Source organism: Miscanthus floridulus, chromosome 5, assembly GCF_019320115.1.
Source record: "Miscanthus floridulus cultivar M001 chromosome 5, ASM1932011v1, whole genome shotgun sequence".
Lineage (NCBI taxonomy): Eukaryota > Viridiplantae > Streptophyta > Magnoliopsida > Poales > Poaceae > Miscanthus > Miscanthus floridulus.
Window position 1 is genome coordinate 29,636,027 of NC_089584.1, and position 71,812 is coordinate 29,707,838.

A 71,812-nucleotide genomic window follows, 5' to 3' on the forward strand; every position below is an offset into this window, starting at 1 on the left:
TGTTTATTTCGTCGGATATACTCCTACCTGCCATTGCTGCCAGCGCCGTGAACATGCCGTGGCGCTGACGTGGTGGAAAGGTGTCCTCGGAGTGGCCCCGGGTTCTGTGACGAGTGGCAGGCGGCGGCTGGTGTTGTCCTGACGTGGTGGAACGGGACCGCAGAGAAGAGAGGTTCCAGCGTGGGGAATGGACTGTGCCTTTTTTCCCTCTTTTTTCTATAGAATAGTTTTTGGTATACATACACATCGATCGTTGCAAAAGGACACAAAGACCTCAGAAAACTTGGTAGAGAGAAACGTACTCAATCCATACAAAAGACTATACTTCTTTTTTTCAAGACCCAGTTACAGAACAATTCACTGTTTAACCAAATTCTTGTATATATACCACAAAAAAAAAATACAAGACGCCTTCGTCCAACACAGCTTGGTGCGCGCGCCTCCGTCAAAAAAAGTTCCGAGTGCAGCCCGAGTCTAATTCATGTACACGTACGTGATGACCGATGACGTTTCCTTTTAGCTTCAGTGGCTGGATAAAGACCGACGGTTGCTATACTAATGCAGAGCCCAATCTGTTATTATATATATACACCTAAAATATTTATATTAAATATATTTTCTCTATCTATCTACACACCTAAAAAATAACTAAGGCTATTGTCTAATCAACCCGCTCGGCTCGCCCCTTCCTTATACCGTCCGAACTCCGCTCCGAACAGGAAAAATACTTCCGTGCACTCTCGACGCAACAGAAGTGCGGACCTGACCCAGAAAGTTGATGTTGAGGGCGCGCGTGATGACATCAGCGCGCAGCTCCCACGAGCAGGCCCGCACCTGAACTAGTTGAGCAGCACGTCGACGCGGCCATGCCGCGCCAGAACGTCGCCGACGGCGCCGCCGACAATGGCAACGGAGGTGATGTCGAGTGGGACTGGGAGTGCCTCGGCGGAGATCTGCTCCCCATCGTGCAGGGGCCGATCCAGCGGTGGGGCGGGGGTGTTCAAGCCCCCCCCCCCCCCCCCCCCCCCCCTCCCCCTCCCTACCTAAACCGAAGCAGTGTAAATTACTGTAGAACCTCTATGAATTTTTAGACAAAGTTTTATAGTATAGGGGGCTGAGACTTAAGATCGAGCAGTAATTTTGTTCAGTCTCCCCTAAAATATTTTCTGGATCCGCCGTTGCCATCGTGGTTCCATCCCACCTCGCAGAGCGTCGGCCACCGTAGCAAAGGTTCAAACATAAAGTATCATGTGGTATTATTTTATTCATGTTGTAACGCATGGACATGATTATATTATTATAATATAATTGCTCCTCTTAGTTCTAGACATGCACAAAATTAAAAATGTAATATTGATATTTCGAACATCACATTCAAAAATTGTTTTTTCAACACGTTCATACAAATATTATCATGAAGATATTGTTGGATATAATACGGGCTTGGCTCATATAATATTTAATAAATCAAATAAAACTCTATGGTACGTAACATTAAGTGTTGCATGGTTTAATACCATACAGGATTTTGACTGAACGCTGACTCATCTTATATGGTTGGAAATTATTCATCTAAATTGAGAAGCTGGAAAAAGGATAAAGGCGTGCCACACGCGCGCGCGCCGCCGCCGCCGATCGGGCCGTGGGCGTGGCGAGGCAGGCGGGCGGACGTGAGCAGTCTTCTGCCACTTAAATCCACATTATCACGGGAGTTTTACTCTTTGATGGTGGAGGCAACTGATTGCATCAGTTACCGTCCCTGTCCCTTCCGCTTTCCGTCTCCTGGGATTCTACGCTGCCTTCGTCTTCTCATCCCGTTAGCAGCCATATATTCTGTCTTCCGTCAGTCCAGACAAGAGAGATTCTTCCGTAACCACTCCCGAGAGAAACACAGTTCAGCAGCTTTCTGATTTCTCCGTCCCGTACCTCTACGTGCACGGAGGAGCGGGAGGAGATCGCTCTTGGATCAGTCCTCTCTCTGGAACGTCGAGGTGTCTTCTTTCTTCTTTCTGGTGATCCATTCGTGGGACTGCACTGCGAACATCTTCCTGCATCGATTGTGGTCCGTGACTTCGAGCAACACACTATGTCGACTAGTGCGAATGGAGCCTCCGATGCCCTCGGCATGAAACCCTCCGCTGGGTACAGTCTAATCTCTATGATTACTGTATTTTGTATTCTTGCTATAGTAATAAGTGTGTCATCTATGTATGTTGTAGCGTTCATCAGAAATATACACATGCACATATATGCTGTCACAAACCTACTGATGTTATATTTTTGGATTAAACTAATAATAAAAATGCCTAAATTCCTAACAATCCAAAAACCTAATGTTAGGCAATTTTCTGTCAGTGGTTTTGCTGCTGCTTTGAAGCTGAATAATTTTGATGTCAAGAATTTTATGATATGGCGTACAAAGATGGTATTGTGGTTGACTGCGATGAACTGCTATCACGCCGCACAGGGGAAGCCTGAACAGTTTACTCCTGAGGAGGAGCAAAAGTTTTTGACTACTGATAACCTGTTTTGAGGCGCCGTGATTAGTGCACTTCATCCCAAGTATGAGAAAAACTACATATCTTGCACATCAGGCAAAGAATTATGGGATGCTCTTGAGGCAAAGTTTAGGGTTTCTGATGCTGGTAGTGAGCTGTACCTTATGGAGCAGCTGTATGACAACAAAATGGTTGAAAACCGTTCTATTGTCGAACAGGCTCATTAGATACAGGCGCTAGCGAAGGAACTAGAACATTTCACGTGTCTATTGCCCGACAAGTTTGTGGTTGGCGGTATCATCGCTAAGCTGCCACCTTCTTGGAGGGATTTTACTACTTCTCTAAAACATAAGAGACAAGAGTTTAGCGTGGCTGAGCTTATTGGATCTCTTGATGTTGAGGAGAGGGCGAGAGCAAAAGACAACCGTGAAAAAAGAGTTGAGTCTTCCGCTGCTAATATGGTGTAGAAGAAAAACTCATTTGCATCTCGTAATAAAAAGAAGAAGAATATACAAGAGAACAACAATACAAAGCCTAAGCAGACTGCATAGTTTAAGAAGAAAAACAACAAAAAAAGTGGAGGATGTTTTGTTTGCGGAAGTGATGAGCATTGGGCAAGTGCGTGCCCAGACCGCAAATACAAGCAAGAAAGGAAATCAGCAAATGTGGTCATTAGCGAGACTGGAGGAGGAACATCTGGGTATGGTAATTCTTTACCCTTTGTTCTTTCAGTTTGTCTTTCACCTGAGTGGTGGATGGACAGTGATGCTAATATTCATGTGTGTGCTGATGTTTTTTTTTATTTCCTATCAGGCCGGCAGAAGTGGAGCTTTGCTGATGGAAAACGGTTCGCATGCGCGTGTTCTTGGTGTTGGTACGGTCGTTCTAAAGTTTACTTCGGAAAGACGGTGCTATTAAAGAACGTGCAATATGTCCCCTCCATCAAGAAGAATCTTGTTAGCGCTTCTCAGATGTGTCGTGATGGTTTTAAAATTATGCTCGAGTCTAATAAATGTGTTGTGTCGAGACATGGAACATTTGTTGAAAAAGGTTATGATTGTGGAGGCTTGTTCCACCTATCTTTGCTTGATGATGTGTGTAATAAAGTAGTGAACAATGTTATTATTTTGGATGAGTCGAATATATGGCATTCACGACTTTGTCACATTAATTTGGGCTGTCTCACGTGGCTTGCAAATCTAAATTTAATCCTAAAATTTAACTTAGTCAAAGATTCTAAGTGTCAGGTGTGTGTGCAATCAAAGCAACCGCACAAGCCTCACAAGGCTGCTGAGGCGAGAAACTTGGCACCATTAGAACTCGTTCGTTCTGATTTATGCGAAATGAATGGCGAATTGACTAAAGGCGGTAGACGATACTTCATGACTTTTATAGATGATTGCACTAGATTTTGCTATGTGTATTTGCTGAAAACAAAAGATGAAGCGTTGCATTATTTTAAGGTCTATAAAGCTGAGGTAGAAAATCAACTTGAGAAGAAAATCAAGCGTTTGCGGTCCGGTCGCGGGGGAGAATATTTCTCAAATGAATTTTCTGAGTTTTTCGCGGTGCATGGAATTATTCATGAGAGAACACCACCATACTCACCACAGTCCAATGGGATTGCAGATAGAAAGAACCATACTCTAACTGATTTGGTTAATGCTATGTTGGAGACTACGGGACTATCTAAGGAATAGTCGGGTGAGGCTATATTGACAGCGTGTCATGTCCTGAATAGAGTGCCCACAAAGAACAAAGAAATCACACCATTTGAGGAATGGGAGAAGAAGAGATTAAATCTCTCTTACCTGCGAACTTGGGGTTGTTTGGTAAAGGTAAATGTGCCAATAAACAAAAAGCGAAAGCTTGGACCAAAGACTGTTGATGGTGTCTTTCTTAGTTATGCTATTCACAGCGTGGGTTATAGATTTTTAATTATAAACTCTAGTGTTCCTGAGATGGCTATTGATATAATCATGGAATCTAGAGATGCTACATTTTTTAAGAATGAGTTTCACATAAAAAATGCACCTAGCACAACTAGTCATGAATTTATAATTCCCCATGAGCATGAAAAATTTACTCCGATAAAACAAATTGAGGAACCCTATGTACAAAATCTAGAGGAGGATGACACTATAGTCACCAGGAAAAGCAAGAGACAGAGGATTGCAAAGTCTTTTGGTGATGACTATATTGTGTATCTTGTGGATGACACACCAATGATCATTGAAGAGGCATATTTCTCTCCTGATGCTGACTTATGGAAGGAAGCAGTACGGAGTGAGATGGATTCTGTTATGTCCAATGGAACTTGGAAAATTGTTGATCGTCCCTATGGGTGCAAGCCTATAGAATGCAAATAGGTGTTCAAGAAAAAGCTTAGGCCTGATGGTACTATTGAGAGGTATAAGGCAAGGCTTGTGGTCAAGGGTTATACTAAAAAAGAGGGTGAGGATTTCTTTGATACTTATTCACCGGTTGCCCGATTGACTACAATTCGAGTTTTGCTTTCCCTAGCAGCCTCTTATGGTCTTATCATTCAGCAAATGAACGTAAGACAACTTTCCTAAATGGAGAGTTAGAGGAGGAGATCTATATGGATCAGCCTGATGGGTTTGTAGCAAATGGTCAAGAAGGCAAGGTGTGTAAATTATTAAAGTCATTATATGGCCTAAAACAAGCTCCTAAGCAATGGCATGAGAAGTTCGACAAAATTTTAACATCTGCTGGCTTTGTTGTGAATGAAGCTGACAAATGTGTGTACTATCGGTATGGTAGGGGTGATGGAGTCATTTTGTGCTTATATATTGATGACATACTGATCTTTGGATCTAGCCTCAAAGTGATCGAGGAGATGAAAGAATTTCTATCTAAAAATTTTGAGATGAAAGATTTGGGAGAGACTAATGTTATTCTTAATATCAAGCTTCTAAGAGAAGGTAATGGTGGGATAACTTTGTTACAAACCCATTATGTGGAAAAGGTGCTGAGTCGCTTTGGGTTCAGTGATTGTGCACCTGCTCCTACACCTTATGCCCCTAGTGTGCTATTGAGGAAAAATCAAAGAATAGCAAGGGATCAGTTGAGATATTCCTAGATTATTGGTTCGCTCATGTATCTTGCTAGTGCAACAAGGTCTGACATCTTGTTTGCTGTGTGCAAGCTGAGCCAGTTTGTGTCAAATCTGGGAGATGATCACTAGCGTGCTCTTGAGAGAGTGATGCGCTACCTAAAAGAGACCATGAGCTATGGTATTTGTTATACCAGATATCCGAAAGTGCTGGAAGGCTATTGTGATGCCAACTAGATTTCTGATACTGATGAGCTTTATGCCACAAGTGGATATGTGTTTTCGCTTGGAGGTGGTGCTGTTTCCTAAAAGTCTTGCAAACAGACTATCTTAACGAAGTCTACAATGGAAGCAGAACTCATAGCATTAGACACTGCTGGATCTGAGGCTGAGTGGCTTCGTAATCTCCTTATGGATTTATCGGTTGTTGAAAAACCCATACCGGCTATTTCTATGAACTGTGATAACCAGACTGTGATTACGAAGGTTAACAGTTCTAAGGATAACATGAAGTCCACAAGACATGTTAAAAGACGACTAAAATCTATCAGAAAATTGAGAAACTCTAGAGTAATAGCGTTGGACTATGTTCACATGTCTAACAATCTGACAAATCAGTTCACTAAGGGTCTGTCACGCAATGTGATAGAAAGTGCATTGAGAGAGATGGGTTTGAGACCCACTTGAAATTTACTATAGTGGTAACCTGTTCTATGTGATTGGAGATCCCGTGAAATAGAACGGTGAAACAAGCTAGTAGTAAATTGTGAGGAAAGATCCTTAGTAAGACTCATTTCTGATGCATATCTTTCCTTTTTGTAAGGCATGCTGACTTTTGCCTTAATGTGTTCCAAGTGGCTTGTCAAAGCAAAGATGTTGTCCTACAGAACATCTTTTGAGGAACACACCTATATGAGTCAGACTGTTGGTCACAGTTTATGAGATTTGGGTGATCTCTAAATACTCATGAAAGGCACTGAAATATGATTTATATGCTTCAAATAGAGGGGATATCTTTTGCTACCCAGTATCAGCTAAGGACTTTAGTGATATTCACTTCACACAAAACTATCAATTCAAGGCTTAGTCCATTGTTCAGTTGTGACTGAGTAAAACTATTGTTCTAGATGGATGTTTAACTTAACAGTCTCCATCGAAACACTGGTATATAAAAGAAATATGGTTCTAAGACTACTTTGTTACAAACCCTAGAGTTTGGTGAGGATTGTTGAATATAATATGGGCTTGGCCCATATAATATTTAATGAATCAAATAAAACTCTATGGTACGTAATATTAAGTGTTGCATGATTTAATAACATACGGGATTTTGACTGAACGCTGACTCAGCTTATATGGTTGGAAATTATTCATCTAAATTGAGAAGCTGGAAAAAGAATAAAGGCATGCCACGCGCACACGCGTGCCACCGCCGCCGTCCAGGCCAGGCCGTGGGCATGGGCGCACGTTGGGCCGAGGCCGTGGGCGTGGGCGTGTGAAAGCTCTAGTTTGGTTTTGGTTAATTGATGAAACCCTAAGTGCTAACCTAGTTTATCAAGATGATTATGAGATATGTAGCACTACTCCAAGTGATGAAGCAATAGCGAAGATCATGACAATGATGATGGCATGGTGATGGTCAAATGCTTAAACTTGGAAAAGAAGAAAGAGAAAAACAAAAGGCTCAAGGCAAATGTATAAAATGTAGGAGCTATTTTGTTTTAGTGATCAAGACACTTAGTGAGTATGATCATATTTAAGATAGATAGCCGTACTATTAAGAGGAGTAAAACTCATATCGAAATGCGGTTATCAAAGTGCCACTAGATGCTCTAATTCATTGCATATGCATTTAGGATCTAGTGGAGTGCTAACACCCTTGCAAATGTTTGTGAAAATATGCTAACATATGTGCACAAGGTGATACAATTGGTGGTTGGCACATTTGAGCAAGGGTGAAGGAGATTAAGTTGAAAAGGAGTTAGTCGCACTGGTTACAGAGTGACCGGACGCATCCGGTATGTGATCGGACACGTTCGGTATTTTGGCGACAGACTCAGCGACCGGACATGTCCGGTCGCCACACCAGACGCGTCTGGTGTGAATTAGAAAAGGCAGCAGACGGCAGAGCAACCGATCGAACGCTGGCAGCGTCCGGTCCGGTACCACCGGACACGTCCGATCAGGCGTGGTTGCTTACTGTACTCCACCGGACGCTGTGGCTCAGCGTCCGGTCATTTGTAACTTTGCGTCCGGTGTGAGCGTCCGGTTGTCAGCAAAAGGGGCAGCAATGGCTAAGTTTGATTTGAACTGGACACGTGACAGTCTAGGGCTACCAGACATGTCCGGTATGCCGACCGGACGCGTCCGGTATTCATGACCGGAGCGTCCGGTGCTGCGTCCGATGCAGTGTGACCGGAGCGTCCGATCGACGCGTAGTCAGCCCGTTTTTTGAGCCAACAGCTTTATTTGATGAGGCTTCTATTTAAAGCCCCTTGGTCGACTCAAGCCACAACTCTTGCACATTTTCATTGACATAGCAACCTTGTGAGCTTAGCCAAAGTACTCCCACTCATCTCCATCATTGATCCATCATCATTGTGAGATTGGGAGAGAATCCAAGTGCATTGCTTGAGTGATTGCATCTAGAGGCACTTGGTATTCGTGTTGTGCTACGGATTTTGCTTGTTTCTCTTGGTGGTTGCCACCACCTAGATGGTTGGAGCCATGGTGGAGGATCAGCATGAGTTGGTGATTATTCGTGGCTGCCTTCAGTGATTGTAAGGGGAGTTGTACCTTCCCTGGCGGAGTGCCGAAAGGTAACTCTAGTAAATTGCTCGTGTCATTGAGTTACTTCACTTGTGGGTTGGTTCTTGCGGTGTCTAATCGTGTGGACGAGATTTGTGAAACACCTCTTAGCCGCCGAACCACCGAGTGTTGGTCGACACAACGGGGACTAGCGTATTGGCAAGCACATGAACCTCGGGAGAAAAATCGATTGTCTCTTATCATTTGCATTCTCCCAGTGATTGGCATAATCTTCATCTTGTGATTGGTTCATCTCCTACATGGCGGTATAATTACCCTACTCGCTTATTTATATTCTTGCAAACTAGTTGATACAAGCTCTTTAGTGTAATTAGAATTGAGAGCTTGCTTTACTATTTACATTCATCTAGTTGAGCTCTTTAGAGTAGCAAGATTGAGAGCTCTTAGTGAGTAGTTACATAGCAAGTTTGGGTGCCTAATTAATTATTGCAACTAGAATTGTTGGATAGGTGGCTTGCAACCCTTGTAGAGCTAGAGTAAGTTTGCATTACGCTATTTGTCATACTAATCAAATTGCTCTAGTTGATTTGTAGATTTTTAAATAGGCTATTCACCCCCCTCTAGCCATATTAGGACCTTTCAAGTGGTATCAGAGCCATGGTCACCGTTTGATTGAAGGCTTAACAACCTCAGTGTCAAATTATGGCTCAAGTTGTGTTCAACCATGTGGAGGGCAAACCACCGTTTTTTGATGGCACATGCTATGATTATTGGAAGAGAAAGATGAGGATGTATCTTGGTTCAATCAATGATCAAGTATGGGAAGTGACCAAGAATGACTATGCTATCATTGATCCCGATGATCCAACCAACCAAGATAAAATTAACAAGCAATGCAATACAATGCCTCTCAACACCATATACAATGCGATTGATTCTAAGGTATTTGAGTAAATCAAGGATTGTGAAAGAGCAAATGAGGTGTGGAAAAGATTGGAGGAAACATATGAGGGCACACCGGCGGTGAAGAGTGCCAAGTTGTACATCCTTAAGGACAAGTTGACAAGTTTCAAGATGAAGGATGATGAGAGCATTCCAGAGATGTTCCATCGGCTACAAGTAATTGTCAATGACTTGAAGGCTTCGTGAGAAAAGATCAAAGATGATGATATCTCCCATCGATTCTTGATGTGCTTACCTCCAAAATTTGAGATGTTGAGATTGCTCATCATAAGAGGAGGATTGAAGGATATTACCTCTAACCAAGTACTAGGTGATGTCATGACACAAGAGACATACCGTATGGAAAGGGAGGGGGATGACAAGGATGACAAGAAGAAAGAAGAAGACAAGAAGAAGAAAAGTATAGCATTCAAGGCTAGTTCATCATCATACAAAAACAAGGGCAAGTCCAAGAAAGAATCAAGTGGTGATGAAAATCTAAGTGATATTGATGATGAGGCTATGGCTCTCTTTGTGCGTAAGATGGGCAAGTTCATGAAGAAGAAGGGCTATGATGCAAGTAAGAGAAGAGATCACACCAAGAGCAAGGAGTATGTGAGAAGATGCTATAATTGCAAAAGCCCCAATCATATTGTAGCAAATTGTCCCTACAATAGTGATAATGGATGAAGATGAGAAGAAGAAGCACAAGAAAGATAAGAGTGAGAAGAAGGAGAAGAGAATGACCTTCTAAAAGAAGAAAAAGGGTGGAGGCTATGTAGTCACATGGGATAGTGATGGCTCATCGGATAGTAATGACTCTAGTGATGATGGCAAGAAGTCTATCAAGAAAGCACTAGCAAGCATCGCCATCAACAACAAGCCCTCCATCTTCGACACTCCATCAACATGTCTCATGGCAAAACCTACCGAGGTAAAATATGATGTGAGTGATGACGAAAATGAAAGTGATAATTGTAGGAGTGATGATGATGAGGAGGAGTACTCTAAGGAGGAGCTCATGGATATGTGCGAGCAAGTGCACATTTGCTTTGAGATGAAGAGAAAGGAGTGCAAGGAATCAAATAAGAAAGTCAAATTTCTTGAGCAATCCCTTGATAAGCTCAATGGCACTCATGAGAGGCTAATGGAAGTCCATGAGAAGCTTGGCAAAGCTCACTCTAAGCTTGAAAAGGCTCACTCCTCTCTCATTGAGCAAGTCAAAGTGGAGGAAGCCAAGAAGGAGCAAATGATCATAACATGTGATGTGGGACTAACATGTGATCTTATTAATGAATCTATTTTTGTTGCTCCTACTAATACTTCTTGTAGCACAACCATTACCACTCCACCTATGAATGATACATCACTAATGATGGAAAACAAAACCCTCAAGAAGAAGGTGAATGAGCTCACTCGTGCCTTAGACAATGCCTATGGTGGAGATGCCCGCTTGCTAAAGTGCTTGGGTAGCCAAAGGTTTTCTCTCAACAAAGAGGGATTAGGCTATACCCCCAAGAAAGGCAAGGCGGCCTTTGTCACTCTCAAAGTTAGCTTTGTAAAGGGCAATGGTCGGTTTTGCAATAGATGCAAGCAAGTTAGGCATATAGAGCAAAATTACAAGACTAACAAGAACAAACTACCTAATGTATTCTCAATCAAGTTTGATTCTTGTTACATGCTTTATAAGGGTGCCAATGATATGAAGGCTAAGTTTATTGGTACACCAATTGTGGGCCCAAAGAAGAAGGTCATTTGGGTACCAAAGACCTTGGTAACTAACCTACAAGGACCCAAGCAAGTTTGGGTACCTAAAAAGAATTGATCCTCTTTTGTAGGTAAATTATAAAGCCGGAGGAAGGCATTGGGTGCTTGATAGTGGGGTGCACACAACACATGACTGGTGATCTAAGAATGTTCAATTCAATCAATAAAAGCAAGAGCAATGGGATTGATAGGATCACATTTGGTGACAATGGCAAAGACAAGGTCAAAGGGCTTGGTAAGATTACAATATCCAATGACTTGAGCATTTCCAATGTGCTACTAATAGAGAGCTTGAACTTCAACTTATTATCGGTAGCTCAATTGTGTGATCTCGGTTTTAAGTTCATATTTGGTATGGATGATGTAGAGATCATAAGTGTAGATAGTTCTAATTTGATATTCAAAGGATTTAGATATGAGAATCTATACTTGGTTAATTTTAATGCTAGAGAAGCTCAATTGTCAACATGTTTGATTACTAAGTTTAGCATAGGTTGGTTATGGCATAGAAGGCTTAGTCATATTGGAATAAAACAATTGAACAAGTTGATTAAGCATGACTTAGTTAGAGGCTTGAAAGATGTCACATTTGAGAAGGATAAACTATGTAGTGCATGTCAAGCCGGAAAGCAAGTTGGTAATACACATCCTAAAAAGAGCATGATGAGCACATCTAAGGCATTTAAGTTGATGCACATGGACTTGTTTGGACCAACCACATACATTAGCATTGGTGGAAACAAATATGGATTTATGATTGTAGATGATTTCACTAGATACACATGGGTGTTCTTTCTTGTTGACAAGAGTGATGTGTTTGCAATATTTAAATTATTTGTCAAAGGCATTCACAATGAGTTTGAAACAACAATCAAGAAAGTTAGAAGTGACAATGGTAGTGAATTCAAAAATACTAGAGTTGATGAGTTATGTGATGAATTTAGAATTAGACATCAATTCTCGGCCAAGTATACTCCTTAATCAAATGGGCTAGTTGAAAGAAAGAATAGAACCTTGATTGATATGGCAAGATCAATGTTGAGTGAGTACAATGTGAGTTATTCATTTTGGGCCGAAGCAATCAACATGGCTTGCTACTATAGCAACCAACTCTATTGTCACCCCATGATGGAGAAGACACCTTATGAGCTATTGAATGGAAGAAAGCCCAACATAGCATACTTCCGGGTCTTTGATTGTAAATGCTATATATTGAAGAAAGGCACTAGATTGAGCAAGTTTAAAAAGAAATGTGATGAAGGTTTCTTGCTCGGTTACTCCACTACTAACAAGGCTTATAGAGTTTGGAATTTGGCTAGTGGTACTCTTGATGAGGTTCATGATGTGGAGTTTGATGAAATATTTGTTCCTAAGAGGAAGATGAGAATCTAGATGATGTAAGAGGCACTCAATTGATCAATGTAATGAAGAATATGAACATTGGTGAGGTAAGGCCTAGAGAGGTGATTGATATTGAAGATGACAAGAATCAAGTGCTCTCTAACTCAAATGTGCAAGCTAGTGATTCTTATGATCAAATCCAAGCAAACACTAGTGATGGCAATATGCAAGATCAACAAATGGCTAGTTCATCATCTCAACCAAGTGATCAATCAAATACTAGCAATCAAGTGCAAGTGCTTCAACCAACCAATGTTGCAAGAGATCATCCATTGGATACTATTATTGGTGATATTTCAAGAGGTGTGTAAATAAGATCAAGATTGGCTTCATTTTGTGAACATTTCTCATTTGTGTCATCCATTGAACCAAAGAAGATAGATAAAGCTTTAAGGGATGTTGATTGGATCAATACTATGCATGAAGAGCTAAACAACTTCACAAGAAATCAAGTATAGGATTTAGTTGAGAGGCCTAAGGATTATAATATGATTGGAACTAAGTGGGTCTTTCGGAACAAGCAAGATCAAGATGGGATAGTAATAAGGAACAAAGCAAGATTAGTGGCTCAAGGTTACACTCAAGTTGAAGGTCTTGACTTTAGAGAAACATATGCCCCGGTTGCAAGATTGGAAGCAATTAGGATTTTGTTAGCTTATGCTTGTGCTCATAACATCAAGTTGTACCAAATGGATGTGAAAAGTATATTTCTAAATAGGTACATCAATGAGCTTGTGTATGTTGAGCAACCTCCTGGTTTTGAAGATGAGAAGAAACCCAACCATGTCTTCAAGTTGAGAAAGGCCTTGTATAGATTAAAATAAGCACCTAGAGCATGGTATGAGAGATTGAGGAATTTCCTACTCTCTAAGGGATTCAAGATGGGAAAGGTTGACACCACTCTCTTCATCAAGAAGCTTAGAAATGACTTGTTTGTAATGCAAATCTATATTGATGATATCATCTTTGAATCAATAAATCAAGAATTTTGTGAGGAGTTTAGCAAGATGATAGCAAGTGAGTTTGAGATGTCTATGATTGGAGAGCTTAGTTACTTCCTTGGTCTTCAAATCAAGCAAATGAAAAATAACATATTTATGAGTCAAGGCAAGTATATCAAGGACATGCTCAAGAAGTTTGAAATAGATGAGAATAAAGCTATTAGTACACCAAAGGGGACAAGTGGAAGCTTGGATAGTGATGCTAGTGGCAACATGGTGGATCAAAAGATGTATCGGTCTATGATTGGAAGTCTACTCTATGTGACCGCATCAAGGCCGGATGTGATATTTAGTGTATGCATGTGTGCTAGATTTCAAGCCTCACTAAGAGAGTTATTTAAAGGCAACTAAGAGAATATTGAGATATTTGAAGCATACACAACATGTTGGATTATGGTATCCCAAAGGAGCAAGATTTGAGTTGATTGGATATTCGGATTCCGATTATGCGGGATGCAAAATTAAGAGAAAGAGCACATCGGGCCCATATCAACTATTGGGAAGATTACTTGTGTCTTGGTCATCAAAGAAGCAAAATAGTGTAGCACTCTCAACCGCCGAAGCGGAGTACATTTCGGCTGGTAGTTGTTGTGCTCAATTACTTTGGATGAAGGCTACTTTGAGTGACTTTAGAATTAGATTCAAGCAAGTGCCATTGCTATGTGACAATTAGAGTGTCGTAAAGCTCACCAACAACCCGGTTCAACACTCAAGAACAAAGCATATTGATGTCCGCCATCATTTCATAAGAGATCACTAACAAAAAGGGGACATTTGCATAGAGAGTGTGGGCACCGAAGATCAACTTGCCAACATATTCACCAAGCCACTTGATGAGAAGAGGTTTTGCAAGCTAAGGAATGAATTGAACATACTTGACTTCTCCAATATATGTTGATGCACCCCCACTATATGACATGCCTCTCATTCGAGCAAAGCAAGGTAAAGTTGATTGACATGTCATCCATCCATTGCTAAGAACTTGTTTAGTGCATCTAGTCACTCCTATCATGTCTTAGGCTCATTCATAAAAATCAAATGAATTTGATGCTTATATGGTACCACTATTGCTTGTATGTTTGAAATGATTTAGTGATAGCATATGACATGTTTGTGGGCTTGTAAACCTAGTGTTTGATTTAGAAAATGAGCTATAAGTGTTTAACTCAACATGGTACAAGATAACCCTTATTTGGAGGTGTGAAGAAGGTTGTCCTTGGATCAAACCGAGTTAAATATCTTTTGCAAGTAATCTAGATTGAACCAAATTGAGAAAATAATCCTCATTTCACATGGTTTCACCCCAACATATCTATAATTTGAGGCCACCTTTTGGGCAAATTGTTGACATTAATAATCCTACCCTATCTATACTTTAAGCCTTTGTGGTCATTGATGACAAAGGGAGAGAAATAATATACAAAGATAGTGAAACAAAGGGGAGAAATAATATATGATAAAGGAAGGAGATCAATTAAAATTTTAAGCATATAAATAGGGGGAGCAAGCTCATGAACTTGTATGGTAAATTTGTATGTGCATTACATATGTTTGCTTGCATGGCATAAATTTTTTTTATCCATGCTTGCTTGGTGTATGCTAGTTGTAGGTTTGAATGATGAAATGAAAAACTAGCATACATAGGCTAAAGTAACTAGACCTATGTTCATTCTATAGAAACTAGACCCTTATTTGCAATATTGATCTCATAGGGTATTCTAATTTTTATGTATGTCTAGTTACTAATGGTGCTAAGGATGGTATAATGGTGCACTCTAATTGGTATCACGCTTCAAAGGTCCATCTCTTATACCTTAGCATCATTTGGTAGAAATTGTCTCCTATATTTTTTATCTAATCATATGTGCAAAGCTTCAATTCAAACTCTTAGCATATATGTAGGGGGAGCAATTGCTATCATATGGAGTTCATGAAACTTGCCCATATCCTTTACACATGGTAAATATGCTTGGGCAAGCAACATGGATTCAAATGTATGTTAATTCATATCTTTGTATAAGGGTTGTCGTCAATTACCAAAAAGGGGGAGATTGAAAGCTCTAGTTTGGTTTTGATTAATTGATGAAACCCTAAATGCTAACCTAGTTTAACAAGATGATTATGAGATAGGTAGCACTACTCCAAGTGATGAAGCAATGACGAAGATCATGACAATGGTGATGGTCAAATGCTTAAACTTGGAAAAGAAGAAAGAGAAAAACAAAAGGCTCAAGGCAAAGGTATAAAATATAGGAGCCATTTTGTTTTAGTGATCAAGACACTTAGTGAGTGTGATCACATTTAAGATAGATAGCCATACTATTAAGAGGAGTAAAACTCGTATCGAAATGCGGTTATCAAAGTGCCACTAGATGCTCTAATTCATTGCATATGCATTTAGGATCTAGTGGAGTGCTAACACCCTTGAAAATGTTTGTGAAAATATGCTAACACATGTGCATAAGGTGATACAATTGGTGGTTGGCACATTTGAGCAAGGGTGAAGGAGATTGAGTCGAAAATGAGTTAGTCACGCTGGTTACAGAGTGACCGGACGCGTCCGGTATTTCGGCGGCAGACTCAGCGACCAAACACGTCCGGTCGCCACACCGGACGCGTCCGGTGTGAATCAAAAAAGGCAGCAGACGGCAGAGCAGCCGATCAGACGCTGGCAGCGTCCGGTCCGGTACCACCGGACGCGTCCGGTCGGGCGTGGTTGCTTACTGTACTCCACCGGACGCTGCGGCTCAGCGTCCGGTCATTTGTAACTCTGCGTCCGGTGTGAGCGTCCGGTTGTCAGCAGAAAGGGCAGCAACGGCTAAGTTTGATTTGAACTAGACATGTGGCAGTCTGGGGCTACCGGACATGTCCGGTATGCCGACCGGACACGTCTGGTATTCACGACCAGAGCGTCCGGTGCTGCGTCCGGTGTAGTGTGACCGGAGCGTCCGGTCGACGTGCAGTCAGCCCGTTTTTTGAGCCAACGGCTCTATTTGATGGGGGCTTCTATTTAAAGCCCCTTGGCCGGCTCAAGCCACAACTCTTGCACATTTTTATTGACATAGCAACCTTGTGAGCTTAGCCAAAGTACTCCCACTCATCTCCATCATTGATCCATCATCATTGTGTTGGGAGAGAATCTAAGTGCATTGCTTGAGTGATTGCATCTAGAGGCACTTGGTATTCATGTTGCGCTATGGATTTTGCTTGTTTCTCTTGGTGGTTGCCACCACCTAGATGGTTGGAGCAGCGGTGGAGGATCGACACGAGTTGGTAATTGTTTGTGGCCGCCTTCGGTGATTATAAGGGGAGTTGTACTTTCCCCGGTGGAGTGCTAAAAGGTAACTCTAGTAAATTGCTCGTGTCATTGAGTTACCTCACTTGTGGGTCGGTTCTTGCGGTGTCCAATCGTGTGGACGAGATTTATGAAACACCTCTTAGTCGCCGAACCACCGAGTATTAGTCGACACAACGGGGACTAGCGTGTTGGCAAGCACGTAAACCTCGGGAGAAAAATCGATTGTCTCTTATCATTTGCATTCTTCCGGTAATTGGCATAATCTTCATCTTGTGATTGGTTCATCCCCTACACGGCGGTATAATCACCCTACTCACTTATTTATATTCTTGCAAACTAGTTGATACAAGCTCTTTAGTGTAATTAGAATTAAGAGCTTGCTTTACTATTTACATTTATCTAGTTGAGCTCTTTAGAGTAGCAAGTTTAAGAGCTCTTAGTGAGTAGTTACATAGCAAGTTTGGGTGCCTAATTAATCATTGCAACTAGAATTGTTGGATAGGTGGCTTGCAACCCTTGTAGAGCTAGAGCAAGTTTGCATTACGCTATTTGTCATACTAATCAAATTGCTCTAGTTGATTTATAGATTTTTAAATAGGCTATTCACCCCCCTTTAGCCATATTAGGACCTTTCAGCGTGGGCAGTCTTTTGCCACTTAAATCCACTTTATCATGGGAGTTTCACTCTTTGATGGTGGAGGCAACTGATTGCATCAGTTACCGTCCCTTCCGCTTCCCGTCTTCTAGGATTCTACGCTGCCTTCGTCTTCTCTTTCCATCAGCAGCCATATATTCTGTCTTCCGTCAGTCCAGACAAGAGAGATTCTTCCGTAACCACTCCCGAGAGAAACACACTTCATCAGCTTTCTGATTTCCCCGTTCTGTACCTCTACGTGCACGGAGGAGCGGGAGAGCAGGTGCCTCCGGAACCCTCGTCTGCCTGAGAATCCTGCACGGGGTGAGCGACGATTAGGTTTTTGGGGAGCGATCAGCGACTGCTCGTACATCTTCTTCCTGGAGATCGCTCTTGGATCAGTCCTCTCTCTGGAACGTCGAGGTGTCTTCTTCTTCTTCCTGGTGATCCGTTCGTGGGACTGCACTGCGAACATCTTCCTGCATCGACTGTGGTCCGCGACTTCAAGCAACGTACTATGTCGACTAGTGCGAATAGAGCATTCGATGCTCTCGGCATGTGACCCTCCTCTGGGTACAATCTAATCTCTATGATTACTGTATTTTGTATTCTTGCTGTAGTAATAAGTGTGTCATCTATGCATGCTATAGCGTTCATAAGAAATATACACATGCATATATATGCTGTCACAAACCTGCTGATGTTATATTTCTGGATTAAACTGATAATAAAAATGCCTAAATTCCTAACAGATATTTCTTTCCGTGCGTTGCACGGGCATGTATCTACTTGTATAAAAAATACACACTTATGATTTTGAATAAATATGTTAGATTAATAGTGGAATTATTCAAGAGAATTAGAACGGATGCTTTGACGTGAAAGAAACAAAATGCAGGTGTTATGCAAATAAAATTTTCATTAACACACATTGCATCCTGCTAGCGGCGTGCCATGTGTTTTATTCTCTGTAGTAGAGCATGCTCAGAACCTCCCCTCTGGGTAGGCTAGAGTTCGAGTCCTGAGAGATTCACTTTCACGGGCTTCGGCCACAATGACCGAAGGAGAAAAAACTGTCTCGTCTGTCCTATATCTAAAACACAGATATATGGCCATCTCATCTCACAAAGTTACAGTGCCGCTATGTATGAGTGGGACAGCGAGGGTTTTTTCAATCTACGTGAGAAAATCTTATTCTTAAGTCGGAATACTCGGAGACTGTGTAGCCATCGCGGTTTGAGTTTTTTTTCTTTGGAGTAGAAGTTTTTTTTTCTCAAATGTTAAGTATAACGTGCCTTTAAATTGTTGGATTGGGCACACGTTTCGCCGGTGGCTTTGAATATCTATTTGAACTTCGTAGATACACGAGATTGAACCTAAAAATATTTCTTAAAGAAAAACCTATTGGAGTAGTTCTCAAAGTATCCACGTCGTCCACCACTGTTGTGAGTTGTGAAGATGTTTTTCTACCATAATGACGATGATAGCCCAGAACACCTACTGTTTTGTTTTTTACTTAAAAAGAACAACTGTGGTGGAGGAACCAAATTCGAAGAAACTATTCTTCACTTTATTTACCCCACACAAAAAGCGTCCACGAAACTTGGTCCCCTCATCCACGTCTCATCATCAAGTCAAAGTGAATAAATAGTGAGTGGTCTTACCAATACACTGATGCGTGACTTGCACGAATTTTAGGTTTGTTCGGCTGACATTAAAGTCGACTGAAGCTAACATCGACCGATAAGTTCTCTGTGGGGGGTACCATTGCACATATCGCGGCTCCTAGCGATCGCCGATCGACAGATAGGTCGATGGATGGTTCGTTGGCAACACAGCACGAGCAGACAGAAGACGAGAGAGTCTACGCAGGGGAAGAGACCGGACTAGTAGAAGTCCAGGAATACGGAGGCCTCGCCGGCGTGGACTGGAACTCTGACTTGACCTGGTTCGGGATTGACACGTGCGGCGTGTGGACGCGTAGTGGTTCGTTATGGCCTTATGGGCTGCGTCGACAATAGGAGCGCACGAGGCCGGCATAGCCAATGGGCCTGACCTTGTTGCTCGGCCCGTGGAGAGACGGCATAATGGCATCAGAAGCCCAGAAGCCCAGGTTAGCGTTTCCTCTGTTTCCTGTAGTCCTACTCGCTCGCTCTGCCGTTCTGCCGCCTTGCCCACCACCGGCGGCCGTACGCACCGCTGCCCGCTGGCGTAGGGGCACAGGAAGCCCCCGCCCCCGTCGACTGAAGCCTACTCTCGTCGAGTTGGGCGTCTATCTCTCCTTCCCCTCAGGTACTAGACTCGCGTCCGCGTGGAGTGTGATTTCCCCCCTCTATTCTTGCCAATTATACTAGTAATTACATAACGCCTTCTTCTTGATGCTTGACCAAGAACCAAGTCCAATTCATTTCATTCGATCGGTTCCAATTTTCTTTGATGCTTGGTTCCCTGCTAATCTAATCCATCCATCCTTGGTTCGATTAGGTTCTCGTTCTTAAGTGCGTGATATCAATCCACTGAGGCGGTGGGTGAATTTAATTTCCCAAATTATATTCGGGGGTTCAGCGCAACTGCGCCCGTGCGGGTGAGGGATCGTGAGAGGCTGGACTTGCGGTAGAGACGGTGAAGGCGGCAGCAAGGGTCCGGTATGATATCGACATCCCCTTGTTTGTTACTGCGGTGGTATGATTGGTGTGAATGGGGACGCCTCGAGTGCTCAGTATTCTGAATGAACTGCAGCAGTTATATCACTTTGAATAACAGCGGTGTAATTGCAATTCATTGTTTTCTCTGCATTTTACTACGTTTTTCTGCCCATTTAGTTCAATGTGAGTAGGAGTACCACCTGTGCATATCTTCTTCCTATCATGAAGCTTAACAAGTTCAGCTAGCCTGCTTGCCACAAATTGAGTTACAGTATACTTTCGACAGTGCACCTTGTCTACTTGTATGCTGTGTTCTTTGGCATCTGAACTTTGCGTGAACTGCTGCAGCTATGAGCCTGGACCGGCTTTTGAGGAGGTCAAAGAAGAAGCCATGCTCGACATATCACAGACAGACTCGACAGAGTTTTGGTAAATTCAGTGGCCTAAAGACCAGGTAACATCGATCTTTTGCACCCTAGTAGTGTTCTTATAATGTGCTGCAATGTTGGCTGTTTGATATCTTAGTGTTTTTTTTTTGTGACAATGCAGATAGATGTTTTGGATTTTCATGGCAAAGAGCTTTCTCTCAAGCTGCATAGTGATTGAAACTTGGGCAGCTTGGAAAGTTCCTCAGGTAACTTAGAGCATCTCCAAGAGTTCCCTAAATCCCTTCCTAATTCTTGTTTTTTAGCAAGATGAGAAAAAAACCCCTCTCTAACAACTCCTAATCTATCCTCCTAATCTATTAAAACTTGAGAAAAGTCACCTTGTTCCGCGTAAAGTTACGCGTTTCAGAGTCGCGCGTATCTTCTCTCCCCGCGCGTGTTTGTTGGCCAATCTAAAGGTGGAAGGGCGTGGAAAGAATAAAGAGTAGGAAAGGGTTCCTGATGCAAATGTACAAGAGAGAAAGAATATATAAAAGTGGTTAGGATAATTTAGAAATAGTATAGGATTCTTGATGTAAAATTGTCTTCTATATTTTAGGAATGGATTATTAGAAACTCTTGGAGATGGCCTTCTTTATTTCTTCCAATGTTTTTTTAGAGTTATAAAACTCCATGTTTTTTGGAAGAAAATATTGGGTACTCTTGGAGATGCTCTTAGCTGATATGGACTGTTTTGAAGTTTCTTTGAGTTGATTACATGGTTTAGTTGCATTTCAGCTTTCTGGTTACTCATACTATGTTTTGGGTATCGTTCACTGCTTGGTGATATTCTCGGCAGAGACACTAGAGCGGTGGAGCTCAGGGTGGACAGCAAGTCCGCTCTGGCCCTGCCAAAGAACCCCGTTTTTCATGAACGCAGCAAGCACATCCGGGTGAGGTACCACTTCATCCGAGGCTGCTTGGAGGAAGGGAGCATCAAGGCGAGCTACATCAACACCAAGGACCAACTTGCGGACCTGCTCACCAAGCCACTTGGGAGGATCAAGTTCCTTGAGCTCTGCTCGAGGACCGGGATGGTTCAACTTTCCCACAAGACGACGCATAAGACTTAGAGGGAGAATGATGGATAAGTCTGGCTGGTCTGGTCTTTGTGGGGCTGCTGGCTGTTGCTGCCACAAGGACATCATCTTAGCATCTAGGACAACATCTTAGAGGATAGCATATTAGCATCTTAGACTAGCATCTTGGCATATGCTTGGCTCGCAGCAGCCTATAAATATGTATCCCCAACCCCTTAGGTTGGCATGGCATTTGGAAATAAACCAGAAAATTGCCCCAACTCCTAGTGTCATCCTCTCTCGATGAGAGTAAAAATTCTGCTACTACCAAGAGCAAGAATTCAGCGACTAACAAGGATATTACGTTGCAGATTACTGGTTGAACTTGGGGTATTTCATGGCTGGCAGTTTAATCTTGTTACAGCTTGGTTTTCTGTTGAAGTTCTTATTATCATAACTGATCAACAAAGGAAAAAGACAAGTCTGGTCCAACCGTATTATCATCTCTGTTGGAAACTGTTAGGCATACTACCTTCTTGATTTATGTTTTCAGTGCTAGTTAGAAAAAAAAAAACTGCTCCTTTATCCTTAGAAAAGTAGATACACTATAAGAAGTTAAGGAGTATGGACATTGGCCAAAAATGTCCATAAAATTTAGTAATCTTTTCTGGCGTACAATATTTTGATGATATACTCTTATCCATTTGAGTTTACTGATAACCGATGCCTCCTTCCTGTAACTTACATCAGTCAAAAGAAATGCAGCCAGTTCTCTTGCATGCCATTCTTCTTCGTTTCTTTTTTTTTTATAAGGGACATCTTTGTTGAACTGTGGTTGCCCGTGTTCCCACTTTCACAGGTTCTAAGAAGACCATGTCTCGGTTCACTAGTGCATCAAAGAACCGCAGTAGCCAAGGTTCGGCGCTTTCACTGGGCCAAAGGAGCGCAGAGCCGACACCCAAACTAAAGGGGAAGAGAAAGGATGAAAGCAGCCTGGGGCACTCAAATGTATCAGGCAAGGCCTCGCAAGGATCTCAGGCTGGAGGCGAGGGGAGCAACATGGCCTCAGAGATGCCACAATCGCCATCAGAAAAATCACAGAAGAAGAGGAAGAAGGTTAAGATCGTGGAGTAGTACTGTAGTAGTGTCACCTTGGCAAGAGATCAATTTCCCTTGAACTATCGGTAGCTGAGGAGCTGTGCTGGAAATTCACGTTCAAGTTTCTTCATGCATTTCTGGTTTCAATTTTATCCATGCAGAATGTTTTTGCTGGAGTGTCAGGTGTTGTTTGCCGGATCGGATGATACGATACATGGGAGCAGCCTGTTGCATTTTGTTTTTGGTATCTGAGGCTATGTATGTTGGGTTGTTCCTGTGTGCTGAGCTGAAAGTAGAATCCTAGCAGCTGCTATAGTGCTATTGCTGCTTGAGCATCTGAAAGCCTCTTTTAGTTGCTTGCTCTCGTTAAGTATAATCTAATCTGAGTATCGTGCCACTACTAAACTCGTTAATAAATTCCTAAATGCTCGATCGTCTTCTAATTTCAAATTGGTAACAATTCTGTTGAGTGTTGACAACCGTTACAGCATTAGAGCAGTCAATTACTAGTTCAGTGACCATAGAGCAGGGCGTACTGAAATGCTCCACTGCCTAAAACGGCAAAAATTCTTCAAGCTATAGTTACAAGTACAGCATGACATTGTGAACACCTCGTGTAGATGTTGAGAGATCAAATGGCGCCCGATTACTCTTCCAGTTCGTGGTAGAACCTCGTGTGCACAGGATTCTGGCTGCGATCTTCGCTCGACAGGCACACGGTGAGCTGAGCCTCTGGCCATGCCTTCGGCATCTCCGACACCCAGCCTCGGATGACGTGCTCGTCTCCCGGAGCTCCGCCCTCTTCTCCCACCGTGACCAGCACCAGCTGCTCTAGGGCAGGGGCCCTCTTCAGGAGGAAGGCGAGCAGCTGCAGCTCGAACCTGGTCCCTCTGAAATTCACCAGCTTGATGAAGCTCAGGTGGTCAAGGACGAAGTCGAAGTGTTGAATCATCATTCTTGAGTCGTCGACGGGGACGATCGCGTAGTCGGGAATCATCATTCTTGAGTCGTCGACGACCTCGCCGGCCAGTGCTGCCGCCGCGTCGCTTGCATCGGTAGTGTGGCTGGGGAGCTGCGGGTTTCAGAAAGTAATGTCCCGTTCAGAAATAGTACTGTATTTGCTTGCACCGTTGCACGTGGAAGTTGGAGGATGGGCAGCAAAAGGCAGAGCTTTACGTTGACGAACAAGCGGTCCAGGAGTGGAAACGGGTTGATCTGGAAGAAAGAGGCGAAGCTATAGAGGTCGTCATCTTCACCTTCCGAGGACAGCAGCAGCTGCAGCTCTTGTATGTTCGTCATATCAATGTCCACGCACTCATCGTAACCTAGCTGTGCCCACAAATGCTGATTTTGGAGTAAAATTAGTGGTCAGTAAATTTCATGGCATTTCCACAATTTAAATTCCATACCAGCAAGCCCACGGAACAGAGCGTCAGAGCCCGGGCATGAGCGACGCAGCTCAAGAAGTTGGAGTAGGCGTACTCGCGATCCTGGTACGCGTTCACGTCGTCGTCGAAAGCCGATGTGAGAAAGGTACGCGTCTGTCCATGTTTTACCACTGATAGCCTGCCACAGGAGTATTTGGGGCAGTATGTTCGGGCTTCGACATATGCTGAACTCGATGGTTAACGCAAGAGACAGTCGATTTATTCTGGTTCAGGCCCTCGATCGTAGATCGAGTAATAACCTTACGTTCAGTCGGCGCTAGCCTTTGCGTTGGATTGATCGTGATATGTTGTGTTGTATAATTGTCGTCCCTCTCTCTCAGGAGCCCTGCCCTCCTTTATATAGTTAGGAAGCCAGAGTCCTAGTCGGTTTACAATGAGATTTCATAGTAGGATTACTTAATTGTTCTACTACTAAGATTACATGGGAAGAATCCTAGTTGAATTAGATCTTCTCTTTCCCTTGCGGGATATCCTATGGGTCCCGCATCGATAAGCCCCTGAGCACATCATGGTTGAGCTCTGAAAGTCTCACTTTGCTCCTTCAAGTCTTGTTGAGTAGGAACAAAATGTCATCCGAGTGCTTTCTGGAGTGAAACCTTGTAGCGCTTTTTGGGATCTTCGAGTGGTGAGTGCTTTTTGAAGAAAAAGTACATCCATCTGGTTGTAGCCCCCGAGCCTCTTGCTATTTGGAACAAGGAGCTGGAGGATCTTGTCTTGAAGTTGCTCTTATTGTTCGTTGAAGTTTTATAAAAAGAACTCGAATATAGCTTGTTCCGGGTTCTTTTTGTCGTAATGTCTTGAAGTGGTCTGCGTTGAGGGAAAAAGCGCACTCACTGAGTGTAGCCCTCCGAGCCTCTTGCTATTTGAAACAAAAAGTTGGAGGGTCTTGATCCTTTATGTTGTTTGAAAATTTGTATTCTTAAGTAGTCCCCGAGACTTGGATTATGTCATCATCCGAGTAGTTTTGCGGCATCTTTCCGTAGCGGCCCTTTAGTCTTGGATTAAACCATCATTCGAGTAGTTTCGCGGCATGCAGCCTCTGAGCTTATGTCCAGGTTCTTTTTGGGTGGGTGTAATTTTTTTGTAAAAATTACACTCACTGAGTGTAGCCTCCGAGCCTCTTGCTTTTACTTGCAAAAGTTGGAGGGTCCAGGTTCTTGTCTTCAAAAAATTCTAGGGCTATGTGTCCCGCAGCCCCGTGCTTTGTCCGAGTTCTTCCCTTTAGAAAAGAAGTCGGATGAAGAGTCTTGATGTGTCGTCGTCGTTGTCAGATGTAGTTGTATGGTGGTGGTTGAGTGTAAATGCCTTTTGTTCACGGGTTGTACTGTGCTGGTATATTCTTCCGAATATGCATGTCTTCGAGTACTGCTTCCTCTCGCCTGAGTCATCCATTATTGAGTCCTGTCTTTTCACTGTGTCCTTTGTTAGGCTTATTTCGTTGGTACTCCTAGTCCATGTGCGCCGCTCCTTTGGACTATAAATACTGTCCCGGAGTGCTTGTTTTCATCCTATTGGACATTCTGTTGAAACCTTCGTGGTTATGAACATGGTAGTTTGTGAAGTAGAGCAGCCCCCGAGCATATTTTGTAGTTCTTGTGTGTCTTGTCGTAGCTGGAGGAAGTCTTGTGATAGGGATTAGAGGTAGGCTAATCCCGCGACAGCATTGTGCCAGGGTGTACGTGGTGGTAGTTGGAGGAAGTCTTGTGATGTGGGCTTCGTTCCTTCATTCGGCAGTTCTGGGTTGATCCTCGTCGCCTGTCTTGAGACTGTCCGGTGCAGATCAACACCATATCCAGCATCACATCGGTCTTGGGTAGACAGATGCCCGCCGGCCTTCTCTGCTCCATGTTGCCCTGCCGTGCTACTGATTTCTGCCTTGGATGCATTGCGTCCGTCCTTTGAAGAAAACAGTGTAGCTGATGACGGTTTGTCCTTCCGAGTAGCAATTTGGGACACGTAGTCGTTCCAGAGCCTAGCCGTGTCCGTGTTCCTCTTTGCTACTTTGCTTTTCGTGGCGCCAAGTTCGTTGGGTCTTGTAAGATTTGTAATCTTTTATTTTTGAAGTTGCTTGTAATATAACGAATCTTGTCTTCTGAGTTATCTTTTACTTTTCTGCTGTGATCTCTATCGTTCATGAGGTTACCGAGTTCTTTCTTAAATAACCGGGTTACTTTGTTCCTTGCGAGGTAGCCCTTTCTTTCTTCTTAGTTTGACTAGTTGTTCTTGTAGTTCATCTGATAACCCTGCCGTGGCGCCGTGTGGATAAGTCTGAAATCTGCCCAGTTAGTTTGTATCGTTGTGTGGATTCGTGCCCTCCGCCGTTTTAGCTGCGTCGGTAAATGGACCGTTGCGTTCTCACACTGTGTTTTAACGGGCCTTGTGGGCCATTTTTGTTACCGAAAAATCTATTTAAAGACCTTTTATCTTCCTTTCCATTGCTGCCTAGCTCTTGCCTTTAAACCCTAGCTTTCAGAAATCCAGCCGCCTGTCTTCGTCGCTGTCACTCGATCACCTTCATCCTAGCTTTCTCTTCCCTAGTGCCTTCTTTGCTTCCGCCAGTTCATGGGAAAGAAGAAAACCGCAAGCAAGTCTCAGGCGACCTTCGTGGATGAGGAGTCGTCCCTTTCTTTGATCGAAAACCAGGAGTTCATGGCCATGAGGGCTGCTCAGAAGGTTTGGCCGGCTCCAACAACAAGCGAAGACCAGCTGCGCGAGCTCGTTAGCGACGGCTTGATCCAAAGCAAAGTCATCGCTGAATGGAGAGTTCCGGGCGAGCATCGGGTTCCAGGCTCCGGGTCCTGGTGAGATTGTCCTCTTTGTTTCCTTTGTCCGCGCCGGACTTTGTCTTCCTGCTTCCGCCTTCCTTCATCAGTTTCTTGGTTATTTCGGGGTTAGTCTGAACCATCTAACCCCCAATGCCGTTCTCCATCTTTCTATTTTTGTTCACCTTTGTGAAGCCTTCCTTGGGATCCCTCCTTCTCTATCTCTTTTTCGCTTTTTCTTTCGTCTGAAACCTCAACCCCGCCGTGAAGAAACCAGTGTTCTTGGCGGTTGCGGGATTCAGTTTCACCAGGGTCTCAAGATTAAGTTTTTTGACTATGACCTGGTCGACTCCGTAAAAGATTGGCGTGCCGAAGTGGTTTTACGCTGCCAATTTGATCCCTTCCCTCGTCGTCCACTCTGGATCTGGTCCTGTGGTGAACGACCGATGGGACAAGAAGCTTGAGTCACCTGCTGAGATTCAAGCGATCCAGCCGCTCCTTGATAGGATTAGCATGCTGAAACAGCAGGGTTTGACCGGCTTCGGTATCGTTTCGAGCTTTCTTCGTCGTCGGGTTCAGCCTTTGAAGGAGCGGGAACATCTTGGCTTTGAGTATTCTAGGGCCGAGGATCCCTCACGCATGGTCCCAGCTCTTGAGCTGACCGGTGAGGAGGTACTCGAGCGCCTCCAGAAAATGCTGAAGGGAGTGAGCGTCATTCCTCCTGCCGTCTCCGAGTTCTCAGCCAACAACCCGCCCCCAGCTGTGAGTTGTCTATCTTCTTGTTTGAGTACTTTATGTACCCTTGCTGCATCCGTTCTTGCTTAGCCTTTCTTTGTCTCGGTGTTTTATTCTTTTTCAGCAGGAGCTTGGGTGGAACTTTGTCGATCCGATCCCCCTTGATGCTCTCCCTGCCGTGGCGGAGACTGGGGATCATCTAGCTGGAACTTCTGCAATTAGTAAGTCCCAAACCTCTACAGCCCTTCCTGGGGTTTCTTCCGGATTTGTTGATGTATATGAAGAATATGTTCCTCGTCTAGTCCCTCGCGGTCCTCGCAGTGTCCCGAAGAGGGGGCGAACGGATGGGTCTTCATCTGGCCTGCCTGTCTCCAAGAAGCCTCGCAAACCAAGTACTCCCTCAGGTACTCCAGTCGTTGCTAGCATGCTCTTAGGTGAGCATATTTAATACTCTTTGTTCCTTTATTTTCCTGTTTCTCTCTTGAACCGAGTAGTTTTTATCCTCTTTTCAGCAGGTGCTCTGGTTTCCTTGGCTGAGGAAGAAGAGGATGATGAAGTACCCCTCGTCATGCGGCGGTGAGTTGTTTTTCATATTCCTGTTGTATTGAATTTCTCTTCTTTGTCTTGACTTTCATTCTTGAACTTTTTGAAGTAATCGGAGGTCGGGTGTGAGTTCTTCCGAGGCTCCCGCGCTGACTTCTTCTGAAGCTCCGGTGTCGAGTTCTTTGGTTGCCTCTGTCCCGAGCTCTACCGCTCCTCTAGTGCGGAGTTCTTTCACGGTTCCAGCCCCGGCTTCTTCCACGGCTCCATTGTCGGCTATCCCACTCCTGTCGCCAGGTGGCGGGGACGTTTTCGCCGTTGTGGTTCCCCCTGCGAGGCCTTCTTTTGGCTTCGCGAAGAAGAAAGTAGTCGGGTGAGTAAATTCTGGCTTTTATCCTTTTGGCTTCTTTCTTCCTTCTTCTGGTTCTTATCGGTGCTTCCTTTTGTCACTTTTCAGTGTTTCGTCTTCTCTCGTTTCTTCATCGACTTCTTCTCTGCCTCCCGCCGTGCCAACGAGTTCCGAGCCTCAGGACTCACAACATTCTGTTGATGAAGTTGCCGTGGGAGCTTCAGAGCTACCTGGCGAAGTTGCGGATTTGGCCACTCCGAAGGTGACTATGGCCGTCGTGCCGGGTCCTTCTGAGGGTTTGGCTCTGGCTTCTCTGGAGGTTGCTTTGATCGCTCCTTCTTCGCCCCAGCCGGCCTCTCCTTCCCCTTCTCTTGCTTCCGGCGGTCCCTCTTTTTCCGGTGGTGTGGTGCAACAGTTCGATGCCACTCATCGGTTATCGGAGCTGACCACAGCCTGGGGGAGCTTGTCGACCCTCGCGACTTCTTTTGGTGAAAAGCTCCAGGTAGGTTTTACTGTCGCTCTTTTTTGTGTGCTTGTTTTTCTTCTGTTCTCACGCCTTGTTTCTCTTTGCCTCTTTTCGCTCAGTCTTTCTCTCGTGATCATTCTGGCTTCTTTTTCTCATCTAAAAATGAGAGAAAGTTGTCTTCTGAGGTGGACGCTCTGAAAGCCGATCTCGATCCTTCTCCAGGCTGAGTTGGAGACAGAGCAGTCAAATGCATCGAAAGGAGGAGAAGACCCTTCGTGCCCGGGTAGTGGAGACAGAGAAGCAGAGAGATGCCGCGGTGGAGTCTGCGAAGGATGAATGCAAAGGTGCCGTGGGTTCTACTTGTTTCTTCTTGTATTTTGACTTCTTTTTCCGCTGACTTGTTCTTGGATGTCTTGTCTAGTTCTTCGAGTTGAGAAGCAGAAGCTCTCGGAGAGTATCGATGAAATGAAGGCTCTTGTCTGCTCCAGTCATAATAAAGCTGAGGAGGTAATTACTCATGCTGAGGAAGAACTCGCCCTTGCTAAGCTGATTCGGTGCGGAGCTGACAGAGATCTTGTGCAGGCCTAAAAAACTATTGAAGTTTTGTCTGGGAAACTGACGACGGCTACTGAAATTGGAACGTTTTGTGGAAATCTTTTCGCTCAGTAGCTGATGTTCTCCAGACTCCAGCGGATGATGGGCAATCTTGGGCGCAGTTCATTCCCCAGATTCCGACTCGTTTCCAAGAGTTCGCGAAGAAGTGTGCTCAAGTATGTACCAAGAATGTGCTGGCCCAGGTCCGGGTCCTTGCTCCAGAGGCGCCTCTGTCCAAGATAGCAAAAGAAGCTAAAAGCCAAGAATACCTTGACGCCATTGAGAGGATAGAGCTTGAGGTCGAAGGTTTAGCCAATAGGGTTGTAGACAGTCTAAATATTGACATTTCTCTTTCTGATGACAATGCCTGATTTGACTGAGCATCCCCTTGTAATATTACACTCCTCTTTAAATGAAGATTCTTTATTTTTGTTGATGTATTCTTTGCCCTGGTGCGGTTGAAGTTACTTGACTTGTTGAGTACTTTGTCCTATTTTCGTCTCTGCTCCGCAAAACAACTCTGTGCGTTATTCCGACGAGACCCCTTGATTTGTCGAGTACTTTTCTTTTCTTCCCCTTTTGTGATCCGTCGAGTGCTTTGTCCACGCTATGACTTGTTAGATGTAAATCTTTGTGTTGATAACCATTCATCTGCGCTATGTAAAAATGACTCGGCATAGAATGTTGCCTTGACGAACTTGGCGCTTGTGCTTTTCTGAGGAAAAAGTATTCCTATCTAGATTTAGCCCCCGAGCCTCTTGCTTTTCGAAACGAAGAGCTGGAGGGTCTTTTGAAGTTCAATTTCGGTTGACTAGTTTTTAGCTTTTAGCTACCCTCATCGGTGGGCTCAAGCATATTTTTAGCTATTTTGCTCTCGGCCGGGATGCTCAGGCATGTTTTCAGCCATTTTGCTTTTTGTTTCGGGTGTTAGCTTTTAGCTACCCTCATCGGCAGGCTCAAGCGTGTTTTCAGCTATTTTGCTCTCGGCCGGGATGCTCAAGCATGTTTTCAGCCATTTTGCTTTTTGTTTCAGGTGTTAGCTTTTAGCTACCCTCATCGGCGGGCTTAAGCGTGTTTTTAGCTATTTTACTCTCGGCCGGGATGCTTAGGCATGTTTTCAGCCATTTTGCTTTTTGTTTCGGGTGTTAGCTTTTAGCTACCCTCATCGGCGGGCTCAAGCGTGTTTTCAGCTATTTTGCTCTCGGCCGGGATGCTTAGGCATGTTTTCAGCCATTTTGCTTTTTGTTTCGGGTGTTAGCTTTTAGCTACCCTCATCGGCGTGCTCAAGCGTCTTTTTAGCTATTTTGCTCTCGGCCGAGATGCTCAGGCATGTTTTCAGCCATTTTGCTTTTTGTTTCGTGAAAACAACTTGTTGGAAGTCATGACAAGATGTGCTGTGGATGAATATCATCTTTATTGATCATGAATATAAATTAATACATATGTTGTTGAAGAGTATTGTCTTTCATCGATTGTGAACGTTGGTCCCTTGTGGCTTGCATATATGTTTTTTGTTGAGTTGTTTTTACACGTAGAATCTTCTCAGCTAGCTGATGTGCCATGTATTGCTGACTTCTTTTCCATCTTCGGTTATTAACTTGTATGGGCCTAGTTCGGTGACTTTTGTGACGATGAATGGACCTTCCCATGGACTGAGTAGCTTATGTCATCCGTCAGTCTTTTGTATCCTTCTTAGCACTAAGTCTCCGACTTGTAGCGATCGAGGTTGGGTACTCTTGTTGTAGTGCTGTCTTAAACCTTGTAGGTATCTGGCTGATTGGAGGGTAGTGTTTACTCTAACTTCTTCTGAGCTGTCGAGTTCTAATCTTCTTGTGTGTTCTGCTTCTCCTTCATCGTATTGTTCTATCTTTGGTGATGTCCAGATCAAGTCGGCGGGCAGTACGGCCTCTGACCCATAAACTAGGAAGAAGGATGAGTAGCCTGTTGCTCTGCTTATTTGAGTTCGTAGCCCCCATACTACTTTTGATAATTCTTCGATCCATTTGGACCCATAGTCCTACTAGTTCTTCGTATATCCTTGGTTTTAATCCAGCTAGTATGAGTCCATTAGCCCTTTCTACTTGTCCGTTGGCTTCTGGATGTGCTACAGACGCATAGTCTATACTGAAACCACAGTCTTGTGCCTAGCTCTTGAATTCTGTAGCTGTGAAGGGGGAGCCTAGATCTGTGATGATTCGATTGGGCATGCCGAAGCGGTGCATAATGTCTTGGATGAACTCGACTGCTTTGGTTGCGCTGTATTTCATGAGTGGTTTGTATTCAATCCACTTGGTGAACTTGTCGATTGCTACAAAGATGTACTCGAAACTGCCTTTTGCTTTCTTTAGGGGTCCTACTTGATCCAGCCCCCAGCAGGAAAAAGGCCAAGCGGGTGGGATGCAAATAAGATTGTGAGCTGGCACATGGGCTTGTCTTGCAAACATTTGGCAACCTTTGCATTTTCTGACAAGTTCTTCTACGTCTTTCAAAGCGGTCGGCCAGTAGAATCTAGTGCGAAATGCTTTGCCAACTAGTGTTCTTGAAGCGGCATGATTTCCACAGTAACCTGAGTGTATTTCATCTAGGATCTCTTTTCCTTCTTCAAATGAGACACATTTTAGGAGTACTCCTGATGATGCTGCTCTTCTATAAAGTCTATCTCCTACTAGAACGTAGTTTTTGCTTCTATGAACCACTTGGGTGGCTTCTGCTTTATCTGCTGGCAATTTATTTTCTTTGATGTAGTCGATGAAAACTTGGCTCCATGAAGTATTGATTACCAAGATCTGAACGCCTTTAGCCTGAATTTCATGGGTTGTTTCACCGGATTGTTTGATAGAGGGAACTGATAGCTCTTCTATGAATACGCCAGGTGGAACCTTCGCTCTATCTGATCCGAGCTTGGCGAGGACGTCTGCTGCAATGTTGGAATCGCGCAGGACGTGTAGAATTTCTAATCCTTGAAAATGTTTTTTGAGTTTCCGTATTTCAGCATAGTAAGCACTCATGTTTTCTTTGGTGCAATCCCAATCTTTGTTGACTTGGTTGATGACTACTGCTGAATCACCGTATACGAGTAATCTCTTTATTCCGAGAGTAATTGCCACTCGTAACCCGTGGATGAGGGCTTCATATTCTGCTTCGTTATTTGTAGCTTGCCATAATATCTGAAGGATGTACTTGAGTTGTTTTCCTTCTAGAGAAATTAGGAGAATGCCTGCACCGGCCCCGCCTAGTTTGAGTGATCCATCAAAGTATATCTTCTAGTGGTCAAGGATTGTATCTAATGAAGGCTGTTGAATCTCTGTCCATTCGGCCACAAAATCGGCGAGGGCTTGAGATTTGATTGCTTTCCGTGGGGTGAAATCGATGTCAAGAGCTCTGATTTCAACTACCCACTTGGATATGCACCCCATGGCATCTTTATTGTGTAGGATGTCTCCGAGTGGAAAATCTGTCACCACGGTAATCTTGTGGCTTTCGAAATAGTGGCGAAGCTTGCGTGAGGTGATGAGTAGAGCGTAGAGTTGTTTTTGTACATGCGGATACCAATTTTGGATTCTGACAGTACTTCACTGATGTAGTATACGGGATATTGCACTTTATACACACACCCTTGTTCTTCTCTTTCTATGACTATTGCCGTGCTGATTACGGTAGGAGTCGCCGCAATATATAGCATCATATCTTCATCTTTCTTTGGAGAGGGTCAGGACAGGCGATGAGGTGAGGTATTCTTTAAGTTTTTTGAAAGCTTCGTCGGCCTCTATTGTCCACTCGAACTTGTCTGTCTTCTTTAGTAGTTTAAAGAAAGGTAACCCCTTTTCGTCGAGTCTTGATATGAAGCGGTTGAGGGCCGCCATGCATCCTGTTAATTTCTGCACATCTTTGACACTTCTAGGTGGGCCCATTTCTGTTATAGCTCGAATTTGCTTGGTACTGGCTTTCGATCCTGCGCTGACTGACCAAAAATCCGAGTAGTTGTCCTGAGGGAACTCCAAATACACATTTGTTTGGGTTCAATTTCCATCTCCATCTCTTCAAGTTTTCGAAGGTTTGCTTTAAATCTTCAATCAGGGTGTCTGGGTTCTTTGTTTTTACCACTACATCATCCACGTATGCCTCCACATTTTCACCGATTTGATTCCCAAGGCAAGTTTGGATAGCTCTTTGGTACGTGGCGCCAGCGTTCTTTAGTCCAAACTGACATGGTCTTGTAGCAGTAGGCACCAAACGGGGTGATGAAAGATGTCTTGCTCTGGTCTTGTTCTTTTAGTGCGATCTGGTGATACCCTGAATAGCAATCGAGAAAAGATAATAGTGCAGATCCTGCTGTTGAGTCAACTATCTGGTCAATGCGTGGTAGCCCGAACGGATCTTTTGGGCAATGTTTGTTGAGATCTGTGTAGTCGACGCACATGAGCCACTCGTCCATATTTTTCTTCTACACAAGGACCGGGTTTGCTAGCTAGTCTGGATGAAGGATTTCCCTGATGAATCCAGCTGCCATCAGTTTTGTTATTTCCTTTTTAATTGCTGCCTTTTTATCGGGTGAGAATCGTCGTAGCTGTTGCTTTACAGGCTTGGAGCTTTCATTAACATCAATTCTGTGCTCAGCCAACTCCCTTGGGACTCCTGGCATGTCGGCCGGCTTCAGGCAAAGATATCTTTGTTGTCCCTGAAGAAAGTTGGTGAGCGCGAGTTCCTATTTTGTCGAGAGGTGAGCACTGATGGTTGCTGTCTTGGAGGTATCGCCTGTGCCTAAGTTGATTTGCTTGACTGTCGGCTTCTTTTGGTGGTGCGATGATGCTGGGCTTTTTAGCCGGTATTTCTAATTCTTCTTAGCTTGTCTCTGCAGCGATTGCGGCTATTTCTTTTCTTCCCTTGTCAGCTTGTGCCTTAGCTGTAATTTGGATCGCCTGAACGTCGCAGTCAAAAGCACGCTTCAAATCGCTTCGAAGAGAAAGGATACCATTGGGTCCCTGGCATCTTAAGCAGTAAGTACGGATAATGTGGTATTGCCATGAATTTGGCCAGTGCTGGACATTCGAGGATTGCATGATATGACGAATCGAAGTCAGCGACCTCAAATTTGATAAACTCTGTTCGGTAATTTAAAGGAGTTCCAAAAGTAACGGGTAAAGTAATTTGTCCGAGTGGCATGGCTGCTTTGCCGGGTACTATTCCATAAAAAGGTGTGCTTGTTGGCATGATCATCCCGGCGAGTTGTAGTCCCATTTTCCTTAGAGTTTCTGAAAAGATGATGTTGAGTCCAGCTCCTCTATCGATTAGTACTTTGGTGACGGTCATACCAGCAATAGTTGGATCTAAAACCAGTGGATAATGGCCTGCGTTTCCCACGCTAGTCCATTGGTCTTCTCTGGTAAATTGGATAGGATATTGTGACCAATTGAGGTATCTTGGTGTAGCCGGTTCTGCTGTCATAATGGTCCATAGTGCTAGTTTTTCTTGATGTTTGCTTCTGCAATCCAGAGCCCCTAAGAAGATCACTGCTACCATTCCCCTGGGTTTTTGGAATCCTTTGTCCTCGTGGTTGTCTTCATCTCTTTTCTGATTGTCCTCTTTGGTGTTTTCCTTACTATCTTTTCTTGTGTATCGATCATTGAAAGTGTAGCAATTTCCGATGGTGTGCCTCCCATTAGGGTGCAATGGGCAACGTATGTTTTCAATGTCATCATATCTTCTGGGTTTGGAAAACTTCTTTAATTTGTCGGCCATTGTCCACAGTATTGTCTGGTCTACGTTTTCTTTCTTGATGTCTGCTATTTCGGTGATTTTGCCTGTCCGAGTTGTCCTGGTTGCTTCTGTCCGGGAACCTCTCTCGTGTTTTTTCTTCTACGGTAATCATCTTTTCTACTATTCGTCTAAATTCTTTGTTGTTTCTCGGATTTTCTTTGCAGAAGTCTTGAAATTGCCACCTAGCCATGATTCCGTGAGAGAAAGCTTCAATTACTTCTCGTTCGGTTATGTCATGCACTTTGAGCTCGTAGTTCGCCTGAATCATCGATAGTAATTTCTGAGGCTTTCACCTCCCTTTTGCTTGAGTCATTTCAGTTCTGCATGAGTGATTGGATGTGTAATGATTCCTACGAAATTCTCACAAAAAGCTCTTTGCAAATCCTCCCAATTTCTAATGGATCCTAGATTCAGTTTGTCGAACCATTGGAGGGGCATGGCTTCTAGTGCCATGGGAAAGAACAGGGTTTTGATATCGTCGTCTCCTCCGGCTAGTTCAATTGATTGTGAATATATTCTGAGCCATTGCCTTGGTTCAGTTTTGCCATCATACTTGGAGTGGTTAGATGGTTTGAATTTGTGACGTAATCGTACCAATGCAAGCCTGTTCGCGAAACAGGGGAATCTGTCGTGTGTCCTGGTTTCTTTGAATTCGGATTCAGCATCTTCTTCTGGCCAACTATCGTTTTGATGGGAATAATCTTGCGAGGTTGTCTGGGTAGGCACCCTACTCTTGGTCTTCCTTGGTTGTTCAAATCGGTGACCTTGGTTATGTTCCTTCCTACTTCCTCCGTCATGGCTTCCACCCGGCCCAAGTCTTTTGAAAGCAGATTTTCTTTGATTTTGATCTTCTTGCTGGTGGGTTGTTGATCTGGCGGGTAGTCTTGATCAAGCTCTCTCTTCATGCGTTCTCGGGATCGTCGAACGGAGCAAGTTCTGGAGCTATTCATACTTCTCACTGGGGTGTGAAGTTGCTCCGAGTTCTTCTAATGCTTCTCGAATCTTATCGTAAGGCGTATTTGCCGTGCGTCTTCCTTCAACTTCTCGTTGCGATTTTCTTTTGTCGTACTCAGCCAACTCTGACTCATATCTGATCCAAGCTTCCCTGCGCTGCCTAGCACGATGTTGGCGCCCTTGCTTCAACTTATTTTTTCTTTCTCTAGCTTGTTTCTGACTCTCGGTTTCTCCATCGTAGCCCTGGGCAAAGGGTGATATGTTGGATTCTGATTCATCTAATGACCTGACATCGGGTGCTTCCGAGAGATTTAATGGTGACCGAGGACGTCGAACCATGAGCACTTCTCGTGTGTGAGCCGTTCTGTTATTGGTGTTAGTTTTCATGATATCGGAGCCATTGATAACTTTAGTAGATGCCTCGATGTCGTAGATCGAGTCTCCTTCTTGGTAAGATAGAATATCTGTTGTTGTTATGCCGACTAGTTGGGTTCCACTATCTTCAGGAACGGAACCTAGCCAGTGGATGATACAGTCTTGCGATGTTATCGTTAGCACGAGACCCTCCTGGGCTCCTGTCAGTGGTATCCCAAACATTGGATTAAAGGATCTTTCGAACTGTCCCTGATAGGATTTTGCCATGTTGTCGAGCCCAAATGGAAAAGGACTCGACTTCTTGAAGGAACTCTGAGGGTAATCCGAGTTGTTTTGAGTTGTGCTCTAGAATCTTGCCAAAAAAGAACTCGGTTTCTTGAAAGCACTCGGATGACACTTCACCTTGGAACTTGAATTCGAATCAGATATGCGTGGTCGTGAAATCTGATTTGAATCGGATACTATGAGCTGTGCGAATCTTCTGGTGAGCTGATCCGTCGTAGTTGTTGAAATAGAAAACTCTTTATGATGATCTGGATCTTTGAAAAGATGGCTCTGGAGCTTGCCGTTGTTGTCTGCCTCGCAGACCCATGAGCCGAAGATGAAAGTTGATCCCGTTGGGAAGATTATGTTGTCAAGGTCCATCGAGCTCTTGGATGCAAAATCGCCGAAAGCCCCTACCTGGCGCGCCAGCTGTCGATATTTTACCACCGATAGCCTGCCACGGGAGTACCCGGGGCAGTATGTTCGGGCTTCGGCGTATGCTAAACTCGATGGTTAACGCAAGAGACAGTCGATTTATCCTGGTTCAGGCCCTCGATCGTAGATCGAGTAATAACCTTACGTCCAGTCGGTGCTAGCTTTTGCGTTGGATTGATCGTGATATGTTGTGTTGTATAATTGTCGTCCCTCTCTCTTAGGAGCCCTGCCCTCGTTTATATAGTCAGGAAGCCAGAGTCCTAGTCGGTTTACAATGAGATTTCCTAGTAGGATTACTTAATTGTTCTACTACTAAGATTACATGGGAAGAATCCTAGTTGGATTAGATCTTCTCTTGCCCTGCCCTCCTTTATATAGTCAGGAAGCCAGAGTCCTAGTCGGTTTACAATGAGATTTCCTAGTAGAATTACTTAATTGTTCTACTACTAAGATTACATGGAAAGAATCCTAGTTGGATTAGATCTTCTCTTTCTCTTGCGGGGTATCCTATGGGTCCCGCATCGATAGCGTCCCGCAGAACCGGTATGGAGCCTAGGTCGACGGTAGAAGAGAGGTCGTCGTAGTCGCTCGAGTAGACTGTGTCGCCGTGGAACGCGAACGACTTGAGCGCGGGCGTGTTGACCCGCACGGCTGGGCAGCGCACAATCTCGAGGACCCACAGCATCTCGCTGGCGATCCTAATCGATTTTAGGAGGCTGCAGCTGCTCAGGCTGAGGAGCTCCAGCGCGCGGCAACTAGACATGACGCCGCGAACTGCCTCGCCTGTGAGGTTGGCGTGGCTGAGGGAGAGGGAGCGGAGACCTGCGATACCGGTCTGGGCGGCCGGGACGGCGCGAAGGCTGAACCCGCCGAGAGCGAGGCGCGCCAGCGAGTTCGTGGCCACGAACAGGTCGCCAGGCAGCTCCACGAACGCCGCGATTCCATCATCGGCGTCCCCTTTTGTCGGCGGCAGCGTCAGATCCACCTCTACCTCCCTATCGCCTCTCACCACGGCAGACGCGACCCACCCAACGACATCCTGCTCGAACACGCCGGCGCTGCCCGGCGCCTGCGATGTAAGCGCCACGCGGAACACGTCGAGCGGCGCACCATGCTCGGCGTGGAGCCGGAGGCAGCAGCTCACCGTGGCCGCGGCGGCCCGTGCCGACGCCTGGCCGCGTGCGAAGTCGCGGTCGGTGAAGTCGAGGACCCGGGAGGAGGCGAGCGCGCGGAGCCACGTGCGCGCCCAGCGCCACGAGAGGGCGATGGTGCGCGCGGCGTGCTTGAGCGGGAGGCCGCGGAGGATTGAGTGTCAAAGTTTATAGGAAAAAGTCTAGATCACCCCTCACCTATAACCAGAAGTATAGTTACCGCCCTCAATTATAAAATCGGATTTTCTACCCCCTAAATTTTTCAAAACCGATCAAATAACTCCCCAGCGGTTTTGGACGGTGGTTTGCTACAGTGACGATTCTTTTGTCTTTTTCTTTTTTATTTAATTCTGCTGAATCTTTGAAAAATCATAGTAAATCACAGAAAAATCATAAAATAGAAAATTCAATTTTGTTAGACTCCACATAAGTAGATTTACACAGTGAACATATAATATGGTATGCTTTGGTACAAAGTTTTTACTGTAGCTTTAGATCTATGCTTTTCTCTAATCAATTTAAATAATTCATAGATGCAGCTTCTATGGTTCAATTGTGGTGAAATTTTTATGGTGGGCTAATTATTGTATGATTGAACTGTAGTAAAAATTTCATACTCATTGGATCATGTATAACTTAGTTATAGATTTATTTAGGTTTATTCTTGTTAAATCTATGTTTTATCTGTAACTTGAATAGTCCAATGAAGTTATAGATTTAACAAGAATAAACCTAAATAAATCTATAACTAAGTTATACATGATCCAATGAGTAAGAAATTTTTACTACAGTTTAATCATACAATAATTAGCCCACCATAAAAATTTCACCACAATTGGACCATAGAAGCTGCATCTATGAATTATTTAAATTAATTATAGAAAAGCATAGATCTAAAGCTACAGCAAAAACTTTGTACCAAAGCATACCATATTATATATTCACTGTGTAGATCTACTCATGTGGAGTCCAATAAAATTGGATTTTCCATTTTATGATTTTTCTATGATTTACTATGATTTTTCAAAGATTTAGCAGAAATAAATAAAAAAGAAAAAGACAAAACCACCGTCACTGTAGCAAACCACCGTCCAAAACCGCTGGGGGGGTTATTTGACTGGTTTTGAAAAGTTCAGGGGGTAGAAAATTCGATTTTATAATTGTGGGTGGTAACTAGACTTCTTGTTATAGGTGAGGGGGTGATCTAGACTTTTTCCAAAGTTTATATAAGTTTGACTTTTTTTAGTATAAAATATAAGGGATTTGCTAAATTTCAGCTGTCTGAATTTTAGCTTTCTTTTAGGTGACGGTTATTGCATATATTTTATGTTAAAATTATAGTTTTAGTTCGTTGAAATTTCTATAGACACAATTTGCAATTTTGGCACCGTACAGAGTTGTAGATCTCATCGAGATAACGACCTCAAATGAAAAAACTTAAAACTATGAAGTTGTAGATCTTATCAAGAGCAACAATTTTTATATAAAAGGTAACTCCATTTGGCACTGTACAAAAAAGATAAGATTTTTCTAAGACGACAAGAGCTCGTACGTGATTAATATGAATGCTAAAACTTTATATTATTTTTTGAGCATCTTTTTGATCTAAAATTCAAAAATCTAAAACTATAATGCAGATCCCATCGAGAGCTACAACTTTCATACAGAAAGTATCTTTATTTGATATTATATAAGAAATATATTATTTTTCCAAGGTGACAAGAGCTTTACGCGATTAATGTACTGCTAAAATTTTGTTTAATTTTTTTGAGCATCTTAACAATCTCAAATGAAAAACTCAAAACTAGAAAATTATAGATCTTGTCGAGAGCTACAACTTTCATATAAAGATCATCTTTATCTGAGATTGTATGAAAAAGATATAACTTTTCTAAGGTTATTCCTCGCCGCGTCAGTCTGATTGGCGCAGCGCTACAGTGCTGCCATGCAAACAGAAGTGGCACGACAAGCTTTTCCACGTGAAAATTGTTATCCACCATGGTAGATCTACCGCGTCGATGCATATAGCGTGGTAGTGTGTTTGGCCATGCTAAAGACTTAGGTACGGCCAAACGAGTTCGATTTAAAAATAAAAAAACAACAGTGTCAGATTTAAAATTTATTTTTAGAGAAGGTTAAAAAAAATAATAATAATAAAATCTCTCGCAAGCAGACGTTAGCGCCCAACGACACCCCAGTGCCAACATAAAGCGCGGATTCTCTTGCAGTCTTTCCAGAGAAGCCTCATGGGAATAGGATGCATCGGAGATTTGGAGTCAGTCTCTCAAGTTGCGTTGTAAAGCAGCTAGTACTGCCGGGTTTGAAAAAGCACCCAACACTCGCACGCACCATCGCACCCATCCTGACACGGAAATGCGAACGCACCACCCGAGCAAGCGCGGATCCATGGAAGAGGAGGACAGGCTGAGCAGCCTCCCCGACGACCTCCTCCACTCCATCCTCCGCTTGCTCCCGTTCAAGCACGCCGTCCGAACGAGCGCCCTCTCCCGGCGGTGGGCGCCGCAGTGGCTCCGCGCGCTCGCCTCCTCCCGGGTCCTCGACTTCACCGACCGAGACTTAGCCCGCGGCCAGCTGCCTGCCCGGGCCGCGGAGGCCACGATGCGTCGCTGCCTTAAGGTCCACGCCGAACACGGCGCGCCACTCGACGTGTTCCGCGTGGCGCTCATGTTGCCGCCAGGGTCGAGCGACGGCGTGTTCGGGCGCGATGTGGTCGGCTGGATCGCGTCCGCCGTGGCGAGGGGCGCTAGGGAGGTCGAGGTGTACCTGACACTGACACCGACACAGACATACAGGGGCCAGGTTCCGAACGCCGACGACGGAAGCGCGGAGTTCGTGGAGCTGCCTAGCGACCTGTTCGTGGCCCGGAACTCGCTGGCGCGCCTCGCGCTCGTCGGGTTCGGCCCAGCGGCGGAGCCAGGATTTCAAACTTGGCTATTCCTACTTCCACGTCAATAAAAAAATCAATTATTTTTAACTGCAATGAGTGAAAATACTACAAAATATGAGCCAATTTGAGAGGCTGTTTTTTTACTGTTTTGGGCTTCAATGAGTGAAAATACTACAAAATATGGCATTATACATATACATATACAAGTATATACACGTATATACATAGAAGTGTGCTTAAATAGTTGGGTATTCATGGGAATACGGGGAATACCCTCTGTATCCGCCCATGGTTCAGCCTCGGTGCCGCTCCGGCCGGGCTCGCTGGTCTCCGCTCGCTCTCCCTCAACCATGTCGACTTCGCAGGCGAGGCGGTTCGTGACGTCGTGTCCAGCTGCCGGGTGCTGGAGCACCTCAGGCTGAGCAGCTCTGGGTCCTAGAGAGAGTGCGAATCGATTAGGATCGCTAGCGAGACGCTGCGGGTCCTGGAGATTGTTGGATGCATAGCTGTGAAGCAGGTCCAGGTCACCGCGCCCGCGCTCGAGTCGATCGCCTTCCACAGCGACGAGTTCTTCTGGGAGGACGCCAACGACGTCGTCTTCGACTTCGACGACGACATGCCGGCTCTGCGGGACGTGTACCTTTCTCAAATAGGCTTCGCCCACGATTCTGACGAGACCTACTTGTTATTATCTGTGGATCGATTAGGATAGATCTAGGCGGATGACACTTGGATCCGTAATAGCACATGCATATCTAAACCTAGAACACTACACCGAGAGGGAGATAGGGTAAGGGTGCTGATGTTGAACCTGAGCCCTCAGAGGGAGTCGCGGTTAAGCTGGCCATCTCAGCTTTAGTGATGGAGGCAGCACACGGGCAGCGACAGGTGGAGTAGAGGTTGCACGGACGTCGATGCAGTGCAGATGAATGGCATAGCAGTGACGACGGCGAAGTCAGCGGAGCTTCCCATCGCTGGCTGCGCGCCCTCTTAGATTGGTCTAGGGTTTGTCGGTAGGGTTTGCGGCTCACGGCGAACCTCGTACCTCGAGCCATCGACCCCCCACCTCTTTATATAGCGCAGTGCGACGGGGGCCCACCAACCATGTAGGGTTGGGCACCCCCGATCAGGGCGCATGACCAAGGTCCAATAGGCCATTGGGCTTATTGGTTGGGAGATCAATCTAACATTCTCCTCCTTGATCTCACTATTACTTTCATCTTTAAACTTTAAACATCAATCCTTTTATCCTTACTCATTTCTTCACAGATGATGCATAGAGCATGTTTCATCGTCACGGTCAATCGCCGATAGATTTAACAGCTACAATGCACGTCTCTGATCTGAAATAGTTACTTTAACTTTTGGGTCCTTTATAGTCTAGGAATCATAGGCTTTCCCTTAAACCTATGCCAGCTACATGTTCTCTGAACACGTTGGGTGGTAAGCCTTTTGTAAGCGGATCCATGAGCATCTTTTCGGTACTTATATGCTCAAGACTTATCATTTGATCCTGGACTTTATCCTTCATAACATAATACTTTATGTCAATATGTTTGGCAGCACCACTTGACCTATTGTTGTGAGCATACTGTACTGCTGGATTATTATCACAGTATAACTTCAGTGGTCTATTGATGTCGTCAACCACCTTCAAACTGGGTATGAACTTCTTTAACCAGTTCACCTGCCCCGTTGCCTCATAACACGCTATAAACTCGGCATATATTGTGGACGATGTAGTGACGATTTGCTTTGAGCTTTTCCATGAAATAGCTCCCCCTATGAGAGTGAACACATATCCAGACATGGATTTTCTATTATCTTCCACATAATCAGAATCTGAATATCTCACTATATGGAGTGAATCAGATCTTCTATACGTCATCATGAGGCCTTTCGTTCCTTGCAAATAACGCAAGACTTTCTTTACCAATTTCCAGTGTTCTATTCTAGGATTGCTCTAGAATCTACCAAGTAACCCGGTAACAAATGCCAAGTCAGGGCGCGTACACACTTGAGCATATTGCAAGCTTCCGACAGCTGAAGCATATAGAACTACTTTCATTTGATCGATCTCATATTGGTTCTTGGGGCATTGAAAATCCCCATATCTATCGCCCTTGACTATAGGAGCAGGTGAGGGACTACATTTGTGCATACTGAATTTCTTTAAGACTTTTTCTATGTATGTCTTTTGTGACAGTCCTAATACCCCTTTACTTCTATCTTGGTGAATCTCGATCCCTAGAACGAACGAAGCTTCACCAAGATCTTTCATATTAAATTTTAAGGACAAAAACTTCTTTGTTTCCAGTAGTAGACTGACATCACTACTAGCAAGTAAGATATCATCCATATACAGGACAAGGAAGATAAACTTCCCATTCTTAAACTTTGCGTAGACACAATTGTCCTCAACATTATCTTTAAACCCAAAATTCTTTATTATCTGATCAAACTTCAAGTACCACTGTCTTGAAGCTTGTTTTAATCCATAAATGGATTTCTTTAGGCGGCATCCCAAACGTTCTTTTCCTTCCATGACAAAACCTTTCGGTTGTGCCATGTAAACATTTTCCTCTAAGTCTCCATTGAGAAATGCCGTCTTTACATCCATCTGATATAATTTCAAATCGTAATATGCCACTAATGCCATTATGATTCTGAAGGAATCCTTACATGAGACTGGAGAAAAGGTTTCATTGTAATCAATCCCTTCTCTTTGTGTAAAGCCTTTTGCCACAAGTCGAGCTTTATATCTCTCTATATTCCCTTGAGAGTCAAGTTTTGTTTTATAGACCCATTTACATCCTACTGTTTTGGCTCCTTTAAGAATTATCTCCAAATCCCAAACTTTATTTGCATTCATTGATCTCATCTCATCTTCCATGGCCTCAAGCCACTTTGATGAATGATCACTTTTCATGGCTTCTTCAAATGAGGTGGGATCATCCTCCATTTGAAATTCTTTAGTGTTGTACACTTCATAATCAGCAGGAATAGCTGATTTTCTAACTTTTTGAGACCTTCTAGGGGCCTCCTCATTTGGCACATTTTCTGTTTGAGGCTGTTGTTGCTCCCCCTCATGTGTGGCAATAGTTTCTATAGGATCCTGAGGAACAGGTTCCTCATCATCATTCATTGTTGCCACAGGCGGGATAATAACAGGTGCTGGCACCATATTGTCTTGTACTATCGGTGCAGTAACAGCAGATAGTGAGAAAAATGGCTCATGAATGATCGAAGTGGGTGCATACATCCGCTTCTCTTCAAGGTCAATTTCTCAAGCTACCGTGCGCCCCCTAATCATTTCATCCTCTAGGAAGACAGCGTGTCTCGTTTCCACAAACTTTGTATGTCTGTTAGGACAGTAGAAACGAAAACCTTTTGACTTTTCTGGGTAGCCAATGAAATGACAACTCACTATTTTGGGATCTAGCTTCCCAATGTTTGGGTTAAAAACTTTAGCCTCAGCTGGGCTCCCCCACACACGCAAGTGGTTAAGTGAGGGTACTCTTCCTATCCACAACTCATACGGTATTTTGGGCACCGACTTACTTGGTACTCTATTTAGAATATGAATGGCGGTTTTTAACGCCTCCATCCACAGACTCATCGGTAAAGTGGAGTAACTTCATACTACGCACCATATCCATCAGGGTATGGTTATGCCTTTCAGCTACTCTATTCTGCTGAGGTTCGCCCGGTGTTGAATATTGGGCGACTATACCATTCTCCTGTAAGAACCTTGCAAAAGGTCCAGGAACTTGTCCATATGGGGTATGCCGACTGTAGTACTCTCCCCCATGGTCAGACCTGACTATCTTAATCTTTAAATCATGCTGATTTTTAACTTCTGCTTTAAATATTTTGAATTTATCCAACGCTTCTGTTCTTTCTTTAATTGGATAAATGTAGCCAAACTGAGAGTAATCATCTGTGAATGTTATGAATGAATCATAACCATCCATACTTTTCACAGGAAAAGGACCACATATGTCTATGTGAATAATCTATAGAATTCCTACGCTTCATTTGGCATCTTTCTTAATTTTCTTTACATGCTTTCCTTTTATGCAATCTCTACATTGTTCTAAATCTGAGAGCTCTAATGGAGGAAGAATATCATTCTTAACTAGTCTTTCTATTCTCCCCCTCGAAATATGGCCTAAATGACAGTGCCATAATTTCGACAACGCATCGTGAGCTCTCTTTTATTTTCTGTTTGCATTGTTCGATGAGGATACATTCTCATTCACATCACATACGGAATTCACATTTTCAAGAAGTGATAACAAATAAAGCTCGTCTTGTCGAAAGGCAAGACCAACACATTTATTATTAAACAATATCTGACATTTGCCATTTCCAAAATGGCAATCATAACCATCATGGTCCAACTTTGATACACTAATCAAGTTTCTTTGCAAAGAAGGTACATAAAGAACATCTCTAAGAAAAAGTATGAAGCCATCAGCAAGCTCTAGCGGAAGATCACCAACGGCCTCAACATCTGCTTGTACTCCATTTGCGACTTTAATGAAACTTTCACTTCTTTGCAAAGTTCTCATCGAACGGAATCCCTATAATGAATTAGCAACATGAATAGTTGCACCTAAATCAATCCACCAAGTAGATTTTGAAAACTTTACATATAAGGATTCATTTATGAACGTAATAATGTTCTCACCTTTATTTTTCATTATCATCTTTAGGAAATCAGGACAATTCTTCTTATAATGTCCCGTCTTCTTATAGTAGAGACACTGATCTTTATCCATTGGGAATTGCTTGTTCTGAGACTGTTGCATGGGACCCTTTCCAAATAACTTGGAGGAAGAACTGTTATTATAGTTCTTTTTCTTATCTTTTAGGTAGTTGATAGTACCACCTTATGAAACTTTTATTCTTTCCTCCTCCTGCACACACATGACTATGAGCTTTTCTAAATCCCATTTTTAGGCTGTATGTTGTAATTAACAGCAAAGGTGTCAAATTCTTTGGGCAAAGAAGCAAAAATCAAATGAATAAGAAACTCATCCTTGAGTGCCAAATCAATTGGTTTGAGCTTAGATGCCAGATTGCTCATTCTTAGTATGTGCTCTCTAATGCCACTGCCGCCACCAGAGTACCTTTCTGTTACCAGCTGCTTGATTAGCTGGGTTGCATATGTCTTTGAAGAGCCAGTGAACTAACTCTTTATTCTTTCTAAGTACTCTGTGACCGTGTCATAGTCTGAAATTGAGCCCACAATAGCAGGCTCAATCGTGTTCTTTATCACTGCCAAACACTTCTTGTTGGCAGTGACCCATTTCCTATGCTCAAGGTTATAGGACATCTTTACGGGAGCAAAATCCCGCTCTCTGTTCTGCCATGCAGCATCAGTCTCATCTGTCTCCCTCACCAGTGCCACAGGTTCTCTAGGGCACGGTGTGGTGACAACCCAGTCCACCTCAGCGAGGATGAAAGCCAGGTCTATCTTTTTCTTCCACTCAATATAGTTATCACCTTTTAGAGTGGGGATCTCTTTGATACAACTCATCAAGTTGTATCCTCCTGAAAACACAATTCAAATAGTGTGAGAACACAAATAATAACAACAATAATTGCATGCCTTAGTTTAATGTTAGTCAAAATTAAAACATACAATTATTTTATATACATTAAATCTACATCACCGTTAGGCAGAAATAGAAATAATGCATAACAAAAACCATAATAACATCAATATTATAATATTGCTATTAATCAACGTTGGTCAGAATAACAACAATATTATAATCAATTTAAAACATATCCCTTTTTAAAATTAAATTCTCCCGTTGGTTTGAATTTAATAATGAAAATTACATCTTTAAATACACAGCGGAAACTTTGAATAAAATTCTCATGATAATATTTTCCAGAAGCAACTTTACTATTTACTGAACAAAAATATCATTGGATAAATTTTGTACAGAAATTAACATCAAAACTTAGTTCAAATCATTCGAATATGCATCAAAATTTGCTTCTGGAAAATAAAATTGAATTTTTTCGCTCTGTTCAGCGGCGGCCCAGCGAAAAGCGGCCCATGGCCTGCTTCGCGCGCGCACGCCAGCGCTCCTGGCCCAGCTGATTTCCCACGGCCCAGTAGAGCCCACGGCCGCCTCACGCGGACGCGCACGACGCCTCCTCCGCGCCCAGGCCACAACCTGGGCCTAGGCCGTGAGTTCCTTTCCCCGCCTAGGATGAATGTGGCCTGATGCGCTGGTGGCCGTTGATCTCCGATCGACGGTTCTTCTTGCTTTTCGGCCAGATAAAACTCGCCCCAGCCACACCCCTCCAGAAACCCTAGGTTCATTCTCTCCCTCCCCTTCTCTCTCATTGCACAGCGTAGCTTGGAGAGACCCGCAGCAGCAGCCGTCCTCAGTGGCTGAGGGAGAAGAAGAGTGGCTCTGTCCAGCGCCCTCTCGCCGGCGTGCGTGCTCACCTGAGGCTGAGCACGCCGCCGTCGAGGGGCCGCATGGTGGTGCCCTTTTGACGTGACCGCTTGGTGAGGTGCAGTGTGGATCTCCGCTCTGTCCCACGCGCCATTCGGGAGCGACGCTGCGGTCTCCTTTCCACGCGGTGGCGATGCCGCCGGTGGTGGGTAAAAGCCCAGGTAGGCTTCCTTTTTAGGGTTAGGGTTTGCTTCTATTTAATTTGAATTGAGTTTGAATTCACTTTTCTTTTCATTCATTTTTCGTTGCTTTTGATTTGAAAAACTGAGATCTACACCCTAGGCTGACTAACTGCTAGGGTTAGGGTTTCTTTTTTTTGTTGAAACTGTGTCCACTTTTCCCGTACCCGATCTAATTTAGGGTTAGGGTTCGATGTTGAGACCATGTCTCAATCTGTTCACACTTTTCCCATACCCGATTGAGGGTTAGGGTTCGATTTCTTTCTTTCCTCGATCCAGATCTACCGCTAGAAAGGCTCCGGTACCATTGTTATTTTCTGTGGATTGACTAGGGTAGATCTAGGTGGATGACACTTGGATCCGTAATAGCACATGCATATCTAAACCTAGAACACTACACCAAGAGGGAGATAGGGTAAGGGTGCTGGTGTTGAACCTGAGCCCTCGGAGGGAGTCGTGGTTGAGCTGGCCATCTCAGCTTCGGTGATGGAGGCAGCACACGGGCAGCGATGGGTGGAATAGAGGTTGCATGGATGTCGATGCAGTGCAGACGGATGGCGTAGCAGTGACGACGGCAAAGTCAGCGAAGCTTCCCGTCGCTGGCTGCGCACCCTCTTAGATCGGTCTAGGGTTTATCGGTGGGGTTTGTGGCTCATGGCGAACCTCGTACCTCGAGCCACCGCCCCCTCTCTTTATATAGTGCAGTGCGATGGGGGCCCACCAACCATGTAGGGTTGGGCGCCCCCGATCAGGGCGCGTGACCAAGGCCCAATAGACCATTGGGCTTATTGGTTGGGAGATCAATCTAACACTACTATGACTCCTTGGTGAGCGACATCGAGCATGCCCCAATTTGGACGCTTTCCTGCGACATCTGCAATTTGATGTTGTGGTTCAATACGACGAACATATAGGAGCTGCAACTGCTGATAGCCTCCAAAGATGATTATGATGACGACCTCGAGGTCTTCACCAGTTTCTTTCAGGAGAACAAGCTTCCACTCCTAGACCGCTTGTTTGTCCGCGTAAAGCTCTCTGCCTCAGCTCATCCTCCAATATCCACGATTCAACGTCCATGCAATTTGCAAGGAGATATTTCTGAATCAGCTCACACTCACAGCAAGTTAATTACTTTCTGAAATCTACAGTTCCTCGGCCACGTTACAGATGCAAGCGACGCCGACGCAGCAGCAGCACTGGCCGGCGAGGTTGTCGACAACTCCGAACACGAGATCAACGACAAATTTGTGCTTGACAGCCTCAGCTTCATCAAGCTGGTGAATTTCAGAGGGACAAGGTTTGAGCTATAGCTGCTCTCCTTCCTGAAGAGGGCCCCTGCCCTTGAGCACCTGGTGCTGGTCACGGTGGGAGAAGAGGGAGGAGCTCCGGGTCCTGGAGATGAGCACCTAGAGGTCATCCAACGGTAGGCGTCGGCGATGCGGAAGGCATCCCCATAGGCGCGTCTCACCGTGTGCCGGTCGAGCCAAGACCGCAGCCAGAATCCTGTGCACACAAGGCTCTACCATGAATTGTAATCGGGCCTAGCCCCATTTGATCGATCTTTGAACAGATGGATGTTTTGGGCAGTGTTGTTGTGTGAGATTGTTATGGGTGTGTGAAGGTGGGTTTACAAATCAAGTGGTTGAGTTAGGTCTGGTTTAAATCTAGATGTAAAGTTTGAATGTTAAATCGGGTGTCACGTGGGATGTTGTATGGGGGTGTTTGATACTAATAAAAAAAATTTCAGAGTCCATCGGTAATCCGCGAGATGAATTTATTAAGCCTAAGTAATCCGACATTAGTGCATGTGTTACTGTAGCACCACATTGTCAAATCATAGACTAATTAGGCTTAAAAGATTCATCTCACAAATTAGTCGTAAAATGTGTAATTAGTTATTTTTAGTCTATATTTAATACTCCATATATATGTCTAAACATTCGATAGGATAGGGAGTAAACTTTACGAGGAGGAACTAAACAAGGCATTAAAACATCTAGAGAGAAACTCCTGACAACTCCGTATCTCAGGCCCTCCACGGCGTGGAGTGGTGCTCAAAAAAATCTTTGGGCCCCATAAATAATAAGCGGCATCACTATAGAATATTGTATATAGTTGGTCATTTGGCACTAACACGATGGGCTGACCTAGGCACGACATAGAAAAGCACGGCCCAGGCATGGCCTGGTCCGGCTAGCATCGTGCCCGTGCTTGGCCCGGCCCAGCCATAGTGCCATGCCTAGGCTGCTAAGTCAGCCCGCAGTGCCGGCCCAGGCATGGCACGCCTAAATAGGCTAGCATGACTACGGCACAACTCCTTCCCTCAGAGCCATCGGATCCCCCTCCCCCGCTTCTGAAAGGTCCTTGTGTGGTTTTGGTAATTGAGTGACAACCTAGGTGGACTAATTGTGTTCATATGAGATACACAGGTGATTAGTCCACAGGTACATGTGTGTGAGCAACATATGCCATGAAAGTAAAAATGGCTTAGAGATGTTGCAAAGCTCACACATGTGATAATGAAGGAGCTCATTGCAAATGAGACATGACACTGAGTCATGTGATCAAGGTGGAGAAGATCATGACAAGACTTGGCTTGATGAACCGGTTGCAAGCGTGAAGGGCAAGTCGGAGGCTTTGGAGCGATGGACCGCGTGGCGGTGAAGCTTAAGCAAGACTTAGCGCCGATGGACGAAGGCAATGGTGAAAAGCAAGTGAAGTCAAGATCGATGAACCAATATGATCACATGATGATATGAAGTGGATCATATCATTATTGACCGTGTTGGTGCATGTGTTGCATCAACATTGGAGGAGATGGAATGGAATGCATAAGGCAAAGGTATAACCTAGGGCATTTCATTTCACCGGTCATAGGTGTATAGAGAAGTTGATGACCGGGTTTAGGATAGATGGTCATACCATGTGGACAGTCCGACAGTGCCACCGGTGCCCTATTCAGAGAAGATAGGGTCTCACAGAGTGGACTGAACGCTGGTCACATGGTGACCGGACGCTAGGGTCCTACGTCTGGTCAGTGGCGGCCGAGAGCGTGCAGGCGTCGGTCAGTGCTGACATGGTGCGTCTGGTTTGGCTGACATACGGTGACGTAGGTGACACAAAAAAGTTGGAGAAGGATTGGACGCTGACGCTGCATCCGATCATGACCGACCGGACATGTCCAATCGCGACTGGTACCTTACTGGAAATGACCGAATGCTGGGGTTGTTGCGTCTAGTCAGTTTGAGCAGCTGCATCCAGTCATCACTTGACCATTGAGATCAAGTGACTGAGGTTGAACAAAGGTGACACATGGTGAGCATCTGTTAATCGGACGCTAGGGTCCTGTGTCTGGTCGATATGATCGACATGTCCGGTCAACCCGAAAAACGCCCAATGAAGGGGTAACGGCTATTTTAGCCCGTGGGGCTATAAATAGAAGGGGTCTCGGCCTTGGGCCTATAGCGAAGCACACTAGAGCCTTGGTGGATTATGTAGTAGTGCTTGGGAGCCCTCCATCTCACATATGCTTGATAGTGATCATCCGATTGTGTGAGAGAGCGATTCTAGTATGATTGCATCGTGTGGCACTAAGTGATCGAGTTGCAAGCTGGTGGTGCTTGTTACTCTTGGAGGTTGCCACCTCCTAGATGGCTTGGTGGTGGTCTCCGTTGAAGCCAGCAAGAAGCTTGTGCGGTGCTCCAGAGAAGAGCTTTGTGAGGGGCATTATGCTCGCCCCGCGGGTGCCACGAAGAGCAACTTTAGTAAAGCGTGTCATTGAGCTACCCTCACTTTTGGGGTAGGTTCTTGTGGTGCCCGATGTGCGGGCTTGGCGGGTGATGCCAATTAGTCGCCGAACCACCAAGTGAGCGGTCGACACAATAGGGACTAGCGTGTTGGCAAGCACGTGAACCTCAGGAGAAAAATCACCGTGTCAACCTTGTTCTTCCCATTGGTTTGCATCCTTGTTATACAAGCTTATAATTACTTTCATATACATTATGCTTGTGTAGTTGCTCTTGTATTTAGTTAAGCTTGTAGCTCACTAGTGTCGGGTACCTTAGAACGAGGTACCCCGAGCGAACAATCAAAGGGGTCACTTAAGTCCCATCAAAAAATAAAGCTAGAAGGTAAGCCATGGGCCCCTCACCTGCAACGACCAAGCCCACCAGGCCCCTCGCCTTGCCTCGAGCCTCGCGCAGGAGGTCTCAGCACCCTGACGTGAATTCCGCCTCGCGCAAGGCTCGCCATGGAAGGCCTCGGTAGGGGGTGCATTCTCCGTATCACGCGAGACCTCTCATGGCATGCCTCGACAAGGAATCCGATCTCCGTCTCACGTGAGGCCTCATTCTCCATGTCGCTCGAGCCTAGCTCGTCCGCAGCCCGTTGCCCCCCGCCTCGATCGACCCTCCAGATAGCATGTCATGTCTCATTAATGCTTCAATCACTCCCGCAATCTCAGCCGGACGATGGCTCAACGCCACAGAATGGCCAATGGGACCCGAGGTCGCATCAGCGCCATACCGGCTAGGACAGGGCACGGCGGGGATTACCGGCCACTGTGTCCTAACACTGTGTCCACGATCAGCACCATACCGGCTGGGACAGGGTATGGTAGGAATTACCGGCCACTATGTCCTAACGCTGTGCCCACGATCAGCCACCCACTTGAGGCCTCGGCACTGTACACCAAGGTCTCGGCTATCTTGGGGTTCGTGCCTGCCGAGACCCCTCCACTGCGGTGCAACCTCGGCACCAACCAAGTCTTAGTCTCGCGCATAGTCCGTCCACAGTGGCTTGCACGATCACCGCCGCACCCACTCTGAGGCAGTCCTGGGGCTCCCACGACGCACAGGATCGAATGGGACGACCACGCCGCCCCAGTGCTCCGAGGACAGACCACTCTGACAACCACGCCACCATAGGAACAGGCTACAGGGCCTAGACACGGCGCCTCTGTTCACACGACACTGTATAGTTAGCTTATGTACCGTCCTTGTCCTCCCTTCGGGCTATAAAAGGAGAGGACTTGGGCCACTTAGAGAGAAGGGGGGGGGGGAAAGAACGCCTTGTAACACACACATGCACACATCTCGGCCACCTGAGAGCAATGTCTTAGACGGCCCGCACGACACCTTGCCGAGACCTGGGACTAGCTCCCTCTCTCCCTTAGCTTGTAACCCCCTACTACGAGCACCCTGGTGCAAGGAATACAAGATCAATCTCTCAGACTGGACGTAGGGCACCGATTGCCTAAACCAATATAAACCTTGTGTCTCTTTGCATCATCATCCGGGATTGGGAACACGCAGAACAAATTCACTGGTTGGTTGAGGACCCCCCGGTCCGAAACACTGACAACTAGTTACATTCTTGCTTGTGTAGCATAGAAGTGGCTCCCTTGCATGGCTAATTTGGTTTGTATAACCTTGTTAGTCACATTGCTTAGTTTGTGTAGCTAAGTATTTGCGCTCTCTAATTTGGCATTGGTTGCCTTGTTATTGAGCATTGCTAGTGAGCTTAGGTGGCTTTGTGCTTTTGCTTACTAGCATGTGTGTAACACCTCTGGTGTTTTGACCTAACACTAAAACTTGCCATGTCATCATGAGCATTGCAAAGCATTCATAAAGTAGAAAATTTTGAATGCATTCACCAAATAAGCCTTATTGCATAATGTTGTTATTTCATGTGATGTGTTTCAAAACCCTAAATAAAGATCATGACCACAAGGGTCAAATTTCATGTGATCATGTGAGGCCATGTGTCATTTGACTTAAATAACCCTAATGGGACATGTTACTGGTCAAAAATCAAAGTTAAAGTAAAATGAAGACAGATCAAATTTGAATTCAAATTCAAATTATAAAAGTCTTTTTTGCCCCTTTTGACTAATTCAAAATCCATGTGGAATTTGGGGTTGAGCCAAAAAGCAAAGTTGAAGATTATTTTATAAGGATCAACTTTGATATTCAAAGTTTTTCAAGTTTATATATAAAATTTGGAGTAATTTTGAAATGATTCAAATACTCAAATGCACCCCAAATTCAAATTTCAAAATGGAAGTAGAATTTGAAAATGTTCCTAGAAGCAAAGTTGTAGAGTTTGAAAAATTGAGCAACTTTCATTTTTGGAGATTTTCAACTTCTTTAGAAAAATTGGGAGTAATTTGCAAAATTAACGCAGTGGCAATTCTGTAAATACTTCAAAAATTGAAAAGCAGCCGGCGCCACCTCTCTGCTTGCCGCCGGTGCCACACGGTTGTCACCGCCGATCAGATTGCGCCGCTTCCTCACGCTTTGACACGCAGCTAGTGCCGTGGTGGGTCCGTGCGTGCGCTGTCGACGCCGGGCAACCCCTTCCCGACTATAAATTGCAGCAACTGCCGCCGTCGTCCCTGTTTTCCCCTTCTACTCTGCTCCGCCTCTAGCTCGCTCTGCCGCTCGCCGTAGCCATCGTCAAGCAGTCTCCATTGTGCCCAGCTACGCCAACATGATGGCCTCAGTCTTGCGCCTCTCTATGGCTTGCTCACGTCGCCTGGGTTGGTCGGAATCGCCTGGTGCAACGTCTTCTTCCTTGAGGCCGGCTGGAGCTCCGCCACCATCGCCTCGATGTGGCCAGGCTGTTCCTGACCATCTCCGTCTTCACCAACCGCGCCGGCGTGATCGAGGTGAGATACTGAACACGTTACTCACTTTGCTTTAGACTCTACTGCACCATTGCCAGGGTTACGCCATGAGCCGACGTGCTCAAGCCGCCATGGCCGGTGTGGAGTCTTCTCCGGTGCACCTTCTGCCATTTCAAGGGCGGGGATGGGTTTGTAGGAGTGTGTAGACCATTTGGGTGCGGTTTGCCTCGCCGGAGTATCACCGTCGGTGCATTTTGGGCCGGCCAGTGATGGCAGCGCCGCCGTGGCCTGTCTGAGTCGCTGACGAGTAGGGTCGGGCTATCAGTGAGAAGGAAGGAGAAGAACAGTGATGTTTTGTTATTTTCTGATTTTGAATAGTGCTGAATCTTTGGAAATTTGTAGAAAAATAATCATAGCTCCAAAAATTCCGAAATTTTGTGTGTAGCTTCTGTACATGCTCTATTATGGTTTAAAAATATGAAACTTGAAATTGGAATAAATTTGTAATGTTCAAATATTTAGTCCATTAATTAATAAATGCAATTTCCATGATTTTTGTAGGCCACTGTCTAATTCCAAAAATTATGAAATTTGTTTTGGTACACTAATTTGTCATGAGGAAGCTTACATAAAATTTTGAGGTCATTTGGAACAAGTTCATTTTTGGGCTTATTTCCAAATTAATTAAAAAAAAAGCAAACCCTAAGTGTTTGATTAGTGTTTGATCTTGTTTTGGTCATGTTTTGTGACCAGTAGGGTTTCAAGATCAGTAGTGGTCGGAGAGTTCACCATAGTGGTCGGAGAGTTCACCGTAGTGGTTGAAGAGTTCACCGTAGTGGTCGGAGAGTTCACCGTAGTGGTCGGAGAGTTCACCATAGTGGTCAGAGAGTTCACCGAATTGGTCGGAGAGCTCGCCGAAGTGGTCGGTGCTGGCATGGTCACATCCGTTATGAATATGGTTTGGTTAGTTTGGCTTGTAACTGTACCATGAAGGAAAGTTGCATTCAAGGTGTTGTTATATTTCATGTGCCATGAAAGCATCATGTTTACATTATCATCATGTTAAGGCATATGTTATCATTTCATGTAGAACCCAAGAGTGAAATGATTCTAGTTGAGCAAGTTTTGGAAGACTCCCTGGTTGTCACGGGATTCGGTAATCGTGATACTGATCCGGAACCTGAGATCGTCAACAAAGGCAAGCTCCGGTTTATACATTAAACCCTTACCTTGTTTACTTTGAAAAGTTTATCACCTATGTTATCTATTGCATTAAGTTGAATTATTCAAATGTACCTACTTGATGCATTGCCTACCTTGTTAATTGTTTACCATCCTTGAAGATGTTTTCATTTACAAAGGCATAGAATGCTTAGAATGCTTTATGGTAGGCTTTTAAAGTAAAAAGTTTTGATACAATCAAAGATGGCATACTAGCCAAAGAAAGAAAGAAGATAAAATGAACTAGAGTCTAGTCGGGTGACTTATCTTGAATTTTGGGTAATGTTGCCGACTATGTCGCTTAAAGGCCACTCATTGTGGATCTTCTGAACGAGACACTTTGTAGTACTGGTCACATACTCCGGTAAGCCTACTTTGGCTAATCCGATACTAAGATGAATGCCCATGCACTGGGAGTGGAGAGATGGCAGAAGTAGCGTGTACCCTCATGGCCGGAATGTGGCCAGATTTTTGGTAGGCTGTACTCTCGGGTGGCATGGAGATGGCTTAGTATAGGAGGATCAGGTAGCGAGGTTGATATATGCAAGATTAAGTTCTACATATGTCGTGTGATAAGGAATCCCCAGCTGGGACTTGAATCAATTCGAATTGCCGGTGCTCCGTGGATATGGAGACTCGATTCATTATAGAAGCAATGCAGGACTGGTGAATTACTAAAATATGAGAAAAGAATGGAATGAGAAGGAATGGAATATGGGAAATGTACATTTAGTTGAGATAATGAACTAAAAGCACTTAGGGGTAAAACTTGAAAATAGAATAAGAATAGTAAGCTTTTGGCAAAGAACTTTTGAATCTTGCTACATCCTTACCTTGCCCTAAACCCCTTTATGTCGGGTTAGTTGTAACACCTCTGGTGTTTTGACCTGACACTAAAACTTGCCATGTCATCATGAGCATTGCAAAGCATTCGTAAAGTAGAAAATTTTGAATGCATTCACTAAATAAGCCTTATTGCATAATGTTGTTATTTCATGTGATGTGTTTCAAAACCCTAAATAAAGATCATGACCACAAGGGTCAAATTTCATGTGATCATGTGAGGCCATGTGTCATTTGACTCAAATAACCCTAATGGGCCATGTTACTGGTCAAAAATCAAAGTTAAAGTAAAAGGAAGACAAATCAAATTTGAATTCAAATTCAAATTATAAAAGTCCTTTTTGCCCCTTTTGACTAATTCAAAATCCATGTGGAATTTGGGGTTGAGGCAAAAAGCAAAGTTGAAGATTATTTTATAAGGATCAACTTTGGTATTCAAAGTTTTTCAAGTTTACATATAAAATTTGGAGTAATTTTGAAATGATTTAAATACTCAAATGCACCCCAAATTCAAATTTCAAAATGGAGGTAGAATTTGAAAATGTTCCTAGAAGCAAAGTTGTAGAGTTTGAAAAATTAAGCAACTTTCATTTTTGGAGATTTTCAACTTCTTTAGAAAAATTAGGAGTAATTTGCAAAATTAATGCAGTGGCAATTCTGTAAATACTTCAATAATTTGAAAAGCAGCCGGCACCACCTCTCTACTTGCCGCCGGTGCCACGCGGTTGTCACCGTCGTTTAGATTGCGCCGCTTCCTCGCGCTTTGACACGCAGCTGGATCCGTGGCGGGTCCGTGCGTGCGCTGTCGACGCCGGGCAACCCCTTCCCGGCTATAAATAGCAGCAGCCGCCGCCGTCGTCCCCGTTTTCCCCTTCTGCTCTACTCCACCGCCAGCTAGCTCCGCCGCTCGCCGTAGCCACCATCGAGCAGTCTCCGTCATGCCTAGCTACGCCAACGTGATCGCCTCAGTCTTATGCCTCTCTACGGCTTGCTCACGTCGCCTGGGTTGGCCGGAATCGCCCAGCGCAACGTCTTCTTCCCCGAGACCGGCCGGAGCTACGCCACCATCGCCTCGATGTGGCTAGGCTGTTCCAGACCATCTCCATCTTCACCAACCGCGCCGGCATGATCGTGGTGAGATACTAAACACGTTACTCACTTTGTTTTAGACTCTACTACACCATTGCTAGGGTTACGCCATGAGCCGATGTGCTCGAGCCGCCATGGCCGGTGTGGAGTCTTCTCTGGTGCACCTTCTGCCATTTCAAGGGCGGGGATGGGTTCGTAGGAGTGTGTAGATCATTTGGGTGCAGTTTGCCTCGCCGGAGTGTCACCGTCGGCGCATTTTGGGCCGGCCAGTGATGGCAACGCCGCCATGGCCTGTCTGAGTCACTGACGAGTAGGGTCGGGCTGTCAGTGAGAAGGAAGGAGAAGAACAGTGATGTTTTGTTATTTTCTAATTTTGAATAGTGCTGAATCTTTGGAAATTTGTAGAAAAATAATCATAGCTCCAAAAATTTTGAAATTTTGTGTGTAGCTTCTGTACATGCTCTATTATGGTTTAAAAATATGAAACTTGAAATTGGAATAAATTTGTAATGTTCAAATATTTAGTCCATTAATTAATAAATGCAATTTCCATGATTTTTGTAGGCCACTGTCTAATTCCAAAAATTATGAAATTTGTTTTGGTACACTAATTTGTCATGAGGAAGCTTACATAAAATTTTGAGGTCATTTGGAACAAGTTCATTTTTGGGCTTATTTCCAAATTAATTCAAAAAAAAGCAAACCCTAAGTGTTTGATCTTGTTTTGGTCATGTTTTGTGACCAGTAGGGTTTCAAGATCAGTAGTGGTCGGAGAGTTCACCATAGTGGTCAGAGAGTTCACCATAGTGGTCGAAGAGTTTACCGTAGTGGTCGGAGAGTTCACCGTAGTGGTCGGAGAGTTTACCGTAGTGGTCGGAGAGTTCACCGTAGTGGTCGGAGAGTTCACCGAATTGGTCTGAGAGCTCGCCGAAGTGGTCGGTGCTGGTGTGGTCACATCCGTTACAAATATGGTTTGGTTAGTTTGGCTTGTAACTGTACCATGAAGGAAATTTGTATTCGAGGTGTTGTTATATTTCATGTGCCGTGAAAGCATCATGTTTACATTATCATCATGTTAAGGCATATGTTATCATTTCATGTAGAACCCGAGAGTGAAACGATTCTAGTTGAGCAAGTTCTGGAAGAATCCCTGGTTGTCATGGGATTCGGTAATCGTGATACTAATCCGGAACCTAAGATCGTCAACAAAGGCAAGCTCCGGTTTATACATTAAACCCTTACCTTGTTTACTTTGAAAAGTTTATCACCTATGTTATCTATTGCATTAAGTTGAATTATTTAAATGTACCTACTTGATGCATTACCTACCTTGTTAATTGTTTACCATCCTTGAAGATGTTTTCATTTACAAAGGCGTAGAATGCTTAGAATGCTTTATGGTAGGCTTTTAAAGTAAAAACTTTTGATACAATCAAAGATGGCATACTGGCCAAAGAAAGAAAGAAGATAGAATGAACTAGAGTCTCGTCGGGTGACTTATCTTGAATTTTGGGTAATGTTGCCGACTATGTCGCTTAAAGGCCACTCATTGTGGATCTTCTGAACGAGACACTTTGTAGTACTGGTCATATACTCTAGTAAGCCTACTTTGGCTAATCCGATACTAAGACGAATGCCCATGCACTGGGAGGGGAGAGATGGCAGAAGTAGCGTGTACCCTCGTGGCTGGAATGTGGCCGGATTTGAGGTATGCAGTACTGTCGGGTGGCGTGGAGACAGCTTAGTATAGGAGGATCCGGTAGCGAGGTTGATATATGCAAGATTAAGTTCTACATATGTCGTGTGATAAGGAATCCCTAGCTAGGACTGGAATCAATTCGAATTGCTGGTGCTCTGCGGATATGGTGACTCGATTCATTACAGAAGCAATGTAGGACTGGTGAATTACTAAAATATAAGAAAAGAATGGAATGAGAAGGAATGGAATATGGGAAATGTACATTTAGTTGAGATAATGAACTAAAAGCACTTAGGGGTAAAACTTGAAAATAGAATAAGAATAGTAAGCTTTTGGCAAAGAACTTTTGAATCTTGCTACATCCTTACCTTGCCCTAAACCCCTGCATCTCTAAAAGTATTACACCCCTTTACGTCGGGTTAGTTGTAACACCTCTGGTGTTTTGACCTAACACTAAAACTTGCCATGTCATCATGAGCATTGCAAAGCATTCGTAAAGTAGAAAATTTTGAATGCATTCACTAAATAAGCCTTATTGCATAATGTTGTTATTTCATGTGATGTGTTTCAAAACCCTAAATAAAGATCATGACCACAAGGGTCAAATTTCATGTGATTATGTGAGGCCATGTGTCATTTGACTCAAATAACCCTAATGGGCGATGTTACTGGTCAAAAATCAAAGTTAAAGTAAAAGAAAGACAAATCAAATTTGAATTCAAATTCAAATTATAAAAGTCCTTTTTGCCCCTTTTGACTAATTCAAAATCCATGTGGAATTTGGGGTTGAGGCAAAAAGCCAAGTTGAAGATTATTTTATAAGGATCAACTTTGGTATTCAAAGTTTTTCAAGTTTACATATAAAATTTGGAGTAATTTTGAAATGATTCAAATACTCAAATGCAACCCAAATTCAAATTTCAAAATGGAGGTAGAATTTGAAAATGTTCCTAGAAGCAAAGTTGTAGAGTTTGAAAAATTGAGCAACTTTGATTTTTGGAGATTTTCAACTTCTTTAGAAAAATTGGGAGTAATTTGCAAAATTAACGCAGTGGCAATTCTGTAAGTACTTCAAAAATTTGAAAAGCAGCCGGCGCCACCTCTCTGCTTGCCGCCGGTGCCACGCGGTTGTCGCCGCCAATCAGATTGCGCCGCTTCCTCGCGCTTTGACACACAGCTAGTACCGTGGCGGGTCCGTGCGTGCGCTGTTGACGCTGGGCAACCCCTTCCCGGCTATAAATAGCAGCAGCCACCGCCGTCATCCCCGTTTTCCCCTTTTGCTCTGCTCCGCCGCTCGCTGTAGCCACCATCGAGCAGTCTCCGTTGTGCCCAGCTATGCCAACGCGATCGCCTTAGTCTTGCACCTCTCTACGGCTTGCTCACGTCGCCTGGGTTGGCCAGAATCGCCCGGCGCAACGTCTTCTTCCCCAAGGCTGGCTGGAGCTCTGCCGCCATCGCCTCGACGTGGCTAGGCTATTCCAGACCGTCTCTGTCTTCACCAACCGCGCCGATGTGATCGTGGAGAGATATTGAACGCATTACTCACTTTGTTTTAGACTCTAATGCGCCATTGCTGGGGTTACGCCATGAGCCGACGTGCTCGAGCCGCCATGGCCGGTGTGGAGTCTTCTCTGGTGCACCTTTTGCCATTTCAAGGGCGGGGATGGGTTCGTAGGAGTGTGTAGATTATTTGGGTGCGGTTTGCCTCGCCAGAGTGTCACCGTCGGCGCATTTTGTGACGGCCAGTGATGGCAGCGCCGCCGTGGCCTGTCTGAGTCACTGACGAGTGGGGTCGGGCTGTCAGTGAGAAGGAAGGAGAAGAACAGTGTTGTTTTGTTATTTTCTGATTTTGAATAGTGTTGAATCTTTGGAAATTTGTAGAAAAATAATCATAGCTCCAAAAATTCTAAAATTTTGTGTGTAGCTTCTGTACATGCCCTATTATGGTTTAAAAATATGAAACTTGAAATTGGAATAAATTTGTAATGTTCAAATATTCAGTCTATTAATTAATAAATGCAATTTCCATGATTTTTGTAGGCCACTGTCTATTTCCAAAAATTATGAAATTTGTTTTGGTACACTAATTTGTCATGAGGAAGCTTACATAAAATTTTGAGGTCATTTTGAACAAGTTCATTTTTGGGCTTATTTCCAAATTAATTCAAAAATAAATAAATAAAAGTAAACCCTAAGTGTTTGATTAGTGTTTGATCTTATTTTGGTCATGTTTTGTGACTAGTAGGGTTTCAAGATCAGTAGTGGTCAAAGAGTTCACCATAGTGGTCGGAGAGTTCACCGTAGTGGTCGGAGAGTTCACCATAGTGGTCGGAGAGTTCACCGTAGTGGTCGGAGAGTTCACCATAGTGGTCGGAGAGTTCACCAAAGTGGTCGGAGAGCTCGTCGAAGTGGTCGGTGCTAGCGTGGTCACATCTGTTACAAATATGGTTTGGTTAATTTAGCTTGTAACTGTAACATGAAGGAAAGTTGTATTCAAGGTGTTGTTATATTTCATGCACCATGAAAGCATCATATTTACATTATCATCATGTTGAAGCATATGCTATTATTTCGTGTAGAACCTGAGAGTGAAACAATTCTAATTGAGCAAGTTCTAGAAGAATCCCCGGTTGTCACGGGATTCGGTAATCGTGATACTGATTCGAAACCTGAGATCATCAACGAAGGCAAGCTCCGGTTTATACATTAAACCCTTACCTTGTTTACTTTGAAAAGTTTATCACCTATATTATCTATTGCATTAAGTTGAATTATTCAAATGTACCTACTTGATGCATTGCCTACCTTGTTAATTGTTTTCCATCCTTGAAGATGTTTTCATTTACAAAGGCGTAGAATGCTTAGAATGCTTTATGGTAGGTTTTTAAAGTAAAAAGTTTTGATACAATCAAAGATGGCATACTGGCCAAAGAAAGAAAGAAGATAGAATGAACTAGAGTCTAGTCGGGTTACTTATCTTGAATTTTGGGTAATGTTGCCGACTATGTCGCTTAAAGGCCACTCATTGTGGATCTTCTGAACGAGACACTTTGTAGTACTGGTAACTTACTCCAGTAAGACTACTTCGGCTAATCCGATACTAAGATGAATGCCCACACACTGGGAGTGGAGAGATGGCGGGAGTAGCGTATACCCTTGTGGCTGGAATGTGGCTGGATTTGAGGTGTGCTGTGCTCTCAGGTGGCGTGGAGATGGCTTAGTATGGGAGGATCCGGCAAGGTTGATATATGCAAGATTAAGTTCTACATATGTCGTGTGATAAGGAATCCCCAGCTGGGACTTGAATCAATTCGAATTACCGGTGCTCCGCGGATATGGAGACTTGATTCATTACAGAAGCAATGCAGGACTCGTGAATTACTAAAATATGAGAAAAGAATGGAATGAGAAGGAATGGAATATGGGAAATGTACATTTAGTTGAGATAATGAACTAAAAGCACTTAGGGGTAAAACTTGAAAATAGAATAAGAATAGTAAGCTTTTGGCAAAGAACTTTTGAATCTTGCTACATCCTTACCTTGCCCTAAACCCTTGCATCTCTAAAAGTATTACACCCCTTTACATTGTGTTAGTCTTATTGAGTACTTTTGTACTAAGGGTTTGTTAACCCTTGTTGCAGGTGAGTCGCATGCGCACGCTTGTTTTGGTCCTTGCTGCATGTCTGTGTTTGAAGTCAATGACGATGAGGAATGATGAATGGCCTTTGGACAAGGCACTAGTTTGTATGATAAATAATGTTAATGTAATATTATCCCGCTACTATGGTTGTATGACACTTATGGTATTGTAAGTTTAAAAACAACTGGTTTGTAAACTATGTTATCTTAAGACTTCCGCTATCTTTTACTCTGATGTATATATTTGAATAAACTGTTGTAATCTGCAATGTCTATGATTGAGATCCTGTTTGAAAAGAGAATCATGGATGATTCGGGTTTCCTAAGGACACCCGATAGACCTGTTGAGTTGTTGGGAACTCGTGAACGCTATCCAAGGTCTGGTAAGACAACGATAGGTGCACGTAGGCCTAATTTCTTAGGAGGTTCTGCCACAGCTGGTATCAGAGCAGTTCCCATCTAAGATTATTGTAGGTTACTTTGGAAAACCTTCAAATTGATTTGGATCAAAGAAAGTAAACTTGATATTTTAAAGTTCAAATTTCTTTCTTCTCACCTATGATCTAGCCTCAATCCTGTCTTATTTAAAAGTTTGTGGCGGATAATATGATTAGGTTTGTCCTATGTATTAAAAATCTAGTACTTATGATTATATAAATCTTTTGTACCTAGAGTCGTAAGATTGATTCATGCATCATGCTTGAGTACCTTGCATAATAATTCCCCTTAATAGTGGTTGGGTAAGTAATGTCAATCCCATTCTTGCTAACCTCCTTTATCCTCAAGCTATTCTTATAGTCCTACCCTAAATTCTACAGGCTATGGCAAAGACCAAGGTAACCGCATGCAAGTCCACCGGACCTCACGGAGTCCCTCGTCACCAGTTGGCACCATGAAACCATGAGATTGGTGAAGGAAGTCCCAAGACCCTAGGAGATGAAGGATCTTCAAGCAATCCCGCCAACATCGAGAACCTTACCAAGGAGCTCAACACTCTTCGTTGAGCTCATGCTAAAGATCAAGAGGAGCTGACGGAAATGCAAAGGGGCATCACCATGACCATGGAGCTGCAGAATGAAGCCTAGACACGAGAGGATGCGGCCAATGAACGCGTCCATGAGTTGGAGTTCTACGTAGAAGACCTAGAGATGGAGCATATGAATTTACAAATCATAGAACAAGATTCCTTGTCCAATATTGCAATTGAGTCCACTATCAAAGATCAGATCATTGCTGCTCAACAGAAAAGTAAGGGCATAGCCCATATTAAGGACAAAGTCAGATCTAGAAAACCAACATTTTTCAAGATTGATGAATCAGATGTTGTATGGTTCAAGGATAGGTTAGTAGTACCCAAAAATCCGGAGCTGTGAAAGCAGATTCTTGATGAAGCTCATTCTACAAGATACTTCATTCATTTAGGTAGCAATAAAATGTATCATGATTTGAGAAAGAGATATTGGTGGACCAAAATGAAAATAGAAATAGCTCAATATGTGGCCAAGTGTGATATTTGTCAGAGAGTCAAAGCAGTTCATATGAAGACTATAGGTCCATTACATTCATTGCCAGTTCCATCTTGGAAGTGGGAAGATATCTGTATGGACTTCATCGTGGGGTTGCCTAGGACATCTGTAGGCTACAATTCAATATGGGTTATTGTTGATCACCTAACCAAGATAGCTCATTTCTTACCAGTCAAATATAAATATCGAGCGAAACAATATGCCAAGCTTTATCTTGATAGAATCTTCAGTCTACATGGGGCATCCAAGACCATTGTCTCCGACAGAGGGTCATTGTTCATATCCAAGTTTTGGAAAAGCCTACATGAGTCTTTAGGAACCAAACTTATCTATAGTTCTGCTTATCATCCGCAAACAGATGGACAGACTGAGAGGGTAAATCAAATTCTTGAAGATATGTTAAGAGCATGTGTCCTTTCCTATGGTGCTAAATGGGATGAATGTCTTCCCTTAGCTGAATTCTCATATAACAATAGCCATCAAGAGAGCATTAAAATGGCACTATTAGAAGCACTGTATGGCCGTAGATGCCAGACACCTTTAAATTGGTCAGAAGCTGGAGAACGTTGGTTCTTTGGACTAGATGTGGTCAAGGAAGCTGAAGAGAAAGTTAAACTCATACAAGCTAATATGAAGGTAGCTCCATCTCGACAGAAAAGTTATACTGATAAGAGGAGACGACCGCTAGAATTCAAAGTGGGAGGTCATGTCTACCTCAAGGTATCGCCGATGAAAGGAGTTCATTGTTTTGGGATTCAGGGAAAGTTGGCACCCCGTTATGTCGGCCCTTTTCAGATCCAACAATGATGTGGACCGGTCGCCTATCGCGTCAAGCTACCAGCTCACATGTCAGTGCATGATATCTTTCATGTATCTCAGTTAAAGAAGTGTCTTCAAGTACCTGACCAAGTGGTCGACTTTGGTAATGTAGAACTAGAACCTGATTTGACTTATGTCGAGTACCCTATTAGAGTCTTAGATCAGAAAGATCGAGTCACTAGAAGACGTACAATCAAGTTCTACAAAGTACAATGGAATCAACACACTAAAGATGAAGCTACTTGGGAGTCCGATGATTACTTAGAAGAAAATTTTCTTGACTTATTCGCTTCTATCTAGTTGCAATACCTTATCTATATTGTAACTTGTCTCATTTGTCAACAGAATGGAAAACCCCCTCACTAGCCTTTTGAATAAAGTTATGATGTGTTAGCTTGACACATTTCCTTTTCCATTACTTAGCCTTATGTTTTAAATCTCGGGACGAGATTTCTTTAAGGGGGAAGGGTTGTAACACCTCTGGTGTTTTGACCTAACACTAAAACTTGCCATGTCATCATGAGCATTGCAAAGCATTCATATAGTAGAAAATTTTGAATGCATTCACTAAATAAGCCTTATTGCATAATGTTGTCATTTCATGTGATGTGTTTCAAAACCCTAAATAAAGATCATGACCACAAGGGTCCAATTTCATGTGATCATATGAGGCCATGTGTCATTTGACTCAAATAACCCTAATGGGCCATGTTACTGGTCAAAAATCAAAGTTAAAGTAAAAGGAAGACAAATCAAATTTGAATTCAAATTCAAATTATAAAAGTCCTTTTTGCCCCTTTTGACTAATTCAAAATCCATGTGGAATTTGGGGTTGAGGCAAAAAACAAAGTTGAAGATTATTTTATAAGGATCAACTTTGGTATTCAAAGTTTTTCAAATTTACATATAAAATTTGGAGTAATTTTGAAATGATTCAAATACTCAAATGCACCCCAAATTCAAATTTCAAAATGGAGGTAGAATTTGAAAATGTTCCTAGAAGCAAAGTTGTAGAGTTTGAAAAATTGAGCAACTTTCATTTTTGGAGATTTTCAACTTTGTTAGAAAAATTGGGAGTAATTTGCAAAATTAACGCAGTGGCAATTCTGTAAATACTTCAAAAATTTGAAAAGCAGCCGGCGCCACCTCTCTGCTTGCCGCTGGTGCCACGCGGTTGTCGCCGCCGATCAGATTGCGCCGCTTCCTCACGCTTTGACACACAGCTGGTGCCATGGTGGGTCCGTGCGTGTGCTGTCGACACCGGGCAACCCCTTCCCGGCTATAAATAGCAGCAGCTGCCGCCGTCGTCCCCGTTTTCCCCTTCTGCTCTGCTCTGCCGCCAGCTAGCTCCACCGCTCGCCGTAGCCACCATCAAGCAGTCTCTGTCGTGCCTAGCTACGCCAACGCGATCGCCTCAGTCTTGCGCCTCTCTATGGCTTGCTCACATCGCCTGGGTTGGCTGGAATTGCCCGGCGCAACGTCTTCTTCCCCGAGGCTGGCCGGAGCTCCGCCACCATCATCTCAACGTGGCCAGGCTGTTCCAAACCGTCTCCGTCTTCACCAACTGCGCCGACGTGATCGTGGTGAGATACTGAACGCGTTACTCACTTTGTTTTAGACTCTACTACGTCATTGCTGGGGTTACGCCGTGAGCCAACATGCTCGAGCCACCATGGCCGGTGTGGAGTCTTCTCCAGTGCACCTTCTGCCATTTCAAGGGCGGGGATGGGTTCGTAGGAGTGTGTAGATCATTTGGGTGCGGTTTGCCTCGCCGGAGTGTCACCATCAGCGCATTTTGGGCCGGCCAGTGATGGCAGCGCCGCCGTGGCCTGTCTGAGTCACTAACGAGTGGGGTCGGGCTGTCAGTGAGAAGGAAGGAGAAGAACAGTGATGTTTTGTTATTTTTTGATTTTGAATAGTGCTGAATCTTTAGAAATTTGTAGAAAAATAATCATAGCTCCAAAAATTCTAAACTTTTGTGTGTAGCTTATGTACATGCTCTATTATGGTTTAAAAATATGAAACTTGAAATTGGAATAAATTTGTAATGTTCAAATATTCAGTCCATTAATTAATAAATGCAATTTCCATGATTTTTGTAGGCCACTGTCTAATTCCAAAAATTATGAAATTTGTTTTGGTACACTAATTTGTCATGAGGAAGCTTACATAAAATTTTGGCTTATTTCCAAATTAATTCAAAAAAAAATAAATAAAAGCAAACCCTAAGTGTTTGATTAGTGTTTGATCTTGTTTTGGTCATGTTTTGTGACCAATAGGGTTTCAAGATCAGTAGTAGTCGAAGAGTTCACCATAGTGGTCGGAGAGTTCACCGTAGTGGTCGGAGAGTTCACCCATAGTGGTCGAAGAGTTCACCGTGTGGTCGGAGAGTTCACTGTAGTGGTTGGAGAGTTCACCGTAGTGGTCGGAGAGTTCACTGTAGTGGTCGGAGAGCTCGCCGAAGTGGTCGGTGCTGGCATGGTCACATCCGTTACGAATATGGTTTGGTTAGTTTGGCTTGTAACTGTACCATGAAGGAAAGTTGTATTCAATGTGTTGTTATATTTCATGTGTCGTGAAAGCATCATGTTTAAATTATCATCATGTTAAGGCATATGTTATCATTTCGTGTAGAACCTAAGAGTGAAACGATTCTAGTTGAGCAAGTTCTGGAAAAATCCCCAGTTGTCATGGGATTCGGTAATCATGATATCGATATGGAACCTGAGATCGTCAACAAACGCAAGCTCTGGTTTATACATTAAACCCTTACCTTTTTTACTTTGAAAAGTTTATTACCTATGTTATCTATTGCATTAAGATGCATTGCCTACCTTGTTAATTGTTTACCATCCTTGAAGATGTTTTCATTTACAAAGGCGTAGAATGCTTAGAATGCTTTATGGTAGGCTTTTAAAGTAAAAGGTTTCGATACAATCAAAGATGGCATACTGGCCAAAGAAAGAAAGAAGATGGTTTAAAAATATGAAACTTTTGTGTGTAGCTTCTGTACATGCTCTATTATGGTTTAAAAATATGAAGCTTGAAATTGGAATAAATTTGTAATGTTCAAATATTCAGTCCATTAATTAATAAATGCAATTTCCATGATTTTTGTAGGCCACTGTCTATTTCCAAAAATTATGAAATTTGTTTTGGTACACTAATTTGTCATGAGAAAGCTTACATAAAATTTTGAGGTCATTTGGAACAAGTTCATTTTTGGGCTTATTTCCAAATTAATTCAAAAATAAATAAATAAAAGCAAACCCTAAGTGTTTGATTAGTGTTTGATCTTGTTTTGGTCATGTTTTGTGACCAATAGGGTTTCAAGATCAGTAGTAGTCGGAGAGTTCACCATAGTGGTCGGAGAGTTCACCGTAGTGGTCGGAGAGTTCACCATAGTGGTCGAAGAGTTCACCGTGTGGTCGGAGAGTTCACTGTAGTGGTCGGAGAGTTCACTGTAGTGGTCGGAGAGTTCACCATAGTGGTTGGAGAGTTCACTGTAGTGGTTGGAGAGCTCGCCGAAGTGGTCGGTGCTGGCGTGGTCACATCCGTTACGAATATGGTTTGGTTAGTTTGGCTTGTAACTGTACCATGAAGGAAAGTTGTATTCAAGGTGTTGTTATATTTCATGTGCCGTGAAAGCATCATGTTTAAATTATCATGTTAAGGCATATGTTATCATTTCATGTAGAACCTAAGAGTGAAACGATTCTAGTTGAGCAAGTTCTGGAAGAATCCCCGGTTGTCATGGGATTTGGTAATCATGATATCGATATGGAACCTGAGATCGTCAACAAACGCAAGCTCTGGTTTATACATTAAACCCTTACCTTTTTTACTTTGAAAAGTTTATCACCTATGTTATCTATTGCATTAAGTTGAATTATTCAAATGTACCTACTTGATGCATTGCCTACCTTGTTAATTGTTTACCATCCTTGAAGATGTTTTCATTTACAAAGGCGTAGAATGCTTTATGGTAGGCTTTTAAAGTAAAAGGTTTCGATACAATCAAAGATGGCATACTGGCCAAAGAAAGAAAGAAGATAGAATGAACTAGAGTCTAGTCGGGTGACTTATCTTGAATTTTGGGTAATGTTGCCGACTATGTCGCTTAAAGGCCACTCATTGTGGATCTTCTGAATGAGACACTTTGTAGTACTGGTCACATACTTCGGTAAGCCTACTTTGGCTAATCCGATACTAAGACAAATGCCCACGCACTGGGAGTGGAGAGATGGCAGGAGTAGCGTATACCCTCATGGCTGGAATGTGGCCAGATTTGAGGTGTGCTGTACTCTCGGGTGTCGTGGAGATGGCTTAGTATAGGAGGATCCGGTAGCGAGGTTGATATATGCAAGATTAAGTTCTACATATGTTGTGTGATAAGGAATCCCCAGCTAGGACTTGAATCAATTCGAATTGCCGGTGCTCCACGGATATGGAGACTCGATTCATTACAGAAGCAATGCAGGACTGGTGAATTACTAAAATATGAGAAAAGAATAGAATGAGAAGGAATGGAATATGGGAAATGTACATTTAGTTGAGATAATGAACTAAAAGCACTTAGGGGTAAAACTTGAAAATAGAATAAGAATAGTAAGCTTTTGGCAAAGAACTTTTGAATCTTGCTACATCCTTACCTTGCCCTAAACCCCTGCATCTCTAAAAGTATTACACCCCTTTACATCGGGTTAGTCTTGTTGAGTACTTTTGTACTAAGGGTTTGTTAACCCTTGTTGCAGGTGAGTCGCATGTGCAGGCTTGTTTTGGTCCCTGCTGCTTGTCTATGTTTGAAGTCAATGACGATGAGGAATGATGAATGGCCTTTGGACAAGGCACTAGTTTGTATGATAAATAATGCTAATATAATATTATCCCACTACTATGGTTGTATGACACTTATGGTATTGTAAGTTTGAAAACAACTAGTTTGTAAACTATGTTATCTTAAGACTTTCGCTATCTTTTACTCTGATGTATATATTTGAATAAACTATTGTAATCTGCAATGTTTGTGATCGGGATCCTGTTTGAAAAGAGAATCGTGGATGATTCGAGTTTCCTGAGGACACCCGACAGACCTGTTGAGTTGTTGGGAACTCGTGAACGCTATCTGAGGTCTGGTAAGACAACGATAGGTGCACGTGGGACCGATTTCTTAGGAGGTTCTACCACAATGTGTAGGAGCTCTCTTTTTGTTTAAAGTACTAGTGGCATTGGTTTGTGTGACCTTACTTCTAGAATTGGTTAGGTGAGCTCTAGCTAGCCCGGTACCTTTGTTGCTTCATTAGTATCTTTGGAAGGTGCTAGAGAACATAAATAGAGGGGTGTAGTCTTGGCTAGACCGATAGTTTTAATTCCACACTTATTTCGGTTAGCCGATGTTATTAATTTTAGAAAGGACTATTCACCCCCCTCTAGTCCGCCATCTCGACCTTACAACTTCATCCGATCGTCGGATTTGCCCATTGGAGGAAGAAGTATATATATACCGCCTCGCCCCCGAACCCTAACCCTAATTTATTTTTCATCCCCATTCTCTCTCTCTCCTGTCTTGCTCTCTTGTCTCTCCGCTATGACGATGACTCTCCACTCCTCTCTTCTTCTCCCCCTTTGGTGGCCTCTTGAGCCACCGGTGGTCGGCATGGCTTCGGCATGGCTCCTCCCCTCAGATCCGTTGGATCCCCCTCCCTCGCTCCATCCGATCATCGGATTTGCCCATTGGAGGGAGAGGTATATATATACCGCCTCGTCCTTGGACCCTAACCCTAATTCATTTTCATCCCCGCTCTCTCTCTTGTCTTGCTCTCTTGTCTCTCCGCTACGACGATGACTCTCCACTCCTCTCTTCTTCTCCCCCTTCGGTGGCCTCTTGATGCACCGGTGGTCAGCACTAGCACACGGCATGGCATAGTACCCCCTCTTATTGATCTCGCATCATCGATGTAGCCTCGCCATCTCCTTGTCCTCCTCCTCTTCATCTTCATCAACCTCATCGGATGCCGGCTGCTTTAGTGCTTCGGATTCGAATCGGTTGAGGAACCAGGGGGTCGGATCTGTGTTTTGTCGACATCGCTGACGATTCTGGTGCTCCGGCTATGAAGGTAACCCTAATCCTAATCCTAACCCAAACCCTAACTTGCTAATCCTTGCTAACCCTAACCCTAGATTTGTACTGATGCTTCTTTTCTATAGCTGTTGAGGAACCAGAGCGCCAGCGAGTGATGATGCTCGGCTCCGATGATGAAACGGTTGAGGTCGGCACCAATGAAGAGAGGCGGTTGTACGGGTTGGCCAAAGATGACGATGAGGACGACCAGTGCGAGGACACTGAGGAACTGTTCGGCCATAGCACTCAGGCTC

At 43.8% G+C, this 71,812-nt stretch overlaps 2 protein-coding genes and 1 long non-coding RNA gene across 4 annotated transcripts; 2 read left to right on the top strand and 1 right to left on the bottom strand.

Moving 5' to 3' along the window:
- The first annotated feature begins 19,501 nt into the window (after window positions 1-19,501).
- On the top strand, window positions 19,502-22,841 carry LOC136451878 (uncharacterized). 2 transcript variants are annotated; one of them, XR_010758666.1, is made up of 5 exons: window positions 19,502-19,678; window positions 19,871-20,031; window positions 20,380-20,485; window positions 20,581-20,665; window positions 22,335-22,841. It is a non-coding gene; the product is annotated as an uncharacterized lncRNA (long non-coding RNA). The 2 variants fall into 2 exon arrangements; XR_010758667.1 differs by lacking the exon at window positions 22,335-22,841 and adding an exon at window positions 21,256-21,762.
- A 173-nt stretch (window positions 22,842-23,014) lies between these two features.
- Window positions 23,015-40,764, bottom strand: LOC136454472 (uncharacterized). Its single transcript, XM_066454887.1, has 5 exons — window positions 40,753-40,764; window positions 37,794-38,534; window positions 23,983-24,114; window positions 23,750-23,917; window positions 23,015-23,645 (listed from the first exon to the last, which is right to left on the bottom strand). Exons 1-5 carry the CDS (start codon window positions 40,762-40,764, stop codon window positions 23,220-23,222), a joined length of 1,479 nt encoding a protein of 492 aa, XP_066310984.1. The 3' UTR covers window positions 23,015-23,219.
- Window positions 40,765-40,776: 12 nt separating this feature from the next.
- LOC136454473 (MEIOTIC F-BOX protein MOF-like) lies at window positions 40,777-49,285 on the top strand. The gene is made up of 4 exons (XM_066454888.1): window positions 40,777-41,318; window positions 41,771-42,005; window positions 48,890-49,000; window positions 49,124-49,285. Exons 1-4 carry the CDS (start codon window positions 40,777-40,779, stop codon window positions 49,283-49,285), a joined length of 1,050 nt encoding a protein of 349 aa, XP_066310985.1.
- The last annotated feature ends 22,527 nt before the right edge of the window (window positions 49,286-71,812 follow it).

Coding starts and splice junctions, on each gene's coding strand:
- LOC136454472 (XM_066454887.1), bottom strand. Junction 24,115..37,793: donor TCGACCTAGGCTCCATACCG/GTTCTGCGGGAC, acceptor AAACATGGACAG/ACGCGTACCTTTCTCACATC. Junction 23,646..23,749: donor TGGACCGCTTGTTCGTCAAC/GTAAAGCTCTGC, acceptor TGAAACCCGCAG/CTCCCCAGCCACACTACCGA.
- LOC136454473 (XM_066454888.1), top strand. CDS start 40,777: ATGCGAACGCACCACCCGAGCAAGCGCGGATCCATGGAAGAGGAGGAC. Junction 41,319..41,770: donor GCGCGCCTCGCGCTCGTCGG/GTTCGGCCCAGC, acceptor CGAATCGATTAG/GATCGCTAGCGAGACGCTGC. Junction 42,006..48,889: donor AGACCTACTTGTTATTATCT/GTGGATCGATTA, acceptor ACGAACATATAG/GAGCTGCAACTGCTGATAGC.